Below are 72,089 nucleotides of genomic sequence, written 5' to 3'. Positions count from 1 at the left end.
CCCACCACAGAGAATTAAGTCAATAAAACTGTTCAAAAACTAAAAAATAACATGCCGGTAGGCTTAGATGAAGTACCAATGTGTGTACTGTAACAATGCATAGGCATTATACAAGAGCCCTTAACAAATATAATAAATGAGTCCCTCATATCAGGGATATTTCCAGAGCAGTTAAAACAGGAGAGAGCTGTACCTTTCCTTAAGAAAGGCAATGTAGAAGACATAGAAAATTACTGGCCCATTTCCCTGCTGTCGCCATTCTAAAAATAACAGAACCAATTACGAAAGACAGATAAATGAATTGCTTGAATAAATACAATCTTTTAAGCGAATCACAATTTGGTTTCCAAAGTGGCAAAAATACAGAGTCAGCCAAATTAGAATTCACAAAAGTTATACTTGATGCTTTTGATAAAGATGAACGTGTCATAGGCATATTTTTGGATCTTTGATACAGTCGACCACAAGATTCTATTAAATAAATTGGAAGCATTAGGAATAAGAGGGGTACCTAATGACTGGTTTCCACATAGAAGATAGGGTACAAAGAGTAGTGATAACACACTTCAAATTGATCTAAACAATTAGTAAAACAATTATTAGAAACAAAATACATTAATATATGGGCTCAGTGAGGTAGCATATTAGGACCCATACTATTCCTGATATACATCAATGATTTTCCCAGTACTGTTAGTCATGGTGAAAAAGTTCGCTTTGTTGATGACATCAATATTATAGTCACTGAGAAAACAAGAGAACGCCTTGCAGTGAAAGCACATGAAACTCAAGGAAGTTTATGATTGGACAATAAGCAATAAAGTGACATTGAACACAAAGAAAATTAATGCCATGAATTTCAGTTTCAAGAGGAAAAAAGACAATGTTAAATTAAATGTAGATATCACCTTTGTAGACAGTGTAACAAATGCAAAATTTCTAGGAAAGAATATTGATTCTCAGTTGAAGTGGTGTGAACACACAAAGGTACTTGCAAACAGAATGAGATTAGCATGTTATGCCCTTAGAATCCCATCATCAGTGTGTAACGTAATGTCTTTTAGTTACATATTATTCATATGTACACTCAATTCTTAGCTATGGGATTCTTTTTTGGGGAACAAATGCACAAAATATGAGCTCAATTTTCAAACTCCAAAAATAGCCATAAGAATAATAACCAAAAATAATAGTTGAGCTCACTGTAAAGATCTGTTAAAAACACTGGGGATTTTAACTGCTCCATGTCAATACATTTACAGTCAGTTGTACACAACAAAAATAATATTGGCAATTACTGCACAAACAGCTCTGCCCATGACCATGCAACAAGAGCTGAACTCAACTTACATATACCAAGAAAAAATTAACATAAAACTGAAAACAGCTTATTCTACCAACCAATAAAACTCTACAATAAATTAGCAGAAGAGATTAAATAAATTGTAAAAATACACTTATTTAAAAAGGCATCTAAAAAGTACCTGTTATGCAATACATTTTATGCATTGAAGTATTACTTAGATAAAAAAATGTAGGGGTTTGACAAAAAAAAGCTACACAAATAAATAAATAAATAATAATGATTATAAGACATCCAACATCCCACATAACATCTTCACTTTATGTTTTTTTCCTTTCTAGAAATACTTAACCCTAAACTATGCATAGCACAATATTAACAACTCTTTCTGAGTTGAACATCTCACTCATAATGGAGGTGTGTGTGTGTGTGTGTGTGTGTGTGTGTGTGTGTGTGTGTGTGTGTGTGTGTGTGTGTGTGTGTGTGTGTGTGTGTGTTAGCTTATTTTAAATTGGTCTAAACTTGTAAATACTTTGACATGTCCCATATACTTGTAAAAAGAGATATATGAATGACTAAAGCTACTACTACTAATACTACTACTACCAGTGCTACTACCACTAGAATCGAAAGTTATCTTATCTTCGACGCTTTCATTCAGGTTGTAATAGTGGAGTTTGTTCTTTTGGTTCTTCATTCTGCTTTGTTTTTGTGAGAAATTGCTGCCACGTGAGCACCGATCTTGAACCATATTTTGAAAACATCTGCTGTATAGAGTTTCAGGTGTTTTGTTTTCCTTTATTATGTCGCGTATATGTGGGAACAACTCCTGATAGTCCCCACATATTGGGAAGATAAATAGACACTAAATTCTCTAGAGGATGATTCAAACACAGTCACTTCACAATCTAACATGGGGGTCACTTATAGGAAGTCAAACTCATGTCCTCATAGGGCTCCATTTAATATGACTAGAGAAAAATTACATGACCACTAATTTCAATTTGTAACTGCTGATGCAATAATACTATATAAATTTGACATGGACAACGCAGCATCTCGCTTCTGAACCTGTGTTCATCAAAGTGAACAGACACTTAACGACAGAAATACTGCACACTTTCTTTGCTCTAAATTCATATGGTCGACGTTGCTCTTGACTCAAAACTTTTTTTAATGAATCTGTGAGAAGTAGTGAAACTCAGAGATCATGAATCCTGTTTCCTGGAGGATTATATAATGTGATGCCTGATGTAGACACTTGGAGGTAGCCAGCGACACATCGCAAGACACTGAAATGGCATGTGTTCAGCAGACATTCCTTCAATCATTCACCAAATAGAAAGTGTTGTCTCTGATATGTCTGACCTTCAAGATAGTTTCTTTCATATCTAAGTATTTTGTTCCATAGAGAAACTGGCCTTGTGAGTCATTCAACTGAAATTTTTCATCTGCATTCCAGAGAGACGCCATAGCCCAAAAAAGTCTACTTACAAAGCTTCCAGAATTATACTCAGTTCATCATAAGCATAAACCTCATGTAAATGTATTTGCTGGAATGTCATTTGGATTCGTTTCATGTGGAGCAGAAGCAAAGCAGTCCAGACTACAGCCAAGTACGATAATGATACATTTAGTGCTGTGATTTATGCATACATCGACTCGACGATAATATGGGACAACAGTTTTACCAGCCACATGGTCTAACCAACCTGCAGTGACGTGAACAGTTGTAATAAAGACGCAAAAAGAGACGAGCCGAGAACAATGTAGTGTTTAATGTCATTTAATTTTTGTACAGAAGCAAATAATGGTAAAAATCAGGCGACACGCTTGTTAGGTGATCTACTGGAAAACATAACATGCTCTCAATCATAGCTAACGTAGTACTGCAATTAAAAACTAGAGTGACGAATATTGATGACTTTAACAAGGATAATTTTCGTGCATGAGTTATGTGCAGTGTAAAAGTGCATGCCTGAGATTTCACCATGTAGTTAAATATTGAAGCCACTGAAGGTATTAGTCAGTCGACTGGTAACCTCTGAACTTCTTCCATATCAGACTCTGAGGAATGTGGTACATTTCAGTGTTGCTACATTGATAACGAGGCAATTAGCAACAGACTCTCAAACCACCAAAAAGTCCACATTTCAGCCTCCTCTTTTATGATGTGCTGTTCTGCATTTACCCATCACTTGGCAGAGATGTGGCATAAATCTTCGTACATTAGGTCCAGTCAGTTTGGTAGCTTAAATGCCTTGTTATTTCTCGTGATATATCCCTTAACTTGGCATCAGATCAATTCTATTGGGTTCCGATTGCAGTGTTAAGGTGACACTCTGGCTCATCATATAAAACAATGGGCATATTCAGACAAAGAATGATTTTTTTCCTTTTCTCTCAACTTCAAAATCTTTAACAATCTTTTGTAATACACCGATAATTAAGAATGTCTATTTGCAATGAAAACCAGAATTCTGTGTGTGATATGTAATTAGAAACTAGGAGACGTGCATTTTTCTTAAAAACATGTTGGTTAAGTATGAGTTGATTACCACATATTCGATAAATTTCACTGTAAATGATTTAAGTATTCAAAACGAACACAAACATATTGTAGATCAGAACAGGTTTCTAACCACCTCCCACAAGTCCACTTGGTTATCAACCTACCACACTATCGATCAAGCTATGAATATAATTAAATTACTGCCTCATATATTTGTTACATCATGTTTCTCAAAAAACGTGAAAGCTGATTTTTCTCTGCAATGTTGTGAAAAATATTAAGAACAACTTGTTTCTAGGTGTTAATGGTGTTCCGCACGCGTGTTCCCAACGAAGCAAGAAGCAGTGTCATCCATTTTTGTGGTACATATGAATAGTGGGACAGTCAAAACACAAGTAACGCTTACAGAGACTGTTCCTGTATCGGTATACGATTTTTGAATTAGAAATTACGTAGCAAAGGTATCATTAAGAAAAACGTTAATAGCTGTTAAAACAAGATGATTATAATAAAAGTTAAACTTTAAAACCGCTGTAGAAATAACACCACTGGTCAGAATGACATCAAATTTCAGTGGAATATTATCGGAACGAAGGAAAACGTACAACAGAAGAAAAATAAGTAGTTACAAAATGTAGCAATAGATGGCGCTGTAAGCATCATAATTTAATAGTGGTCAACTACAACAATGCCTAAGATGTACATTTAACATTAAGCAAACTGCACTACTCACTGTGCATGATGGGCAGGTGTTATACTGTTAGTTACTTAAGCTCCTCCACCACAGCAAGGACATATCATATCGGATGGGAAAATCGGTTTTTAATTGTCCTGATGCCGAAAACCGCAAAAAGCATAACGGACATCGATTTTTAATTGATTTTAGGCCAAAAGCCACATAAAAAGCATAAATCAAATCGGTTTTTAATTGTCCTGAGGGCAATAATCGCATAAAAAGTATCAATCACATCGGTTTTTAACTGTCCTGAGGCTAAAAACCGAATAAAAACGGTCAATCAAAATCAAATCGGATTATTAATCAAAGTGTAACTGGCGCAAAATATGTTCAATATACTGTCCATCGTTTTCTGAAACAAGTTGAAATCGAGAAACAGCATGTTCCACGACTGATCTAAGTGTTTCCGTGGTCACATTCAGATTGTGTTGCGCATTATATGCCTTCAATGCAGTTAATTTTGTAATACGAAAACTAAACACAATATCTTTGATTTAGCCCCACAGCCAGATCTCACACGAATTAAGATCAGGTGATCAGTACAGCCAGGCTGTAGGGAAATGGCGGCTAATAATTCTAGATTTTCCGAAATGACACTTCAGCACCTGCTCAACTGGATTTGCAATGTGCGGAGGTGCGCCACCTTGCATTAAAATGATCACACACACGCTGTTGGAGACCTGGAATGACGAGGTCGCGCGCATGACACAAGGTTTTTTTTTTTTTTTTTAAAAAAAAAAAAGGCTAGGCAATAGTGCGAGGTGTCCTGATGAACACTCACCGTCGACGTGCAGGCAGGAAAATCAGGACGCGCTCAGTGTAAAGACACTTCAGCTATCAAGATATTAGCAGTTAATTTTCATTGTTCGGAATAAAGTTCCTGAATTTACTACCCACCAGGAAGCGTGTGGCGCGCAAATTATTCTCAGGACTGAGACCTGGCTAAACCCTGAGATAGGAAGTTCTGAAATATTTAGTGAGGGTTGGAATGTGTATCGGAAAGACAGATTACACACTGTAGGAGGTGGTGTCTTCATTGGAGTTGACAAAAATATTTTGTCTACTGAGGTCGAAGTAGAGTGTGATTGTAAAGTTATCAGGACATGTTTAACAGGGCTAGGAGAAATAAAGTTAATTGTTGGGTGTTATTACCGGCCACCAGTTCCCACCGTGACAGTTCTAGAATTATTCAAAGGAAGCCTACACTCTGTATCGCAGAAGTACCTGGATCATGCTGTATTAGTCGGAGGCGACTTCAACCTACCTAGTATAGATTGGGGTGTCTATGGATTCATTACAGGTGGTACAGACAAGCCATCGTGTGAATTACTTTTGAACGCATTATCCGAAAACTGTCTTGAGCAGCTAAATCGACAGCCAATGCGTAATGGAAATATGTTAGATCTGGTAGCCACGAACAGACCAGACCTCATCGACGGTGTCATTGTTGAGACAGGGATTAGTGATCATGATATTGTCATTACGACTATGCTTACGAACTTTAAAAAGTCGGTCAAGAAGGCTAAGGAGAGTATTCTTACTAGAAAGAGCAGATAAGCAGTTGTTAGCATCCCACTTAGTAAATGAATTGACTTCATTTACTTCCGGTACGATGGACGTGGAAGAATTATGAGCAAATGTTAAACACTTTGTAAACCACGCATTGGAGAAGTATGTGCCGAAAAAGTGGGTTACGGACGGAAAAGACCCACCGTGGTTTAACAGCGCAATTCGGAGAATACTCAGGAAGCAAAAACAGTTGCACTCGCGGTACAAGAAAGATCGGGAGAATGAGGACAGGCAAAAGTTAGTAGAGATTCGTGCTGCTGTAAAAAGACCGATGGGGAAAGCATACAACCATTAACAGCGTCATACCTTAGCAAAAGATCTTGCTGAAAACCCAAGGAAATTTTGGTCTTACGTAAAATCGGTAAGCGGGTCGAAGGCTTCCATCCAGTCACTCACTGATCAGTCTGGCCTAGCAACGGAAGACAGCAAAACGAAAGCTGAAATTTTAAATTTAACATTTGAGAAATCTTTCACGCAGGAGGATCGTACAAACATACCACCATTTCAGTATCGTATGGACATAGTGATAGACATTCCTAGGGTTGTGAAGCAGCTGAATGGGTTGAAAATAAATAAATCGCCAGGTACTGATGGGATTCCAATTTGGTTTTTTAGAGAGTACTCTACTGCATTGGCTCCTTACTTAGCTTGCATTTATCGCGAATCTCTTGCCCAACGTAAAGTCGCGAGAGACTAGAAAAAAGCACAGGCGACGCCTGTATATAAGAAGGGTAGAAGGACTGATTCTCAAAATTAAAACAGACCAATATCCTTAACATCGGTTTGTTCCAGGATTCTCTAACATATTCTCAGTTCGAATATAATGAATTTCCTTGAGACACAGAAGTTGCTGTCCATGCATCAGCACGGCTTTAGAATGCATCGCTCCTGCGAAACGCAACTCGCCCTTTTTTCACATGATATCTTGCGAACCATGGATGAAGGGTATCCGACGGATGCCATATTCCTAAACTTCCGGAAAACGTTTGACTCAGTGCCCCACTGCAGACTCCTAAGGTACGAGCATATGGGATTGGTTCCCAAGTATGTGAGTGGCATGAAGACTTCTTAAGTAATAGAACCCAGTACATTGTCCTCGATGGTAAGTGTTCATTGGAGGTGAGGGTATCATCTGGAGTGCCCCAGGGAAGTGTGGTATGTCCGATGCTGTTTTCTGTCTACATAAATGATCTTTTGGATAGGGTGGATAGCAATGTGCGGCTGTTTGCTGATGATGTTGTGGTGTACAGAAGGTGTCGTCGTTGAGTGACTGTAAGTGGATACAAGATGACTTGGACAGGATTTGTTATTGGTGTAAAGAATGACAGCTAACTCTAAATATAGATAAATTTAAATTAATGCAGATGAATAGAAAAAAGAATCCCATAATGTTTGAATACTCTTTTAGCAGTGTAGTGCTTGACACAGTCACGTCGATTAAATATTTGGGTATAACATTGAAGAGCGATATGAAGTGGGACAAGCATGTAATGGCAGTTGTGGGGAAGGCGGATAGTCGTCTTCAGTTCATTGGCAGAATTTTGGGAAGATGTGGTTCATCTGTACAGGGGGCCGCTTATAAAACACTAATACGACCTATTCTTGAGTACTTTTCGAGCGTTTGGGATCTCTATCAGGTCGGATTGAGGGAGGACATAGAAGCCATTCAGAGGCAGGCTCCTAGATTTGTTACTGGTAGGTTTGATCATAATGCGAGTGTTACGGAAATGCTCCAGGAACTCGGGTGGGAGTCTCTGGAGGAAAGGAGGCGTTCTTTTCGTGAATCGCTACTGAGGAAATTTAGAGAACCGGCATTTGAGGCTGACTGCAGTACAATTTTACTGCCGTCAAGATACATTTCGCGGAAAGACCACAATGATAAGAGAGATTAGGACTCGTACAGAGGCGCATAGGCAGTCATTTTTCCCTCGTTCTGTTTGGGAGTGGAACACAGAGAGAAGATGCTAGTTGTGGAACGAGGTACCCTCCGCCACGCACCGTATGGTGGATTGCGGAGTATGTATGTAGATGTAGATAGCACTTATCAGTGACGGTACAAGTAAGAGGGCAGGAAGCACGTGTCTCTTCAAAAAAATATGGCCCTATTATAAATGAAGCCGTAAACCTGCACCACGCAGTGACAATTTCAGCATGAAATGGTACTACTGGTCGATTTGCGTGTGAATTTTCCGTTACCCATATTTGACAGTTCTGTGTATTTACATATCCTGTCAGATGGAAGTGGACTCCGTCTGTCCACAAAATCTGCCATGGCCACTCATTGTCCACTTCCAAGCAAGCATGGAATTCTAAAGCAAAGATCTCTTTTGCTAGCAACGTCAACAGGAAGCAACTTGTGCACATGTGTAATTTTAAACTGATAGCAAAGAAGGATGTTTCGTCAGATCTTACGAACCATGTTCACAGGTATGTCCAATGGGGTTGGCTTGTTTGGGGAAGGACACCAGACAGCAAGGTCATCGGTCTCATCGAATCAGGGAAGGACTGGGAAGGAAGTCGGCCGTGCCCTTTGAAATGAACCATCCCGCCATCCCTGGAGCGATTTAGGGAAATCATGGAAAACCTAAATCAGGTTGGCCGGACGCGGGATTGAACCGTCGTCCTCCCGAATGCGAGTCTAGTTATGTCAAATGTTTGGGCAATTCTCCGTGCACTACACATTTGCACACCACCATTTGTTTCCACCTGCATTGCTGTGGTCACTGCTCCCACTGACATAGAATTAAGTCGTTTCCACCCTCTACCAGGTCGCACACCAAAACTACCCATCTTTTATCCAGACCCATAGCAATCATCCGACCAACGTCTTTTTCCAAATCTTTCAGTGTCCAGAACTTCTGCAGAACGACTTGCGCAGTCATCATTCTTATAATACAGCTTTATGAGCAGAGCGCGATCCTGCATTGCGACAGCCATGGCGAACATTGCAGCCGTGAAAGGAGGAAAAGCCGTGTACCCGACGTGTTTATAAAAACTTCAATGGGTCATGCACATGACAGGTGTTTTCATTTACGTATTATGACACATACAGCGCCATCTATTGATCAATTTTCACACTATTTTTTTCTTCTGGGATACGATTTCCTGTTCCGTTAATATTCTGTTGCAATTTGATATCATTCTAACCAGTGGTGTTATTTCTACAGTGTTTTGAAAGTTTAACTTTAATTATAATCACCCTGTACATCAGACTATCATAAAGTTTCATTTACAATGACATAGTAATAAGATATCTAATACATAAGTCGGACCTACTTTCAAGAGTGGAACAACACGCATACCAGAGTTACGGCTGCTGACCAATCATCACGTTTGTTTACATTTGGTTTTTTCCTATGACGAACGGAGTACAGCATTAATCGAGGAAACTAGGAACAGGCCACCCCTAAGTTTCACTACCATAGGGTCCACGGAGGCAGGCCTAGCTTGATTATATCACGCACTTACGTGTTTTGCTGCTCCAGATGAGAACTGAAAAATGACGCCTCATCTTTTGTTTTAGTACTGGTCTCCCCATTATCACCCTCCACCACCAACATCCAACAGTGCAACAAAGCAGAATTCCTATTACATTTTTAATCATTAAACAAAGGTGGCCATATTTCTTCATTTCCCAGAGGACAGTCATTAATTTTCACGCTTTCCTCTCTGTTCCTTCAATAGTGACCGAGAACAACAAATGTCTCAAGTTACTCATTTTTTTCTCAATTTTTAAAATTTCCAAAACTAGCAAGAATAAGAAAAATGTGTTTTACGTTTTAAACTAGAACTTAACTAAGTATACTAGTGCAACCAAATTTGGCAACAGTTATTTTATTTAATGGCAAGAAAATGAACTAATAAAAGAGTGTGGTGAAAGAAATTTTCCTTGAATTAAGAAATTATGCTGTACTGATGAGAACATGACAAAGTACCAAATTTGTTCATTGTTGTTGTTGTGGTCTTCAGTCCTGAGACTGGTTTGATGCAGCTCTCCATGCTACTCTATCCTGTGCAAGCTTCTTCATCTCCCAGTACCTACTGCAACCCACATCCTTCTGAATTTGCTTAGTGTATTCATCTATTGGTCTCCCTCTACGATTTTTACCCTCCACGCTGCCCTCCAATACTAAATTGGTGATCCCTTGATGCCTCAGAACATGTCCTACCAACCGATCACTTCTTCTGGTCAAGTTGTGCCACAAACTTCTCTTCTCCCCAATCCTATTCAATACTTCATCATTAGTTATGTGATCTACTCATCTAATCTTCAGCATTCTTCTGTAGCACCACATTTCGAAAGCTTCTATTCTCTTCTTGTCCAAAATATTTATCGTCCATGTTTCACTTCCATACATGGCTACACTCCATACAAATACTTTCAGAAATGACTTCCTGACACTTAAATCTATACTCAATGTTAATAAATTTCTCTTCTTCAGAAACGCTTTCCTTGCCATTGCCAGTCTACATTTTATATCCTCTCTACTTCGACCATCATCAGTTATTTTGCTCCCCAAATAGCAAAACTCCTTTACTACTTTAAGTGTATCATTTCCTAATCTAATTCCCTCAGCATCACCCGACTTAATTCGACTACATTCCATTATCCTCGTTTTGCTTTTGTTGATGTTCATCTTATATCCTCCTTTCAAGACACTGTCCATTCCGTTCAACTGCTCTTCCAAGTCCTTTGCCGTCTCTGACAATATCACAATGTCATCGGCGAACCTCAAAGTTTTTATTTCTTCTCCATGAATTTTAATACCTACTCCAAATTTTTCTTTTGTTTCCTTTACTGCTTGCTCAATATACAGATTGAATAACATCGGGGAGAGGCTACAGCCCTGTCTCACTCCTTTCCCAACCACTGCTTCCCTTTCATGCCCCTCGACTCTAATAACTGCCATCTGGTTTCTGTACAAATTGTAAATAGCCTTTTGCTCCCTGTATTTTACCCCTGCCACCTTAAGAATTTGAAAGAGAGTATTCAAGTCAACATTGTCAAAAACTTTCTCTAAGTGTACAAATGCTAGAAACGTAGGTTTGCCTTTCCTTAATCTAGCTTCTAAGATAAGTCATAGGGTCAGTATTGCCTCACGTGTTCCAGTATTTCTACGGAATTCAAACTGATCTTCCCCGAGGTCGGCTTCTACTAGTTTTTCCATTCGTCTGTAAAGAATTCGTGTTAGTATTTTGCAGCTGTGGCTTATTAAACTGATTGTTCGGTAATTTTCACATCTGTCAACACCTGCTTTCTTTGGGATTGGAATTATTATGTTCTTCTTGAAGTCTGAGGGTATTTCGCCTGTTCCATACATCTTGCTCACCAGATGGTAGAGTTTTGTCAGGACCTGCTCTCCCAAGGCCGTCAGTAGTTCCAATGGAATGTTGTCTACTCCCGGGGCCTTGTTTCGACTCAGGTCTTTCAGTGCTCTGTCAAACTCTTCACGCAGTATCGTATCTCACATTTCGTCTTCATCTACATCCTCTTCCATTTCCATAATATTGTCCTCAAGTACATCGCCCTTGCATAGACCCTCTATATACTCCTTCCACCTTTCTGCTTTCCCTTCTTTGCTTAGAACTTGGTTTCCGTCTGAGCTCTTGATGTTCATACAAGTGGTTCTCTTATCTCCAAAGGTCTCTTAATTTTCCTGTAGGCAGTATCTATCTTACCCCTAGTGAGATAAGCCTCTATATCCTTACATTTGTCCACTAGCCATCCCTGCTTAGCCATTTTGCACTTCCTGTCAATCTCATTTTTGAGATGTTTGTATTCCTTTTAGCCTGCTTCATTTACAGCTGTTTTATATTTTCTCCTTTCATCAATTAAATTCAGTATTTCTTCTGTTACCCAAGGATTTCTACTAGCCCTCGTCTTTTTACCTACTAGATCCTCTGCTGCCTTCACTACTTTATCCCTCAAAGCTACCCCTTCTTCTTCTACTGTATTTCTTTCCCCCATTCCTGTCAATTTTTCCTTTGTGCTCTCCCTGAAACTCTGTACAACCTCTGGTTCATTCAGTTTATCCAGGTCCCATCTTAAATTCCCACCTTTTTGCAGTTTCTTCAGTTTTAATCTACAGGTCATAACTAATAGATTGTGGTCAGAGTCCACATCTGCCCCTGGAAATGTCTTACAATTTAAAACCTGGTTCCTAAATCTCTGTATTACCATTATATAATCTATCTGATACCTTTTAGTATCTCCAGGGTTCTTCCATGTATACAACCTTCTTTTATGATTCTTAAACCAAGTGTTAGCTATGATTAAGTTGTGCTCTGTGCAAAATTCTACCAGGCGGCTTCCTCTTTCATTTCTTAGCCCCAATCCATATTCACCTACTACGTTTCCTTCTCTCCCTTTTCCTACACTCGAATTCCAGTCACCGATGACTATTAAATTTTCGTCTCCCTTCACTATCTGATTAATTTCTTTTATTTCATCATACATTTCTTCAATTTCTTCGTCATCTGCAGAGCTAGTTGGCATATAATCTTGTACTACTGTAGTTGGTGTGGGCTTCGTATCTATCTTGGCCACAATAAGGTGTTCACTATGCTGTTTGTAGTAGCTTACCCACACTCCTATTTTTTTAGTTCATTATTAAACCTATTCCTGCATTACCCCTATTTGATTTTGTGTTTATAACCCTGTAGTCACCAGACCAAAAGTCTTGTTCCTTCTGCCACCGAACTTCACTAATTCCCACTATATCTAACTTTAACCTATTCATTTCCCTTTTTAAATTTTCTAACCTACCTGCCCGATTAAGGGATCTGACATTCCAGGCTCCGAATCGTAGAACGCCAGTTTTCTTTCTCCTGATAACGACATCCTCTTGAGTAGTCCCTGCTTGGAGCTCCGAATGGGGGACTATTTTACCTCCGGAATATTTTACCCAAGAGGACGCCATCATCATTTAATCATACAGTAAAGCTGCATGCCCTCGGGAAAAATTATGGCCGTAGTTTCCCCTTGCTTTCAGCTGTTCGCAGTACCAGCACAGCAAGGCCGTTTTGGTTATTGTTACAAGGCCAGATCAGTCAATCATCCAGATTGTTGCCCTTGCAACTACTGAAAAGGCTGCTGCCTCTCTTCAGGAACCACACGTTTGTCTGGCCTCTCAACAGATACCCTCCGTTGTGGTTGTACCTACGGTACGGCTATCTGTATCACTGAGGCACGCAAGCCTCCCCACCAACGGCAAGGTCCATGGTTCATGGGGAGGGGGGGGGGGGGGGGAATTGTTCGTGTCTACTGTTATTGTATAAGGTGAATTTCATTAAAATTTGACTCATCAATGAACAATTTTGTCAAATTTTTGGATGATGCAGCATACTCAATTACAACTTTACGAGGAAACAGAACATCAACATTGTTTGATGAGATTTCAGGATTGCAACCGGATCATGTTGACTTCTTGCCACGATATTTTGGCTGGCAATCGTCCAGCCATTTTCAGGTGAGTGTCCGCCACTGGAGACTGCAAGTTTCCAGAGTCAACTTTAAAGCAAAAAATTGGTGTGAAAACGCATGCACATTGGCCTCCGTCACCCTCTCCGCGCCCTTTGGAGCTACTGTTCCATCTGTGGCACGCAGGCACATGCGTGATGGTGAAAACTACATATCCGCCATCTGTCGGAATGCGCACCCGCGTCGCTAAAAATAGACATCAGATGTCGCTAGACATGTCATGAATAAAATGTCCTCTCTTGGAGGAAATGAGAGAGATCACCGGGTCCCAAGCCTTGCACAGTTGAAAACCGTCATCTCGATTTATAAGATTTTGTGCTAGACATATTTCCACAGATTCTTTAATTACTGGACCCCAAAAAGTTTTCGCTGGGGCGGAGATTTTCGTGTCAGAAAAATCCATAGCGTGTCCTGTGGTAATACAGTGCTCAGCTATGATCGATTTACTGGGCTGGGAAAGGAGTGTGGCGTACGTGTTCAATGCACCTTTCATGTACTGTGCATGTCGTCTGACCGATGTAAGTTTTGCCACACTGGCAAGGAATTTTATAGAGCCCGGCCTTCCGCAGACACAGATCGTCCTTTACTCAACTGAGAAGAGCACTAATCTTCACTGGTGGCCGGAAGATCACTTTAACATGATCCGGCTGCAATCCCGAATTCTCATCTTACATTCTAAATGCCGGGAAAACTTCAAGAATCACATTATTAATAATACCTGTTTCAGTATTTAAGATTTCAAAAACTTCGAAGAGTTCTTGTCCTAACACTGCACAAAGCCTAGTTTCTATATGCTTTACAGCAAAAAATGTCCTTTCATACATTACTTCTGTAATTGCAACAGTAAGCAAAGTGCAATATGCAACACGGAGATTGCAGTATGCAGCCGTGTGTAAATTATACTGAGACAACAGCTGACTAGCACAAGGCATTTCTACAATTATGTCAATACACAAGCCATGACACACTCTTTCCAGTTATTATTTGAGTGTTTGTAAAATTTTAAGAAAATGCCAGCCACTTTGTTTGGGAAGATGTAACGTAGTTCGTTTCTTGTGTGCGAGACTCACGAAACAGACTTTCAGACAACTCATTTTTATATGTGGGTATAATGATCTGCACTTATCTTCTATTAGATAGGTTGAAAGAGAAGTACAAAATCTAGCTTATGAATATATGTTTTATTGTCCACAGTAGAACCAAATCATCTAAAGAACCACTTAATACAACTGGCACTTGAGAACTGACTTACAGATACGTTAACAAAAAAGAGGTACTGAGGAAGGTTTGGTATCAAGTCACAACATGACCACAGGCCAATGAATTAAGGTCATGTTTGTTTCCATTTCGTACTTAACAGTACCGTTGCTGCTTTAGTTTTGAGGTAAGTAGAGGCAATGTGCTTACTTTTGTAAAAGTAAGTACAGACTTAACAAGTGACTTTTGTATGCTTTTGAAAACAATTCTGTGTTTTAGGTTTTCTTCTTTTTCATTTTTTCTTGTTATTTGCTCAGTTTTTTCACTGTTTTATTTGAAATAAATTTTTTTCAACCCCTAAAATTTTGCTGCCCTAGGCAGCCATCTATTCTTGTCTAGTGGTAGAAACAGCTCTTAGTGAGGCATTTATGACATCATTCTTCCTGTGGCCCATGTGTGAAAAGAGCAGGAAGAAACCATGACATGGTACAATCGAAAGTGCCCTCTCTGATTCACCTCACAGTGGTTTTCAGAGTATAAATGTATATTGATATATCATATGGAGAACAATAATGATGCACCTGCCTCCACATGTGACATTCTTAACCATGTATAACAATAGATTAGACTGGAGGTGACATCAAATGTATTGTTTTGTTATGTGGCAAAGAACTAGAAATCAGCCAGTCTCACTGAGGTATCACCTCTTCCCCACCCAGTTACAGCAGAGGTATTGTATCAAGTAGTGCCCTTGTGCATCTAGCCCCTAATGAACTTTTAGCAGAACGGCAAAACGAAGGTATAATCAGTGTGAGAAATGTGTTCAAACTGGTGGATGGCAAATTAGAAAAAAAAAAAACCTACCTTGGTACTAACCTTTAATACACATGTTGGCTGAATATTTCAAGGCTGGTTTCCTATTCTTAAGAGTCCTTTCATATGTATCCAATTCTATTTGTTGCTTTCATTGCCAAGGAGCTTTTGGTCACCAGGTAGATACCATAGATGGAGGCAAAAAGGTTTTTCAGGGCTATGCAAAAGGTTGTTCTCCACTATTTACCTCTCCCTATGCTCTCCTGCCCACACAGGTATCATTGAGTGGGAAGTAGCCCATGTTTTACACTCCAGCAACCTCTTTCCCACATGGTTCCATCTAGCAGTGCCAACAACACCCGAACAGAGGCCACGTACGTGGCTATTCAAAATGATGGAATGGCCCATATACAGTCAACTGGTCATATTCCAACACTGTGACAGCACCCAAGAGCTGGTGGACCACATCATGAACAAGGTGCACCATGCTTCTGATTTCTCCATTCCTAGATCTTCTAGCCAGTCTAGAGGTAAAGCTGTTAATGGTGGAATTAGGAATGTCATTTAGCACTAAGGGACAGGTATGCTGCATTAAGTCAGTTAAGGAACATACCAAGTGGAGGCAATCTTGCAGCCCTTCGGCAGGTGAGAGCTAAAGCTAGGTGAATCGTCAAGTAGAGAAAACAGTGTGTGCAGAGAATTTTGCATGTCCATTAACCGTACAAAACCAGCAATGAAGGTAAGGGAGTCAATTCGGAAGATATGAGGAAATAAAAGTTCTAGGCCCATTATATGCCATTTTAAACAATGGTGTCCTCCACACAGCACCTAGGGAAATAATGCAGACATTGGTACAACACCTCTGTTATGTGACGTCCATGTATTACATGGATCCTCGATTCCACCCGCATAGCGAACACATGGAGAAATACCGACTAGACATTTCATCTGACCACTCGGAACCATATGAGTGCCCTTCCTCCATGTGGGAACTACAGTCAGCACTAATTGCTGCTCGTAACACTGCTCCAGGACCTGATTGGACTCAATATGGCAAGTTAAGACAATTAAGCATGGAGGCAACAAGTCGCCCTGTGTCTCTTCAGTCAAATATGGGGTGAACAACTGTTACACAGATCCATAGTGAAAGGTGATTCTGATACCGCTTCTAAAGCCGGGGAATGGCAGGTTATCCTCAGATAGTTACAGGAGTTTTGCTCACTAGCTGAATAGGAAAGATCCTTGAGATGATGATAAACCTAACACCTAATGTGGACCCTAGAAACTAAGGGTTTACTTAGTCATTTACAGTCTGGCTTCCTGAAATACCAGTCCAAGCTTGACAATATCCTTCAATTATAAGGTGAGATACAAGAGTCATCCTATGCAAATAGCTGTTTATTGGTATCTTTTTCGATCAGGAGAAAGCCTATGATACCACCTGGAGACACATGATCTTCCCTCAACTGCATAAATGGTTTTTTTTCCTTCAGGTACCTGCCATCTTTCTGCAGTCCTCCTTTGCAGAACAATATTGTATCGAGTTGGTGTTTCATACTCCAATCCATCCCCTCAACAGTATGCTGTTCCACAGGTCAGTGTTTTGAGTGTCACCTTTTTTTATTATAGTGATTTATAGTATCTCTTCCCCAGTATGGAACCCACACAATTATTACTTTTTTCATATGACTAAGCAGTATTTGGCCTTCCTCCAGTCTCACGACTGCTACAAGTCAACTACAGCTGATCTTTGAGAGACTGGAGGTTTTAGCTGATACCGTTGGTTTTAAATTCTTCACAGAAAAAAACGGTATGTATGCATTTTAATAATTTGCATTAAAGTTTTCCCTAACAGGAAGTCCAGCTGAGAAGAACCATATTGGATTTTAAGATTCAGTGAGGTTCTTGGGTCTCATCTTTGTTCAGAGGTTAACATGGTTGTCACACCCTCATGACCTGAAATGTAGATGTCTGAAGAAGACACTAAACATTTTAAAATGTCTTAGTGGTACCAATTCAGGAGCAGACCGATACAGCTTGGTCACATTCTATAGAACCTTCGTCCACGTGCAGCTTAACTATGGCAGAATTGTGTTTTGGCTCAGCTAGGCTGCTTTATTTAAAGATATTGAATGTGGTTCACCATGCAGACATTATTAGGCTGGTCACAGATTTCTTCCGAACCAGTCCCATCCATAACCAAAGAGCTGCAAGGCAACTTACTGGAATACAATGCTTGCACCATTACAACCTGTGAGTTGTATGCTGATAGGTGAGAAGCCTTTAGTCTATTGACAGGCTTATGCTCCATTTTAGTCTATGATGAAACAATGGCATGACAATTATTACTATTTTGTGTGGTATCAGACCTCATGTCTAGTTTAATTGGACAGCAGTGTTTTTAGTGGATGCCTCATCTTTATAGTTCCGTGATCAATGAGCCTTCTTATTGACTTGTAATGTTTTATTACTTCTTTTAACATGTGACAATGGTTTGACCAGATGTAATGGTATTTGTACGTGACATTTTCTATTACTATGGCTATCGTTATATGGCCTTTGCTTTCTGTTTTAACCAGACTACTACTCATTCACCAGTACCATGATCTTGTGAAAGGGCAGTGAAGACCAAGCTATTAATACCCAACAAGTTTAAATACATTTTTTTAAGTTACAAGAACTGAGTCCATTTTTCCTCTCTCCTTGCAGATATGAGGAATATGTATAAAGTTTAGATATCTTCCTTTTATAAATTAAATAGAAATTAAGGAAAGGAAAACCTATTTTACGCATATTTTCATTGTGCAATTGGTACTGTTAAGAAAAATGGGAAGAAAAAGTGAATGCAGTGCCGTCTGTTGGCAACTAACTTATTTACTTAGTAGCTAAGTGCAAAAGCACTATCCAGCTGTGGTCAGTGGTATTACTTAACTTTCCACTGGGCACAACATATCAAATTGGTGAACTATGACATTTTCTGTCAAAAATTGACAGCAATGGTACCTTCTGCAAGTAGTTTCCCTTTTAATTTTTGTATCTTGAGTACTGGAATCACTATTATGTTGTTGAGGTCTGTGCTGATTGCCCAGTTTGGTATATTTTATTTCAACAATATATTAAAAACAAAGATTCCAAGACTTACCAAGCGGGAAAGCGCCGGTAGATAGGCACAATAAAATCACACACACACACACACACACACACACACACAGAATTTCGCGCGTGTGTGTGTGTGTGTGTGTGTGTGTGTGTGTGTGTGTGTGTGTGTGTGTGTGTGTGTGTGTGTGGGCGCGCGCGCGCGAGAGTGTACACCTGTCCTGTTTTCCCCCTAAGGTAAGTCTTTCCGCTCCCGGGACCTTACCCTCTCCCTTAAAACCCACATCCTTTCGTCTTTCCCTCTTTCCTGAAGAAACAACCGTCGGTTGCGAAAGCTAGAAATTCTGTGTGTGTGTGTGTGTGTGTGTGTGTGTGTGTGTGTGTGTGTGTGTGTGTGTGTGTGTGTGTGTGTTTGTGTGTGTGTTTGTGTGTTATTTTATTGTGCCCGTCTACCGGCGCTTTCCCGCTTGGTAAGTCTTGGAATCTTTGTTTTTAATATATTTTTCCCTTGTGGAAGTTTCTTTCTATTTTATTTATTTCAACAATAGTTTTTTTGGTAAATAACGTAACATGATAAGATGTAATAAGCTAATTTAGAATGTGAAGTACATTTGCTTTCTTTTTATACCTTTTAAACATTTGCTTTCGCTCACTGAATATTACCATGTCTAGCTGCATTTATTTTATAGCAGTATTATTATTATTTGAGATGGGTTGTAGCTGATCGTGGCAGGCCACAGTAAGATATGTATCTCCCAGCCTCGAAACATGTTTAAGAAATATAAAACAAGCTTTATGGAAAGGATGATGATGATAAAGTTCAAGAGAATTTTGAAGACAAAGTGGACCCAGATTGTGGTGATGGCTGCAATTTGGTGGGTTGATCTAGAAGCAGTGGAAGATGAAGACGTACTTGAGAAAAATTACCATTACTATATTAGGAGGAGTGCAAAGACAAAATTCCCTCCAGCACAGAAAATAGGTCTCAGGGCCACAATATTATTTGAAAGTTACCTGGACCTATAGGTGGGGCAAAAGCAGCAAGAATGCCTTATATTTTTGCACATAATTGTAAGAAGACGTATTAGTCCTGAAGAAAATGTTACAGTAACAGAACCTATTTATCATCCAGTCTTGTGAAAAGCAAAGTTGCTACTCACCATATAGCAGAGATTCTGAGTTTCAGATAGGCACAACAATAAGACTGTCACAAGGCCTTCATCGCAAATAAGCACTCTGCGAGCAGCAGTAGCAGTGCATGATGGAAGTGGCAACTGGGTGCGGGTACAGAGGAGACAGTGGTGGGATGAGGGAGGGATAGTATGGTACGAGTGGGGGGACAGCAAAGTGCTGCTGGGGGGACACAGGGACGAGGTGGGGAGAGGGTAAGGTAGCTGAGTGCAGTGAAGAGGTTAGATAGAAGGCAGGGGAGAGGTGGTAGCAAAAAAGAAAAAGTTCTTAGGCTCATACCAGATCATTACCCCAGAGTCCATCTCTCTCCTCATGCTACCACTCCCTGCACTCCTACCTTCTACATGACTCCTGAAGTCCATAAACCCAACCACCCAGAATGCCCCATTGTGGCCAGTTACTGTGTCCCCATTAAGAGAATCTCTGCTCTTTTAGACCAGTACCTGCAACCTATTACCCAGAACCTACCCTCCTATGTAAAAGATACCAACCATTTCCTCCACCAACTCTCCACAGTTGCTGTCCCTTTACCACAAGGTGCCCAGCTCGTCACTAATGATGCCACTTTCCTTTACACTAACATCCCTAATGCCCTTGGCCTTACCACCATTGAACACTACCTTTCCCAATGCCTGACAGACCCCAAACCAACAACCTCCTTCCTATTTGCCACGATCAACTATATCCTCACATACAATTACTTCTCCTTTGAAGGCATTACCTACAAATAAATCCAGGGTATGGCTATGGGCACCATCCTATGCAAACCTATTCATGGGCCATCTAGAGGAATTATTGGTCCTAAACAGCCAGAATCCTAAACCCCTCACTTGATTGAGATTCAATGATGGCATCTTTGCAATCTGGATCAAGGGGGAGGACACCCTATCCACCCTTCCAGAACCTCAACAGCTTCTCCTCCATTTGCTTCATCTGGTCCTACTCAATACAACAAACCACCTTCCTAGATGTGAAGGCTCCACCCCACGATGGCTACATCAGTACCTTTATCCATACGAAAACTACTAACCACCAGCAATACATCCACTTCAACAGCTGCCACCTGTTCCACACCAAGAAGTCCATCCCATACAGCACAGCCACCCATGGTTGTCGCATCTGCAGTGACAAGCAGTCCCTCTCTAAATATACCAAAAGTCTCGCTGAAACCTTCACAGACCTTACTTATCCTCGCAACCTTGATAAAAACACATCTCCTGTGCCTATCTTTCCAGTCTCCTGCCACCTCCCAAAGTCTCATTGTCCGGCCACAGAGGAGCATTCCCCTCATAACTCAGTACCACCCAGGACAGCAGCAACTGAATTACATTCTCTACCAGGATTTTGACTACCTCTTGTTATGGCCTGAAATGAGAAATATCCTGCCCACTATCCTTCCCACAATGGTATTCTGCCATCCACTGAACCTACAGAATCTCTACACAACCCCTGCTCCCAACCCCTTAGCTCATGGCCCATATCCCCCATAATAGATCTAGATGCAAGACCTGTCCCTTACATCCTACCACCACTACTTCCTCCAGTCCTCTCCCATGAAAGGCAGAGCTACCTGTGAAATCAGTCATGTGATCTACAAGCTACGCTGCAGCCACTGTGCTGAATGCTATGTGGGCATGACAACCAACATGGCCACTAACTGTGGCCAAGAAACTGGTTGGCCACACTGTTCTGAGCATGCTACTCAGCACTGCATCATTCATTTCAATGACTGCTTCACAGCCTGTGCCATATGGATCCTTCCCACTAACATAAGCTTTTCTGCATTGCGGATGTGGCAACAATCCAGCGATATATTCTATGTTCCCATAACTCTCCTGGCCTCAACCTTCTTCAGTCACTGTCCTCACCCATCCAGCCCCTTCCCTATTCCCATTCCAGCACTACACTGCCATCATTCCACCAAAGCACCCAGTCTTTTTACTTCTCTCCTTCTCCACTACCCCCCTCCCCTGCCCTCTGTCTGACCTCCCAACAGCACATAGCTGCCCTACCCTCTCTCCACCTCGTCTCTGCCTGCTCCCCAGTTGCATTTCACTGTTACCCTACCCTACCCCTACCCCTACCCATACCCATACCCATAACCTACCCTCCCTGCACCAGTCTCCTCATCAACCCCACCCAGTTGCCACTTCCATCATGCACTGCTGCTGCTGCTCACAGTGTGGCTTCAGCTGCCAGAGGTTGCAGTTTCGCGTGTGTTTTTCCTGTTTTTGACAAAGGCCTTGTTGGTCGGAAGCTTATTTGTGGCAGATTTTTTGTTACACCTATCTGTGACTCAGCACCTGTGCTATATGGTGAGTTTCAACTTTCCTTTTCATAATATTGTTATATTCCATTGATTGACTATCATTCAGGCTGAAATATGATGGCAGACTACTGCTTTACAATATTGGCTTGACAGAAGAGTTCTGAAGGGAGGAAGAAATATTATTTATTTTGTTGAGAGAGAGAGAGAGAGAGAGAGAGAGAGAGAGAGAGAGAGTTGTTTATTATAGTTTGTTGCATCAAAGTGTAAATTCCATAAAATAAATTTGACATCTTTCTGCTACATAACTAGAACTTCATTATTTGTTTTTAGGTCATGATGACAATCTTCACATTTTGCTTGATAAGAATTTTTATTTCATGACAGAGGTGAAACTGATTATCAGTTGAATGTTAGTTTTTTTTTAGAAAAAGCGTGGAAGATGTCTGATCTGTAGACTCATGAGAACTTCACATTGTACTAGCCTGAGTTCAAAATACAGTTTTGCACAATTTTTCCCTTGGTTAACGAGAAATGGGAGTGCAGGTTGATATTTCACAGTACCACATTGCACCATAGCTGACATGGCAATAATCTTATCTTGCAGAAAGCAGTGCATCTTTTTGTGGGAGCATGTAAGTAACATGAGTACAGTGATAATGAAAGGCACAGACTTAGGTGTCTTAATATGGTTCTTGCAGAAGTGGTGGTGAAAATACACAGTTACAGATGGTGTTTTGTGGGTGGGTTCTTGCTTTAAGCAGAAAATCCCACACATTGAGTAATCATTCCATTTCTTTAAGAATACAAGCTCATTTACAGAAACAATGTAATACTAAATGTGTGGAAAGTGGATTGGATTACCTTTACCAGTCACCACATAATAACATCTGCTTCATAAAAATTCATCAATATCTCTTTCACATTCTACCAGGAAGATTTATTTGTGGATTACACGCCAATTGGCTGATTGTATGCTGTGAACTTTTTTTATCCAGTTGTTTTTTAATTAAAATACATCTGCTTCACAAACAAATCTGAGAACATGCTATCAGCTGTTGTAAATGGTATTTTATCATGTCAGTGTATTCTTCTAAATTTAAGATTGTCACTTGAGGCACATAACTTACTTTTATTATTTTAGAAACAACTGCTTTCAAAGTTGCAGGAGATCAAAAATTCATACAGCTAACAGTCTTTCTGTATGAGAGATTTAACATTCATTCATAATAGTTGTCATATGTTAAGGGAGGAAGAAAAAGCAAGAGCACTTAGTAAAAAGAAGCACTGATGCATTTTATTTTATCAGATACTTTTACACCATTTCCCACATAACAGGTACAAACAATGTCAGAAGAGCCCTTCGCTGAACAATGGTAAACATGGATCATTGCGTGACTCATGTCTTAGTCCCTTCATTACACATAATCACTTGACTGTACATTTTTTTTAAATTTAGTATTCACAGTGACTACCAACCAAATTGAAATATTGGAACTAAAATTTAATGATTAGTTCTACAACTGCTGTCATTTCTTAATTTTATTTTAAACTGAGCAAAGTTTCATAGAAAGATATCCCTAGGCTTTCATTTACTACAGATTCACAGACTGAGTGCACATTAGTTTGTGGGAGCAATACAGTTAATACCAGCAAAACAAGTCATATATGAGGCCTGCCAAGTACAATCTTGTGTAAATTAAAAAGAAACTTTCACAAACCAAAAAGTGAATTATCATACAGTTGGAAAGTCCTTCATTCACTGTCTAACAACAAACTCTCACGTGCTTCAGGTGTCACAGGTTCTCGCGTAATATGTTTTTGATGTGACAAGTAATAAAATAACGTTACTATAAACATGGAAAAATATTTTTCACTTTTTGAATGTTAGGAGATAGTGACAGGCAATCAAAACTAAAATATATGTATATAAGAGACACTGCAAGTCTTAATTGTGCATGGCAGTGCGATAGCTTTGACAGAAATGGTCACGTTTGTAACTTAAAAAGTTACCTGCATGAATAATAAAATTTTGACTCCCATCAGCTTCTATATGGCTTAAATTCTCAATAACAGGATATACTTCATCATTAAAATTACAGCATTGTCCTACAAATGTTCCTTATACAAACATAACTTTATCCTTGCTTCTGGAAGAACGAAGAAATATTTTATCAATGCTATCAAAGACCTCTGAAGCAGATTTGGAGGCATCAATCCTGTGATGTATACCTGAAAAGAAAGAAAAAGGTTCTATATTCCTAATCACTTCTCTTTACTAATAGCACAACAATGCTGTGACAACATTTGTTGCATTGGCCACAAACTATAACAACAACTGCAATGCAATAGATGTACAACATTATTCGTATTTTTCATAGCATATGGCTAGAATGACCTAACTTTATGAAGACAACTGGTACTTATTTTTTCAAGATTTAACTTTTTCACTAATTTCATAGATCATCCTACAGTAAACACATATTCAGCCAGAAATACGACGTATGCATTGCTGACATGCAAAAATAAACAATGTTCTGCAATAAAATGATGTATATTTAATAAAATTTGACACAACAAATTTGCTGAACACAGAATACCCTTAAGATCAATAGTGACATAATTACATCTTCAAATAAGGCAGTTTTTTGTGTTAAGAAATCCTGCAGTTATGCAACCAAATCCAAGAAAATATATTCTACTGTTCTCAATTAAATAATTTTTTTTTGGGCAATAAGTGATCCATACGCATCTGAGAAGTTTATAGCAGAAATGGCTAGTTGGAGAAGACAAGAGACACATTCAGTCACAGTAACTAAAGCAATTGTCAACCTATATTGGTTGGGATGAAGACCACAGTGGTTTCCCAGGCATGATTTTCCTGGAAGTGATATACTATTGTTTCCCTCTGACCTGTTGACCTACATCACCCGATCTAGGACCTATACATTTGAAGTCTAAGTAGTAACCATAAGTTCAATCCGACAATTTAAAGCCCAAGTGTTACGGCTGCACTAAGAGACAAATGAAAACTATCACATGTCCCTATATTTTTTTTTATATATAAACCATTTTAAGAATTGGACAACCCTGATACCTGCTAAACCACCAGCACCGAACTACTAAAGTAGTAAGCGAGGACATGCTTATCAATTATTATACATTACTGAACTAAAAAGAAATACAAAGGAACCTATTTGATGATTACATCTCCGGACATTTATGCAGTGACCACTATTTGCTAGACTGTCACCAAATATCACACGTCTAAATTTCAAATCTTTTGCTGCTTACTTACGGCAACAGTAGAAGTTTACCAAAACAAAGAACCCATTGCTGCATGACACCCCAGCACTACCTGTACAAACAAAAATCCCAGGCATAACAGTTCTATTAGCCAGTTGCAAACAGACCGTTGTATGATGATGATGATGATGATGATGATGATGATGGTCTTGTTTAAGGCTATGATTATTTTTCCTAAGATAAGTGTATTTCCTTCTACAACTTATTGGCTCCAAATCAACCAATGACTACGGCATTTCTTGGGTTATCAGTCTTCTGACTTGTTTGGTGTGACCCACCACAAATTCCTCTCCAGCGCCAATCTCTTCATCTCAGAGTAGCACCTACACTCCACATCCTCAATTATTTGGTTGGTCAGTTGGGGGTGTGCATAAAGGGCACAAACAGCGAGGCTGTCAGTTTCTTGTTCAAGATTAAAGATATCTGTAGTTAGTGATGTATGCCAGAAATTTGATAAAATTATTGAAGTATATATGAATTTTCAGCTAGTATCAAGGGTAACGAGTCAAAGTCTTGCAACCACTGGAGTGTTACTCCTAAAACATAAAATAGGGCGAGGCAGGAAAAAGACTAATTGCAGGAAAAAGACTAATTGCATCTACAAGCAACTAAAATAGAGTAAAGTGGGATGACCAAGGAAACAGGCACAGGAGTGGAAGTTTGAGGACCCTCCAGACCCAGCATGTAGCAGTAGATGCGCAGCTTTAATCACTTTGCCTCTGCCCCGAAAGTAGTTTAGAATGTTGTATCTGAGAACAACTTAATCATCACTAATAATTGGCTTAAGGATAATCATAAATGAAAGTTGTACAAATGAAAGATACCTGTAGACAACAGAAGGTTTCACATTAAGTATATAAGACAGAGTCTTGCACCAGATTTTAAACTCAGACATTTCAAGGGAAGACGACAACTGCAAGGCAGTCTAAGCATGTAAAATGAGGCGAAAGATAGGAAAATTAAAGAGACCTTTGGAGAAAAGAGATGCAACGGTATAACTCACAGAAGCTCAGATGGCAAACCAGTACTAAACAAAGAGAAAGCAGAACATTGGAAAGAATGTAGAGGGCTTCTCTATAAGTGAAATTAACTTTAAGACAATTGAAAGGGAACATGAATCAGATGAAGATCAGATGGAAGGTATGATACTGCGAGAAGAATCAGGCAGTGCAGAAAGACCTAAGTCAAAAAGTCCCTGGAGTAGACAACATTCCCACAACCACAGATATCATTGATAGGATGGCCAGCCATGACAAAGTACTCCACTGGGGGTGCAAAATGTTTGAGACAGGCGAAATACTCTCAAGACTTCCGGACTAATGTAACTGGTCGGTTGCTTGATGGACAAACAGTGAGGTCATTGGCCCCAAGGTGGCAGAAACCAAGGGAGGACTACATAAACAGGGCAGTACGGAGAAGGAGCAAACAAAGAGGTAAAAGGAACATCGAGGCAGCAGCAAGAGTAAATAACAGGACAAGAAGGAAGGGCCACAGAGACACTCCCAAGTGCAACATGTGGAAGCAGTCCTGAATCTGGTGGATGGGATAAAGAGCTTGGAGGTTGGGGAGAGAGCTGACCGAATATGATTATATAATATACTGTATCCATTTATGGCAGCGGATGTATTGGACAGCCTGGAGAAAAGCATAAAGCTCCACAGTAAAAACCGAACACTGGTCAGGAAGCCGAAATCTAATTGGGGTGTCGCCAACAATATAGGCACTCCCAACACCAAAGATGGTCTTCGAGCTGTCAGTGTAAATGTGGCATGCTCCATTTGTGCACAGAGCAGAAAATGCCCAACAATAAACTATAGGGGGACTATACTTGGGAAGCTGGCAAAGGTCACAGAGAAGGCAGGTCCAGGGGCGAAGTCAAGGTGGTGCCTTACCCCGATTGGTCAAGCAAGTTTTAGGAAATTGGAAGGAAAGGGAATGTACCAGTTGATGGAAGCAGACACCTGGTGGTGGAATTGAGGAAGGGCAGCCTGCATACCCTATATTCAAGGAGGCATAAAAAAAAGGCATGGTCTGATGAGCAGACACGGATGATGATGATTAACTAAACGACTCAGGACAGCTCACCAATTGGACAGTATAGGCTCTCCATGGGGCTGGTGTAAAAAGCTCCAGACACTAAACGCAATCCATGGTGGTGGACAGAGTCTAGATGTCTAAGAATGGACAGCCATGCAGTGGAGTAAACTACGCTTCCATAGTCCAATTTCTAGTACACTAAGGTGCAGAGGATTTTGGAACATATACAGAGCTTGAACAGGAATTACCCTGAAGAAAAAGATTTAATGACAAACGGCCAATATGGATCTGGGAAATATCGTTCTTGTGAAATACAACCAGCCCTTCATTCTTGTGAAGTAATGAGAGCTATCACAAAAAACGGTGCCAAATGATTCTATATTTTTAAGTTTCCAGAAGGCTTTTGACACCATTCCTCACAAATGGCTTCTAACCAAATGGTGTGCCTATTAAGTATCATTTCAGTAGTGTGATGATTTGTAATTTCCCTGTCAGCAAGGACATAGTTTGTAGTAACTGATGGAAAGTAATCTATTTAAACAGAAGTATAGTTGGCATTCTCCAAGAAAATGTTATAAGCACTCTGCTGTTCCTGACCTACATGAACGATTTAAAAGAGAACCTGAGCAGGCCCCAGATTTATTTTTATTTATCTTTTTGCAGATGATGCAGTCATTTACTGTCTTGCAAAGTCATAAGATCAAAATCAGTTGCAAAATGACATGGTATGAAAAGTTGCAACCGAGTCGACGATGAAAAGTGTTTAACTCATTCACATGAGTTCTAAAAGGAATCCACAAAATTTCAGTTCTGCAATAAATGATACAAATCTGAAGGCTATAAATTCCACTAAATACTTAGGGATTACAATAATGAATAATTTATGGCAGAATGCTCAAACAGGTAATGTCGTTGGGAAAGCAAAACCAAAGACTGCAATTTATTGGCAGAACACTTACAAAAAACAGCTCTATTAAACAGACAGCCTACACTGTGCTTGTCCTCCTCCTGAATTACTGCTACATGGTGTGGGTTCAGCACCATATAGTATTGACAGATGATACAGAAAAAGTTATCACGAAATAGAAGAAAGAGTGGCATGGATATGATATGTGAACTGGGGTGGCAATCATTGAAACAGACTTTTCTGTTGCTGCATGATCTTTCTCCTCCAATGCCAAAATATATTGTTGGCACCCACCTACTTAGGGAGATAATGATCATCATCATAAAACATTGAACATCAGAGCTCGCACAGAAAGAAGTGTTCATTTTTCCTGCTTGATATTTGAGAGTGCATGCTAGAGAAACAGCTTTAATGTAGTTTCAACCTTCTGTCAGGCACTTTAATGTGAATGGCTGAGTAATCACTTAGATGTAGATGAAAACTGATAAGATTCTTTACATACTGCACCAGACTACACATCACACCAGATTATCTCTAGATTTTAACCATTACACATTAACACAGTGAAACTCCACAAAAGCAAACAAATGTTCTTATACCAACCTCTCAAGCTGTAATAGTCTACCAGTGGCTTCGTCTGCTTATGGTAGGCTTCTAGACGTTTTTTCAGCGCTTCAACATTATCATCTGAGCGACGGATCAGTGGTTCACCTGTTAACTGATTACAAAACATTTTTTTCACTAAATGTCCACAGATCTGGCATAATACCTTATTCTGCTAGGAAGAATTTAGCTATCCTGTAATCTAAATTAGCGCGATAGCATTATTCTCTTAATGGTGTGAAGCTACTGACTGTATCTGCATATGGATGTAACATACATAATTCAATTCCTTGCATAAAACCAAGCTAGTGTGATTAACATTTGTTTGTAAACAGAACACCAATCCCACAATGCCAGAAATGATTTTTTGGTTTTTCATTTCTTATTCTATAATACTGTGAAGTGCATATAAAGGGTGTGGTGAAAGTTGTTAAAACATGCAAAAACCAGAAGGAATAAAGTAATTCTGTTCACCTTCTGTGTGAAGATGGAGATGTTCTACTAAGAAGTGACAGAACAATCAGTTAACATGGAGTGACTACTTTTATAAAGCTAACCATAATGGCTTAGAAAATAATGAAATTTTCACTCTGCAGCAGAGTGTGCACTGATAAACTTCCTGGCAGCTTAAAACTGTGCCAGACCGAGACTCATCATGATTTATTTTGGAACTGAGAAATGTTGTGTACATCATCAATAGCAGCACATGTACATGACAGTCTGCCACTGCAGACAATCAACCGTTTCTATATGGTGATTGATTAAAATAACTTGTGATTGATGTTTCAGCAAGTTAAGTGGTGGGGGCTAGTCGCCAGCTAATTTCAGTTATTTCATGAACTCCATGTGCTTCATATGTAGCCTATTTTGTAGGTAGTTTCTGAGCCTGGTCACGTGTGGCTAGCTGCATTTGGCAACACCGACCTCCAGCAATGCAATTTGTAAATCACATAGCTATTTTATTCTAGCTATATTAGTTCTGTTCAGAAAATTCCAGAGCTTTGTCCACAATATTTTTCTATACTTACCTTTTACTCATTGTGCACTGTCTCCTTCAAAATACTATCTCCCCCCCCCCCCCCCCCACAATTGACGCACGGCTCCCAATGCTGTTTCTGAATTTTATCTCTTCTATTGTTGCAAATCTTTGTCCATTCAACAGGATTTTCAATTTTGGAAATAAAAAGTATGCTGAGGCCGGGTCTGGATAATATGGTGGATGAAGCAGCACAGAAATTTCATTTCCTTGCAGGTGTCCTACACATCCTGATAGTACCATTGATCAACAGTTTGTGTCTGTGGCAATAATTCATGGTTAATTCTTCAATGGCTTTAACATTTGACCTGACCTGACGAGCTTTTTATGGTCTTTAAGAACCTTTTCCAACCCACTGTGGAGACAACCTACGTCTCAATGTCACAGCCCATGTCTCATCTTACGGAACATCTTGTCCTCATTTGCACGATACAAAAGCTCTTCACAATTTGCAAGGTGCAGGTCTTTCTGGTCTTGACTCATGAGCCATGGGAAGAACTTGGTAGCATGGATATGCACATCAAGATATTGTGTCAGGATTTCACGACATGGAACATCTTTTCCTCATTTGCACGATACAAAAGCTCTTCACAATTTGCAAGGTGCAGGTCTTTCTGGTCTTGACTCTTGAGCCATGGGAGAACTTGGTAGCATGGATATGCACATCAAGATATTGTGTCAGGATTTCACGACATGGGGCAACTGAATTGTTACATTCTTCTACAATCTCTTGGACAGCGAGTCTTCGACTGGCACACACATTGATGTTCCCAACACAAGCATTGGCAGTAGGCATGCAAGGATGACCTGAACAAGGGTTATCTTTAATTTCTGTCCGACTATTTTTAAACCATATGAACAATTTGTAACACCAAGCATAGCTTAAACACTCGCCACAATACACTTCTCGCATCATCTCAATATCAATAAAGGTTTCTGTGGATTCCAATGTGCCCTGGGATCCAGAGGAATGTCACAGACACCCCCCCCCCCCCCCCCAAGTGGAGCAAGTCCTGAATCCAGTGGACCAGAGGGTGGATAGGATATAGAGCGAATCCGAGCATATAATATACTGTAGCTGCATATGGCGACAGTTCAGTCCAGGTGTGCAGTGCAGTTCAATGGGTACTCCGCAACAGAAAGCGCAGTGTATTATTTGGCTTGTGAAAAGTGAGTCAGTTTTAACGGCGCAACATAATTTTAGAGATCAGTATGGTGGTGGACCAGCTACAGCCAAAACTGGCTTGGCTTAAGCCTTTCAAGGAAACTGGTAGTATTTTAAAAGCAGAATTACCGGGTAGAGCGAGAACTTCTGAAGTTTATGTTGAACAGATCTGTGTTTCGTGTGTTTGGAGCCCAAAGAAGTAATTGGCCAGATGTAGTCAACAATTAGGAGTGCCTAAAGGTACTGTGTATGATTATGTGTGTAGAAGAGTTAAGTCGCACGTCTACAAATTGCAACTGTTACATAAAATAAAGCCTACTGATAAAATCAAAAGGTATGAGTTTGCTGTTGACTTTCTACGCAGAACTGATGGTGTCATTTTTTTAAAAAAAAGTGTCTTTTCTGATGAGACTACATTTCATGTTAGTGGAACAGTTGATCGTCATACCTGCAAAATCTGGAGGGCAGAGCATCCACATTAAGTTATTCAGTATAATTGTGACGACTCTCCCAAAGTTAATGTCTGATGCAGCTTTAAGGAAGATTGTGAGATTGGCCCTTTCATTTTTGTAGAAAGAAAGTGGGATGTTTACTGTGACATACTGACAGAGTGAATCTTTCCCCAAACGGACGACATATAGATGGAAAAGGGGCTTGTGGTTTTCCAACAAGACGGCACCCCACCTCATTACAGTAATAATGTGCATGCAGCTCTTGACACTTTATTTCCAGGAAGGTGGATAGGCACAGCTGGCCCAATACCTTCGCTACCAAGAAGCCCAGATTAACCACACTGATATTTTTCTTTTGGGGCCACATAAGAAACGTATGCAGTGAAAAGATCAGGGACATCAACTATTTACAGGAAGGAATTGTTGTGGTGGTTGGGACAGTTACATATGAACAGTTGGTGAATGCATAGCGAGAGGTGGAATATCATCTCTATATGTGCAGGGCAACAAATGGATCCCACGTTGAAGTCTACTAACACTAAAGAAAACTAAGGAATTCTCTTTCACATTATGTATTACTGATATAATTTTTAATTAATTTCCCCATTAAACCCAGCACCACTAAGCTCGGATCTGTCACATGGAAGGGGAGGGGGGATTGCCCTAACATTCTTTTCACTTTTTAACATTTTTGTTTGTTTTTTATTTTTTATTATTTCATGAACTAGGAATTTCTTTACTAGGTTGCAATGCACTTTCCATAGTTACCAGGAACATTATAACATATACAAATATAATAAATAAAGTAATGAATGAGAAATATTATATTTTTATTATTAAACTAACACTTTCATATACATCAGACTTACATAAAGAAATCCTAAAAGAACATACAACAGCAAACCACAAATAAGAAAAGTCAGAAATTACAAGTGAGTTTTTCCTTCCTACTCACTTCCACTTTCAATTTCAATTTCACAACCTTTGCATATGACTGCTTTTGCAGAATGAGTTTGTCATCTTGTCTTTTTCCTTTTTGGAGTGTTTACTCTTCACACAGATGTGACATCTTCCTCTTGAATAAAGTTCAACCGATTGAACAGTTGCAGTGATGCTGAACAGCATTTTCCCTAGAACACTTTCCATTGCAGAGGTGATAGTCTTTTGTAAACCCATGATATTCTTTGTTCCCTCTTCCACAGCTGGCCTAAAAAGCTGTTTACCTAATTCTAGCAGATACAGCATTCTTACATTATCCTGCTTCTTATTCCAGTTTGGGCTGTTTATCACGAAAATTGTTCCAACATTTAGACTGGCAATATCTATCAAGGTGAAAAGAGATAATGGCCACCTTCTCATCCCTAGTTCCACTGAATGATGTCATGTCATTTAATCAATGCTGTCTCTGCCCTCTTTCGTTTCATTGTAGCAGAGATTGAGTTTGTCTTTTTTTTCCTCTGTTGACTCATCCACCTCATCATTGTGTTGTGTGGAAAGAAGTAGGAGATTCTTAGTAGGCTTCAGTTTGGAGATGTATGAAATCAAGGTAACTGGTGCATTGCCTGTTTTCAGATCTGTGAGTAACTTAAGAGGAATATAGCTCTCTACCTTACCTCTTCTTTAGCTGTTCTGGTATGTGTTTTCTGTTACTCTTCAATGTTCCCACCAAAGTTAACTTATCATTGTAAAGCTCCTCAGCTAGGTCTATGGATGTATAATAACGATGTTTTATTTCTTCCACTTCCTGCCAGCGGATTCATTAGGCATCTATCAACTGCCTTTGCACTCCGTTCCTCAGCAGGTTGTTCATCCATCCCTGCATACACCCCAATTTTTAGAACATACCTGGTGTGTGCATTTGATAACATCCTAAACAACATGACATACTTCCCAGGCTTGTCTTTCATAAAGACCTTAAAGGGACACCTTCCTCGAAGTAGGAAGAGCATTTCATCGATCGTTAAATTTGCACTTGGTATGTAGTATTTCACAAACATTTTGTCAATTTTGTCGAAAACTTCACAAAGAAGGCAAAACTTATCCTGCTTACGTCTTTCAGTTCTTGTTTCTTTATCATCAAATCTAATCGGGGACAGAAGTTCTCCACATCGAATACGACTCACTGTAGCTATGTAGATATTCTTTCACAGTACTTTCCCCCATGAGTCCTCAAGAGGCCATCTAGTGTCATTTGTGCCCATGCGTATCAAAATACCAATGAAGGTGTACATTCATTCTATGGTTGTAAGTTTTAAATTATTATTACAGTTCACGATAATCTTCATTATTTTGGGAGTTATAAACTCTTTGAAAGATTCTGACACACTAGAGGTAATGCCTCCACAAATCAAACCTTCACGAAAATTCACTATATTTTGTACTTGGCTTGGAAGCACAGTAATATATTACCTACTGCTTTTTGCTGTAGTAAATGATGCTGGAAGCAGCTGCATGCTGTTCATCAGGGGATGAACTCTGTAAACTTGATTTATTTTCAATTACTGTGTCACTGTCGTATGTCACAAATGTATCGTCATCTTATGGGTCACTTTCATCACCTTCACTTGCTTAATTTATTATAGCCGACACCTCTTCATCTGTGAGAAACCTCTAATACTGACGAGACATTTTATTATAACTGCGAGTAATGTACAACTGCTCGAACAACAAAGGAGATTTATTTCAAAACAACAATGGCAACAATACAGTGGTACCAACAGTCAGAAACTGCATTTCTTTCTGCCATATTGAGAAATATTTTAATGAGAAAAGTTCTCACCTATGTCTAAGAGGGGCAATAACTGACCGCACTTAAATATAATAGGCAGATTAAATTCACAAAAATTAAATAACCATGATGCACACACTCTAGATATTTTTCTACAACTACCTAAATTCTTGCTTCTCTGCTGTATGGTTTAATGACGGAATTACCTTAAAATATTCCAACTGTAAAATAGTTTCCTGTTCGTTCCTCTGTATGGAGACTGCTTGGAAGGATGCTGCCTTTCAGAGAAGCAACAATGAATGGAAAGACTGGCAAATCTTTATCTCGGTTCCAGAGGAATTTATGAACATGAAAAACTACAAGTATAGCATTTGTAAATTTAGAGAAATGCTTTTTGGCAATGCTGATTGGAATACACTCCTTTAAATTTTGAAGATGGTGTGAATAAAATACAGTGAACAAAAGGATACCCACAAAAGCTGGACCATGGTTACAACAGTCAAAGAACATGACAGGAAAGTAGTAGTTTACAAGGAAATGAGACAGGACTGCAGCCTGTTATCCATAATATTCAATCGCTACATGGAGCAAGCAGTAAAGGAAACCTATGAGAAATTTAGAGATAGAATTAAAGGTCAAGTGGAAGAAATAAAACTGACTTTTGCCAATAATTTCCTTCTCTGTGTCAGAGATGCAAAGGGTTGAAGATTTATGAAATCAAGAGTGTCTTGAAAATATAAATCATCAAATGTAAAACAAGGGTAATCAAATCAGGCAAAGGTGAGGGAATCACATTAGGTGATGAGGAATTGGGAAAAGTAGTAGAGTTTTATCATTTGTGCAGAAAAATAAATGAATATTATAAAAAGTGAGAGGACATAAAATGCAGACTGGCCATAGTGAAAAATGGTGTTTTCGAAAAAGAGAAGTTGGTTATCATAAAATAAAATTTTTGGTGTTGAGAATCTTCTCTGAAGGCATTTGTCTGAAGTACAGTCTTGTACTGAAATGAAATGTGGATGCTAAGCAGTTCAGAAAGGAAGAAAATAGAAGCTTCGGAAAAGTGGTGCTGCAGAATAACTACAGTATACATTTAAATTTTTAGTGCTGTCGGCCACCTTTAAACTGTTAGCCTGATAATGCTCTTGTTCATTTGAAGAGCACAATCAATAAACAGCAAATGTCCCTTGTGGCTTTAGTCAAAAACTTCTCTAATTAATGTTTTTGTGCCGACATTTGTGTAGAAACAATTTGCCCAAATTAATTTGCCGTAGGTGCTAGGAACTGCATCACTAAGTGAAAGATAATTCTTGGTTTGTGTTCAACATGTTAATAAAGTTTTTTTCCATGTCTAGAGAGTATAATACACCAGTTAGGCATGTTATCTGTGCTCACTTCCAACAAAATTACCTTGAGTTAATTTGATAAAAGTAAAGAACTGTTTCACAATGTTTGCTGTTTGTAACGGAACACTTATCCAGTGGTTGCAATAAAATGTTAAACATGTGACAGCAATATCTATGTATGCTTCACAGTCACTGCTGCCTTCATAATTATCCTCACCACCACTGCGGCATAATTTACAAGTCTGTCTACTTCCACTCCCTCCCCTCGGTCTCTAGACAACTATTTAATACACTAGGCAAGACACACAAGAACATTTTACATCACTCAGTATCCATCCTTTACCCTCATCCAACAGTCAGTCACAAAGTTATTACTATCGAGTAGGATGCATTAACAACCAAAGTGCACATACAAATCTTCAACTTACATCATCCTTCATGGGAACTTTTGGAGGATGAAATTCTTCGTGATACGAACGACCACTTGCTGGGTGTATTAGCCGGCCTGTAATTCTTCGAACCAGATAATTGTCATCAATATTGAATTCCACAACAGCATCTAGTGCAGTATTTCTTTTCTCCAGTAGTTTATCCAGCTAACAGAAAGAAGACAAAAAATTTGCAACAAATATTTGGACAGTCTACATTGCCTAAGGAAATCAGTTTTACAGATTTTACCTTCTCTGCCTGTGGGACAGTTCTTGGAAAACCGTCTAAAAGAAACCCATTTTTACATTCTGGACGATCAAGATTAGTGTCAATCAGGTTAACAACAAGCTCATCACTTACAAGTTTTCCTGGAAAAAAAAATTAAATTAAACTCAATTTACTGAGTTAAGACAGTATGTAAAACATTGCTGCTTAATGTCATTGTAAAACAGGTTAACTAGAAAATAAGAGCAAAGATTAATAACTAGCAAAACTTTGTGCCATCAGGAAATATGTAGGCTTGATTCCTGCTATCTCAATAACAGAGCAAACTTTACCTGCAAAGCAGTATACTTCAGCCTGGGCCCATTTTCTTTTTATAATTTTTTTTGTGGTCAAGATCCTTGTGCAAAAGGTCAGTGCAGTCTGAGTTACAATGGTGGGAAAAACATTGCTTTCATTTCCTTACAACAGCCATACAAAACTTGGGCTGCAATTGAAAACCATATCAATTGTGATATCTAACACACCTTTAATGGTGAAAATCTTATAACTGTTTGACAATAATGAAACCTATGAAGTATGTGGACTTAGTGCAAGAGAAAGTTGACGAGAAAAAAATTCGTGAAACTAGTGTTTTATGGTATCTTAATTGTCTGACAATGTTACATAGATTCTTCCATCCCTTCGCATTAGATTGTAACTAACCAATAAGGATATCAAGTTCTGGTTGTAGTAACAAACTGACCAGTAGCAAAGACCAATGTTTACACCTGTGCCATATTGAAAAATGCATGGGGGAGGGGGATCCAATACTTATATTTTACTTCACTAACATCAGCCCTACAGCCCATACCTGGCTCCTTAAATATGGAAATGTGAAAGTGGTTTGTCTTCTGATAAAGAATTTCATGGAGATATCACAATCTGGGTGCAATGCCAGGCATTAGAATTTTAAACAAAAGAATTTTGACAACTGAATGATAAATACTTAAATGTGAATAGCCATTACACAGAAGTAGTAAAAGTAGTGTGCTTCTCAGATTCTTTTAATAAATTTGCTTTAAGTATATCAGTACTTTATTAGTAGCCTAATGGAGTTTACTTTCCAAATAGCTCACATAATAAAGAGCAAAGATGAAAGATTAATACACTTAGTGCAAACAGCAGGTACGGTGTCTGAATACCTATTGTTTAAATTCAAGCGAGCACTTTATCTGTAACAGACTGTATAATTATATGGGTTCTAACTGGCAAAAAGAACCCACACGTCTCAGTCTGCATCACAGTTACCATCAGTCAGTAAGTCGGCTAGTTTTTCACTCAGTTCTGATCCTTCTGTATAAACCATCTTAGTATTAATTTCAAGAGAGTTAAGAAACTGCAGAAAATAATAGGAGTCTGTGAAAGTGATTTGAGCCCCATCTGTCTTAAATGGGATTCCACTATCTGGGCAGTGGACCTTATTTGATGAGGTACTGCATCTTCCCAAGTTTCACAACTACCATTTTGGAATCCATTAAATCCTTATCTCCATGGAAGAACAATATTCACTATTTTTAGACTATTTCCTATAGTATGCTACTAACATGCAATTTTACCACTAAGGGAACCTTAAAACATCATCCATAATTCAGGACATATTTCTACCCTTAGTGCCAACTTGATCCAGATCTTGTGACCAACACTAACTATTAAAATATTCCTTGAAATGTTAATGTCATATGCTACGTACAGAATGCCTGGGATTTTTCCCACCATATGTTTCAGTTGTATATGCTGCTGGCATTTGTTATTTATAACATGTCAGTTACTTCTTGTGGCTGGTGATTGAGACACAGGAGACCAGTAAGCAATGTCATGATTGAGACACAGGAGACCAGTAAGCAATGTCAAAGTGTTGTGATGGGACAATGACATAATTAATGTAGGGGAGATTTGAGCCTCAAGAAATGATAAACTGATGACAGAACTATGTATATTATTATGACATATTCAATGGCTTTCACCACACTTATGCAAATTATCACGTTGTGACTGGGTCCACTAAAGTTCCATTTGTCACGACAGCCTTCACTTTAAAACGCAAGGCAATGATAACAAGACTGGCCAAAACAGAACAATAGTATTGCAATACAGACTTGCCATCCGCACTAGAGGTACACATCAAATAAAAAACACAATATAAACTACCACCTTTAATAACTAAATGGTATGTTTTAAACAAACCACATGAAAGACTTTTATAACCCAAGTTGAATCTAAAACAGAGGCTACGTCGACTGTGACTAAAATGGTTGCTGATTCCTCAACTCATACTATGGGGCTGTAGGATGCACCTTGATAGGCCAGGGGTGCACTACACACAGTAAGTAGCTGCATGGGTAGCACAGTACTTGGGGTGTGCACATGGGTGTTCTTTAGATCAGGTTTCTCCCCACGGGAAAGAAACTGTTGGCCTGAAAACATTACCAGTTCATGACACTGATGGTGTGCCAACTGTAAAAATAGTTCGCCTGGACAGGTCATTCCAAAGAATTTAAATATGCTAAATCTCATATCAGTAAGTTGTCAAAGTGTCTGTAGCAAGATCCCCGAGTTACTCTCCAAAATAAACAGTAGTAATGCCAATATTGTATTAGGTACCAAAAGCTGGTTGAAACCGACATAAAATTAGCAGTGAAATTTTGAACTCTGATTGGACAATGTTTAGGAAGGATAAGACTGATGATATGGGAGGTGGTGTGTTCATTGCAGTTGAAAGCTGTTTAAACACAGTTGAGACCAATACTGGGTTGGACTGTGAAATAGTCTGGATAAAGCTGTCAATCAGACAAGGAGTGACCATTGTATTAGGATGTTTTTCCAGACTGACAGCAAGCATAACAAACATCACAGAATGTTTCAGGGAAAGTCTTGAGTACACAGGAAATAAATATCCAAATTATCCATTAGTTATAGATGGAGACTAATCTGGCATCCACCGACTGGAAAAATTACATGTCTATCACAGGGGGCAGAAGCAAAGACCCGTGAGAAGTTATTCTAGAAGCGCTCAACAAACAACCTTGAGCAATTGGTAAGAAAACCAACTCAAGATGAGAACATATTGGGTATCTTTGGGACAAATGGACCTAATCTTTTTGAGGAAGTTAATTTAGAAGAAGGTATTAGCGACCATAATGTCGTCGTGGCTTCTATGCCAGTGGAAGTTACAAAAAATCTGTGTAGCATTTTCTTGTTTGGGAAAGCAAATAAAAGTGTCTTTAATGAATATCTTCACAGTTAGCTCAAAGCATTCACCGCAGGACACAAATATTGAGCAGCTTTGGTTGGAATTTACAGGTATTGTCCACCACGTGTTAGAGAAATATGTGCCTAGCAAAAATATAGGGGAGGGAAAGTATCCACCATGGTTCAACAAACATATTAGGAAGTTGCTGAGAAAGCAGATGCTTTTGCATAGTTGCTTTAAACGTAGTCACTACCCTGCTGACAAACAGAAATTATACAAAATGAAAGCACCTGTCAAAAGGTCAATGAGAGATTATTTTAACGAATTTGAAAGCAATATTTTATCTCCAGACTCTAAAAATAACCCCAAAAAATTTTGGTCAAAAGTAAAATCTATGAACGCTACAAATAATTCAATACCTTCTGTTGCTGACAGTACGGGTAATGTAATGGATGATGATAAACAGAGGGCAGGCATTCTAAACCTAGCTTTCAAAAACTTTTTCAGTAGAGGACTGCAGCACCATTCCCCCTTTCAATTATTGAATAAACACAAGGATGGCTGAAATAATGTTTAGTGTTTTGTGTTGACTATGCTACAAATATAGAAACATTCTTATCCATCATCTATCACAAAATCTTTGGAACAGTGGAAAGTTCCATGGGCCTGGTAGAAGGCCCAGGTCACAGCGACCTATAAAAAGGGTAGAAAATCGGATGCGCATACTTACTGGCCGATTTCACCAAGATCTATTTGTTGTAGAATCATGGAACATACTTTGAGTTCCAACACAATGACCTTTCTAGACTCTGAGAAGCTCACCTGCAGAGACCAGCACAGTTTTACAAAACACTAGTCATGCAAGACACAGTTGGCCCTCTTTGTGCATGATATACAACAGGCTCCAGATACCAGCTCCCAGGTTGATGCCATATTTCTCGACTTTCAAAAGGTGTTCGACTCAATTCCACACTGTCACATGCACCAAAAAGTGTGTGCTTACGGCCTATTCAATGTCATTTGCGGCTGGATAGAAAGTTTACTAACAGACAGAGCAGTATGTTGTCCTGAATGAGAAGGATTCAACAGAAACAAGCATAACATCAGGTATGCCCCAGGGCAGCATAACAGGTCCGCCGCTTTTTACAACTTACATAAATGATCTGGTTGATGGTACTGACTGTGGCATTAGACTGTTAGCCGATGATGCTGTACTATAAAGGAAAGTAGTAGCACACGAAAATTGTGAACAAATCAATGAGGATTTGCAGAAAATAAATGTGTGGTGTAATGACTGACAATTATCTCTCAATATTAGTAAGTGTAACTACTGCATATGAAGCGAAAATCCCCATTTATGTACGAGTACAAAATAGATGACCAGTCTTTGGAAGCGGTAACATCTGTCAAGTAACTGGGTGTGACTATTCAAAATGATCTCAAATGGAACAATCAGAATGAACAAGTAACGGGCAAGACGACCTTTAGATTGAGGGTTATTGGTGGAATCCTGAAGCGATGCAGTCCTTCAACAAAGGAAATCACTTACAATACATCAGTTCGTGCAGTCAGAGTATTGTTCATCTGTGTGGGACCCTTACCAGTAGGGTCTGATTCAAGAGATCGAGAAGGTCCGAAGAAGAGTGGCAAGATTCGTGGCTGGTAAATTTAGCCATCACAAGAATGTTACAAATCTCATAGAAAGATTGAAGTGGGATATACTTGCAGAAAGACAATGCGCTAAATGGAAGGGGCTGCTCATTAATTTACACAATCCGATCTTCGCCTATGATGTTGAGCTTATATTATTACCATCAACTTTCAAATCGCGCAGTGATCACCATTCAAAGATAAGGGTAATTAGAGCTCATACTGAGGCATTCAGACACTTTTTTATCCTCGCATGATTCGCGAGTGGAAAAAAGGGGGAGAAATATGACTTTGGCGCAAATAGTGTCCTCTGTCACGCATCGCTTTGTGCCTAGCGGAGTACATGTGTAGATGTCAGCAAGCGAAACACACAAATAGACCAAAGACACCATCTAACAACATGTGACATCACATTTCAAATAAAATACCTTCATTCACACATTTTTCAGACCTAAATATAAATAACATTTCCCTGAAATTTAATAAGTGGTTCTCTGAAAATTAACTGCCAATGAATTTAGAGAGCACACAATACAGAGCACAATGCCTTACCACACCATTAGAAATAATGTTTAAAGATGGACGAAAACATAGAACAGAATTTTCTAAATTGCTAGATTTTTAAAGCTTGTGCTCCATCTCTAATGACCTCTATGCCAACAGGATGACAAGTCCTAATCTTCCTTCTCTCTTCAGAATTTGGAGACAAAAGTGTTGGAAACCTGACTTTTCCCATTGTCTTATTGTACAATAGTCTGAGGGTAACTCATTATTGAGGAAAAAAAAAGAATTTTTTGTACACAAGTATGTAATGATGATAATCTGTGGTGTAGCTTACAGTTACTCTAATGAAGTTTGTGGCACAGAATCAATCACAGATTCAAAACAGTAACATTCTTAATCATAACATTAGAAGGAGAAGTGAGACTGTATCCATCTTCGGCCTTAGTGTACTGCTTAGCTGGGTGGCAATGGGCCTCCCATGCAAGTGGGCCCGAGTTAGATTCCCAGCCGGGTTGGAGATTTTCTCCGCTTGGGGACTCTGTATTGTGCTGTCTCATCATCATTTCACTCTTATCGCAAGTCACCCAATGTGGTGTCGACTGAAATAAGACTTGCAGTTGCAACTGAACTTCCCCGGATGGGGGCTCCCGGTCGACAATGCCATTTGCTCATTTCCATTTTTTCCAGTGTGGCACAAAAAGAAGAGAGATATTTAGTCGTGCAAATCTTACTGCCTAAGACTACTGTATCTGCTTGACTACTCTTAAGATATGCCAACATGTGTCCTTTCTTGTGCACAATAGCAGATGCACAGGAATAAAAGGACACACACAAACATTTATGGAAAGAACACATGTATGCATGGGCATTCTCGTGTCCAAACATTGCCTCACTCCTCGAGAACCCTGATATGTATCCCTTCACTTGCTTGGGAGCTTGTGCAGCATTTATTATGATGAAAAGGCAACAGTAAATGAAAATGCAAAAGTGGCTGTAGGTTAAAAAAAAAGCAAAGAAATAGCTAAATGAAAGTAGGAGAAATGAAAAGTGACAATGTTTTATTTGCAAATTTCCTAAGGAGGTCACAGCGAGATTTTAGATTTCCTGCTTGGGAAACTGTAATAAGGCCGACAAGTTTTTTAGCTGGCAACCAGCAACTTATACACAAGTTTGAACTACTTGTTTCGCATTTCAGAGTAAAGCAATTATTCTTGAAATTGGGAAATAGTTGAGAGAGGTTGTCAGTAATGTAAATTAAATTTCAACATTGTCATTTGGGTTTAATTTTATAAAGTTTTTTTACACAAATTTCACCATGAAAGATTATGCGAAGATTAGCGTCCTCAGACTCAATACACATGGGAATTACATATATGGCAATCACCACTGGAATGTAGGTTTTGTTCTCGAATTTCATATTTCCTGCTTTATTTATGTCTTATTTTTAGTAGGTTCTTGAGGAGTACACATACCCCGTCATTTCTTCAGATTTCAGGTTCCTTAGTTGTGCTATTAAGCTGCCATAGCATAAATACTCTTCCACCATTTCCATACATGCATTTCAAAGATTTCTAGCTTATTCCACTATGTTTTCCTACTTCAAAACTTATGGTATCTTATTGTGTATAGTAAGGCTAAGACTAACACTGACCCTCAGTGCTCTCTCCCAACACTGCATTCAACATTCAAATTTAAACCTTGGTTTCATCAATCACAAACTCCGTAATCTAAAATTCTGAACAGTGGTCTGTTAACTCTAATACTGAGCCCAGCATTGCAAAAATTGGCTATCATATTTACCAGTGGGCATATTGTAGAATAACACACGAAAAGTTAGCATACTGTACACAACAGTTGCAACAACATACATACTCAACACTCAGATTCGGATGTATTTTCAATGTGTTTCATAAAAAAGCTCACCTTCATCCATTGTTTTCTTCAGCTGTTTTCCCAGAAGGGACCCAGAGGATATTTCTGCACGCAGCATATCGCCAGTTGATAGGTGACACACACAATATTTGTTCCTAAGCAGTGGAGCCTGCAAAAAAATAAAAATCTGAAATCATAGCAGTGAATATTAAATTTATAATTCTACAGTATAATTGGATCATCGCTGACACACAACCAGAAATTAGTTTCGTGTTCCGTCATCCCATTGAGCATCCAACATTTTCTTTTTTATCTACATAAAATATCTAGTCGAAAGTTGGCCGTATCTGTCACCATGGTTTCCAACTGAGAAATCTTGTAATCACCCAAGCAGCTCGTTTAGATCATCGTTTTATGCCGAAATTATGAAACCACTTTGAAAAATATTCGAAAAAAGTATTAATAAATATGATACGCAGTCGAAACCGCATAAATAACGACTGTCACTTTTAGTATATTCACTGATCATGTATCCCAAATAATACATTTTACAAATGGATAAATTAATATATGTAAATTGTTAATATCGACCTGTCGCTAACCGTCCCTTGATTAAATAAATATCTCATAGTTAGAGCAGTTCAAAGAACAATGGATTCCAAACTTTGGACTTTCGACTAGATGTAAAAATGACTTTGAAGCTCACCTGTGTGCCCTTGCCGGAGCCCGGTGGTCCTAAAAGAACAGCTTTTATTCCTGCAGGTGTTGTGTCAGCTGGTTCCTCTTTAGGAACTTCAGCAGTTTGAGGTGGCATTGTATTTGTCTGCGCTTGCTCTTAACAGACTTCAATTGGAGAATACAAAATGTACCACTGTGTCACATCCACAAACAAGCAATTAACTTGCTACCAGCACTACACCGCCGCCATCCCTCGCGAAGATAAAAACAACCACGTCTCACATGGCCATCACAAAGTACTTACGAGAAAGAACATAGCTAATCGAATATGTTTGTACATGGGAAGAAGATGGTCACGAAAATTAACAGCTAGGATCCTTGAATAACAATGTTTAGTAGAGAGCAGACGACAAGCGAAATATTTACAAATGATGTGTTCTGTAAATCAAGATTTCTTTTACTAAGTAAAAGCAAAGTTTAGTCAGGTGTTATTTACAAACAAAATTCAAGATCACGCCTAGAGAAAAGTGTCGTGACAACTCGGTCTTGTTCAAAAGGAAAAAATAATCAGCTCTTCGTGTAGAGAATGTGAAAATCGAGTGATGAAAGGTGTTTCGTGCATAAAGTGAAACTTCTGGTGACGCGAAAAGTCAGCGAAAGTAAACCTGAAATTCATCAGTTATGTTTTTCCATTGACATGCTACGGCTTTTTGCGTGACGAAACTGCCAATGTTTTAAGTGCAGTGGACTCGAAAAGCGAAATTGTACAGCAATTACAAAATGACATTGAAATACAAAAAACAAAAATGATAAATTAATACATGAAAAGCAGTCCAGTGTGTGTGTGTGTGTGTGTGTGTGTGTGTGTGTGACAAAATTCAAGCGTTAAAGCAAGTCCGCGAAAATACTAGTGCGCCTATGAACGCTAAAAACAACACTGCCAGCATTTCCGATGTTACTATAAATACAGCAAACCAAAAACCTGTAGATAAATATAAATAGAAAATTATGACATACACAAAAAGAAAAGACAAGACCACAGCTATGCAAGGTAACGAAAATGAGTTTCTAATAATTGATGATTCGCTCTGGAAAAATATTGCTGTCCCCAGCTGCAAAATCGACGAATTAGAACACAACAACTCGGCAAATATTGTTAAAATATGGTAAATTCAAAACAGATGAATTCAAAACCGGATTCTGAAACTAAGACTAGTTTCAGCGTTGTCTTTATACATGTTGGAACAAATTCGTTGAGAAGCAGCAGTGAAGAAGAAATAATTATCGATAAAAACGATTCGTTTGTGAAGGTGTGTGTCTGCTAGTTTCCAACCGATACTTAAAAGAATCATAAAAAGGAAGTCAATGAAAGGCAAATATATCTTCCTAATAAAATATGCTGTCAAAGAACAGTTTGATCGTCTTGGTACAGTTTTTATGGACCCATACAAATCCATATGTGAAAACTGCCTGAGACATGATGACATGCATTTAAACAGATTATGGTCTGTAGCACTCGGCAGAATGTTTGCAGATGTCTGCAAAATATCCGGAAGCAAGGGAAGCTAATATGGCCTGTGGAGGTGAAAAATCAATTGCTGCAGCTACAAAAGCAAAATACAAACACCACACAAAAAAGGTGGGACTATGGAATATGCTGTCAGAAGGCAGCCCACAACATGTAAGCCAGCGAAAGAAAAGTTAGATAAAAGTACTACCTCAGAATATTCAATACATTGGTAACAAGAAACTAGAAACAGAAGTAGTTCTAAGTGAAGTACAACCAGACATAGTATGTATCAGTGAACAAGGTCTAACTGAAAGTCCGATAGCTAACTTGACAATAAAGGACTATATCTTATACAGTTATTTCTGTGTCATAAAGGCGGTGGAGTTATATATTAAAACAGGAAAGCCCCTAAAAACTGTAAACAGAAAAGACGTGAGATTACCCATAGCTAGAGAAAACGATTTTGAAATTACTGGTGTAGTGACTGGTAACTAGATTGTTTTGTGTTTACAGATCACCAATTGGTAAGATAAGCATCTTTCTAAAAAATTTTAATTAACTAAAAATGAACATCGAGAAAAAGATCGTTATATGTGGAGACTTCAATACTGACATTGAAACAGAATCAAAACCATGATAAGATTTTGAAGAATCATTAATACATTGCAAATATGGTAGCAACAATATCTGCACCAACAAGAGTGGCTTCTCGAAGTCACACAGTTATTGACAACATCATTAATAATATCAGTAGGTGTAACCATGAGCTGCATGTAGTCCAAATAGAAATATCTGACCATCGTGGACAGCTGATCTGCTTCCACAGAAGTAAGGACACAATGTCAGAACCAAATCAAACAACCAAAGAAATCAGGAATATTAGTGTAAGAAATATCAACATCTTCAGAACAATGTTAAGCAGAGAAACCTGCAATCAAAGTCTACAGCTTCAGAACGTAAATGAAAAGTATTAATCACTTATTACAACAATATTCTCCAAAATAAAGAGACAAGAAATGCCTCAGGATCAGACAAAGCGGATTACTAGTGAAATAGTAGAATTGCAGAGGACTCTGCAGGATCTGTGACAGAGGGGTGAAGCTGAGAAATATAAAATGCTATGACAGAAGTATACAAACTAATAAAGGAGCAAAAGTGAGAGCAAATTATGCCACCATAGTGAACTCAAAAAATAAAATAAAGGCAGCTCTGAATGCAATTAATGGTGAAAGAAAGGTAAAGGCATGATCAAACAAAGACACAAATATCAAGTCAATGGAAATAGATAGTAGAGAAATAGCTAACATTCTTAATGCTAACTATATAAATGTGACACAGAACTTAAAACTGGAAATAAATAGTCCACAAAAGAAGGTTACTAAGTTATCAAAAACGTCAAGCAGAACCATGTACTTGAAACCAGTCACATTAGATGAACTAAGGAAAATTATACTAAAACTGAAGTCCAAGAAATCACTGGTGATGAAAAATATCTAATCAATAATAAAGAAAGTAAGTGAGCAATTACTCTCAGCAAATAATCTCATCATTGCTAGACATATCAAACAGCTCTTCCAGAGAGGGAATTTTTCCAGAAAAGTTGAATATCAGCAGGGTGGTACCAGTGTCCAAGACAGGGGATAAGGATGACCCCCAACAACGAAAGGCCATTTTCACTGATATCAGATTTCTCAAAATCCCTGGAAATGCTTCTATATAATAGAGTAGTTGATTACCAGGACAAATACAACATTCTTATATGAGTACATGGCTCCAGAAAGAATAAATCTATGGAATCATTGATTGGCAGTCTATCGGAATATATTATACAGTCCATAGACTAAAAACAGGTTGTATCTACAAAGTTTCTCGATCTCTCGAAAGCATTCAACATTATTGACCATGAAATGCTGATAACGAAATGGAAAAGCAGGCGAATGGATAGAATCATATTGATGTAACAGGACACAGTATGCATGAATAGAGATTGCATATCAGTCAGGAAACAAAGCCATCAAATTTGGAGGAATCCATAAGTGGGCCACCACTTATTTAATCTGTTTGTTAATGACTTTAGGTGTTGAAGAGAAGGAGAAGAAAATTCTGTATGCAGATGATATGACAATACTGAAAAATGACCAAAATGTGGAACAGCCTGAGAGAAACGCATACATATTTGCAAATACTATAACTCAGTGGCTCCTGGAAAATTGTCTTCTATAAAACTAAAAAAGACTATGTATGCAATGTTCAATAATAAGGAGAAGGTTGTGCTCATCTATTTAGAGGTGGCTGAAACAAAACTAGAAAAAGTAGAATCCATTAGATTCGTAGGTATTACTGTGGATAACGAGCTGAAATGAAAAAAAAAAAATATTTCTGTCTGTAAGTAACTCAGGTCCACCACATTCATAATGAGGCAGCTAGCACAGTATGCACACAAACAGTTTCCATCCACAGCATACCATGGACTCTTCGAACCATAACAACAGTACAGAGAGATAGTGGGGCGAATATCAAACATTCAAGAAATAAAAAGGGTGTGATTCTTCAACTTCTCCCGGCATATTTATTGCTTGAACAGTCCACAGGTGTACTGCCGGTCCAAGGGGATTTAGGACGGCTGCCCGTCCTCAGGATCTCAGTTCGTCAGCGCACCTGACGATGGTGACATGTCTGATCGCCGAAATATTGTGCCCGTTGAACACTATGGATTGGCAGTACACTCGTGGACTCTTCGAACAAATAAAAAGGGTGGTCACGTTACAAAAAATAGCAATCAGGATCATTTTAAGTAGAAAGACTTCTGAAATGTGCAGAAACTGCTTCAAAAGACTAGGCATCTTAAGTTTTACTTCCCTGCACACATAAAACCATAATATATGTCACAAAAGATAGTGCTGAGTGGACTACAAATGCTAGTGTACACCCCCACAACACACTGAGAAAGAATGCATATGAAGCACACCCCACCGACTGACAATGTTTGGAAAAGGACCCTAGTACTCAGGCATCAAATTACTTAAAAACCTTTGTGACAATTAACTTAAAACTAAGCTTTCAAATAACCTCAAAGACTGTCTGGTGGAAAAGAAATTTTACAGTGTTTAAAAGTACTTCACATATTAAATTTGTATATATTATTACTTATAATCACTTCAGAATGTTAGAAAATTGGTTAGGAAGTGTAGCATAACGAATGTTTTCTATTTTCGATGTGTCCTACAATGCATGGGCATTCACTGTACACCAGGTAATCCTACAGGATGAAATAAAATTCAATTCAATGTCACTGCCGTTTCATATGTCTATAACATTAAACTGCTTTGTGCAAAATATCTTTTTTTATACAATACTGTTTTAGACAGACATGTGGATATTATAGGCAGGCTTGCTTCTTTTGTTGTGGCTTGCTGCAACTGTTGTGATGAATAACAAATATCAATCTTTGGCCCTTAAAGCTGCAACATTTCAGGTGAATTCAGGAATACAACTACAGGAAATTGATCAGCCATTTTCACAAAACTACTGAGCTCAGCAGTAGTTTCCAGACTACTTTCCCAGTTTTCTTGCCTCTCAATGATTTACAAAACCTTCTGATCTGCGTATTAAAATGTTGGTAAAAGTTCGTGGAACGGACTAAAACTAAAAGTGGATTATGTGTTTCAGTTGTAAATAAGTAAGAACTGGGATCCTAGAAGATATTGACAGATAGAATTAGTAAACGATGCAAACGTTTCTGATAACACACATTTGACAGGTAACCATGTCACTTAAATTAACACATTCTGTGATTATATCAGTGACATACTGACAGCATAATGCCTATTCTGCTTGTTTACCTGAGGTTCAAGTGGTATAATGGATGACACTGTGCTATGATTCCTATCTTGTCCTTCGTATGTGGCACATTCCCCATCAATTTTTGCAAAATGTGACACTGAAAACCACAACAAGGATCACATGAATATAGTTTGCACTCACATCTCATTAAAAAGAGTTACTTGAATATCTCAGTAGTTGGGAAAAGTAATGAGAATTTGTTATTTATCAAAATGCATATTTCTTTGTGTAGTATTGCTTGCAGGTGGGACAAAATAAAAATCGTTTAATGTGTTAGACTCTACGAGTATATTCCATGGATACGGAGAAGGGTCCTTTCTATGCGGAAAGGTTGTACGTTTTATTTAAGAGTGATACAATGAGAAGACTTAAAAAGGTTATAGCTGTCGTCATCAAATCGCGGCCTGCAGTCCATGTGCTGCATGGATCAAGTATTTTATAACATTCATCGAGCAATGAACAGTGAATTCAAAAGTGTCAACTAATGTAAAGGCCTTCTTAAGACTGTAGTAGTCCTGCTCAGAAACACATAAAAAACCGCAATCACAACATTGTTTTAACTAGATTCGCATATTTTACTGTTTACGTTGCTTATGCGTAATCTTTTATTGATTGTGTCAATACCTGTTTGTATTGTGAAATAGCGAACACTTGCGAGTGTGGTGGTAAAGTAGGACTGTTATTGTCAATTGTAGGGTTAAACTAAATTGCGCTGTTTTAAAACTTTTGAGAACAGTAGGCCTATCCTCGTTAAAAACAATTTGTCTCAAATATCGCTGTACAATTCGTGAGAAATATGCTAATTTGAGAATTTTTGGACGCTTGCAAAACCATATTTTCGTGAGTTACCTGTAGGAGTATTTTGGATACACAATTTATTTCGTAGCAAATAAGCGTTTGTGGTTCACAGTTCAGTCAAATATTACATCACCCCTAAATTTCATTGCATATTAACGAAAAAAACGTGCTTTTTTGAGAATTTTTGGAAGCTACCTTTATCTTTTGCGTAATTTATGAGCAATCTGCAGGAAATCGACGTTTGTGATTTACTTACAACAGCAGATTTTATAACTATCATATTTGTTAAATCTAGTTTTCCGTTAGAGAGGAGTAGCCCTATATATTATCTGCATTAATCGTAATTAACTCTATTTTCGAGTTTGCTAACAACTGTAATTAACATCAAAACGTTTTAGGAAACTAGAAATTTTCGCTACAGGTTTTTTTATTGCCTTAATAGAAATCTCGTTTTGTCTCTCTGCTTCAGTTTGTATAGGAATCTTGTAACTCGTTAGCTCGACAGATTAAAAGAAAATCAGAAGGCTTTATTTAAAGTTTTTTGTTCACTGCCTTGTAATACATTTCACCAGCCAAAATGCAGCCCCACTGCAAATGCAATCCTAAAACACAGGATGGGGTGGTTGACATGGATATCGCCCTGACTACTGCCAAACGATTGAGAGCTGCTGCAAATTGATGTCTTGGGAAAGCACACAAGACTTGTGTAACTGTGATACCTGTACCAGACATACCTCAGTTACTATTCTCTCCTGTGGATCCTGTCACCTCCACAGAAAGCACAGGATCTGTTATTATTAGTCCACTTGGCTACGAGTGGCATATCAATGGTAGATCCAGGACTCCTATACAGGGTGGTCAGGGATGAGGGAGGATTCAGGCTGTTGTAGCGATCCCTCTAACCAACAAGTTTGAGATGCTGTCTTTCACTGATATTGAAACTGAGCCAGTGTGATCATTCCAACTGTTTTGGAGATACCTGTTTTCTCCAGTGTCAGGAGGTGGCAAACACAAAAGAAAAGGTGTCTATTAAACATTATCAGTTGGAATGTATGGCGAATGATGGTACTTCTTAGGGAAATGACAGAAAAGGACACCAAATACACTCAGTGTGTATGCCTGGGGGCCTCATTCAACATGTTGAAGAGGCTATTACAGCAGCCACTGAAGGAACATTTTGCAACCAACTTCAGATTGTGACGCACGTTGGAACAAATGATGCCTATCACCTGGACCCTGAGGTCATTTTGAGTAATTCCAGTGACTGGCAGAGAAGGTTGAGAAGACCAGCCTTGTGCTTGGTGTTTCAATGGTCCTCCCAATTTGAAGCACAGTCCCCAGAACTGATTGTGGACTTTTGGTTCTTAGTTGAGTGGAAGGACTGAACCAGAGACTTCGAACGTTCTGTGACAAGCTCGGCTGCAACATCCTGGACTTACGCCACAGGACTGAGAACTGGAGGGACTCACTACATAAGTCTTGGTGCACTACATATCAGAAGCTGCTGCTCAGGTAGCTGACTGTATGAAGGGTGCACCCAAGGGCGTTTTAGATTAGGTGACTCTCCATCAATTCCAAATGACGAAGCTGTAGGAAACCCAGAAGTATCAGTGTAAGATCAAGAGAAATGCCTCCCTCTGATGTGAGTATTAAAATCTTAATGATAAACTGCTGAAGCATTTACAACAAAGTGCCAGAGTTTGGGGCGTTCATGAACAGCAATATGCTCACATGATACTAGGCACAGAAAGCTGGTTGAAACCTGAAATTGATAGAAGTGAGATTTTTGGGGAAAATTTAAGCGTATATCGAACGGATGAGCAAATGGGAAATAGAGGTAGTGTATTTGTAGCAGTAGATAACAATCTCAGATCTACCAAGGCAAGAAATTTAAGCTGCATGTGAAATTGCTTGGGCAAGACAGTATCAGGGGTGGGCATAAAATGATAGTGGGATCCTTCTATCGCCTGCCTGGCTTCTCTCCTGAGGCAACCAAACCTAGGTTCACTTGCATGTAAATTCCCCAGTGGAGCTTGACTTTAATCATCCACAATTAATTGGGAAAATTAAAGTTTTGCTAGCAGTGAGATCATAAGATACCCTTTGAACCTTCTGTGAAAACACAGAAACCTCAATTATGATGAAAATATATTGGATCTAATGGCGAGAAATAGTCCTGACCTCTTTGAGGATGTTCACATTGAAACTGATGTCAGTGAACATGGCACTGTTGGGGCAACAATGATTGATATATGACAAAGGACAGCTTAAACAAGCAGAAACATATATATGTTCAGTAAACTAGATAAAAAATCAATAATGTCATATTTTAGAGAGGAACTTAAAACTTTCAGCACAGGGCAGGAGTATGTAGAGGAACTCTGGTTCAAGTTTAAAGGAATAGTTGACCACGCACTGGATATATATGTACCCAATCGAACATTTCATAATGGGAGGGAACCTCCACAGTATACAGTCAGTGTAAAGAAACAGAGATCACTACATGATAGGTGTAAAATAATGAGTAGTGTTATAGGTAGAGGAATGCTGAATGAAACACATGTAACTATCAAGACAGAAATACATGATTCCATCAGTTAATACTGTAACAGAATATTGCGAGTGATCTTTCACAGAACATAAAAGAAAATCTGGTCGTATGTAAGGGTTGATGATGGCACACAGTGTCCAGTCCCTAGGGAATGAGACAGGAATTAAAACTGAGGATAGCAAAGCAAAAGCTGAAATGCCTAACTCCGTTATCAAATTTTCTTTGCAAGGAAAACCCAGGAGAACTGTCCCAATTTAATTCTTGTACCACTCAAAATATGAATGAAATAAGGATTAGTGTGAGCGGTGTTGAGAAACAGCTGAAATGGTGAAATGGTTACAACTGAACGAAGCTCCAGGGCCAGCCGAATCTCTGTCAGATTCTATGTTGAATTTGCGACTGACCTAGCCCCTCTTCTAATTACAATAAAATCCCTCTTGGAAAGAGGCACAGGTCACACCCATCTACAAGAAGGGTAGTAGAAGTGATACACAAAATCAGTATTCAATATCTGTGACATAGATTCGCTGTAGGATCTTAAAACATATTCTGAGCTCAAACATAATGAGATTCCTTGAACAGAATGACCTCCTCAATGCCAACCAGCATGGATCTAGAAAACATCATTCATGTGAAACCAAACTCGCACTTTTCTCACATGACATACTGAAAACTCTGGATTAAGGCAACCAGTTGTGTACAGTATTTCTTGATTTCCAAAAAGCATTTGAGTTAGTACTGCACCTACTCTTATAGTCAAAAGTAGTGTCATATGAGGTATCAAGCGAAATTTGTGAGTGGATTGAGGACATTTTAGTTGAGAAGAGACAGCATATTATCTTGGATGGGGAGTCATCGTCAGACATAGAAGTGAATTCGGGTGTGCCCCATGGAGGTGTGTTGGGACCCTTGGTGTTCATATTGTATATTAATGACCTCGAAGACAATATCAATATCAAAATTAGGTTTCTTGCAGATGATACAGTTTTCTTTACTGAAGTACTATCTGAAAGAAGCTGCATAAATATTCAGTCAAATCTAAGATTTCAACTTGGTGAAGAGACTGGTAACTTACTTTAAATGTTCATAAATGTAAAATTTTACACTTCACAAAACGAAAAAATGTAGAATCCTATGATTATAAAATCAATGAGCGAATGTTGGAATCTTCCAACTCATACAAATACATGGATGTAACACTTTGGAGGGATATGAAACGGATTGATCACATAGGTTCAGTTGTGAGTGAAGTGGGTGGTAGATTTCGGTTTATTGGTAGAATTCTGGAGAAGTTCAATCAGTCTACAAACAAGATTGCTTACAAATCACTCATGCAACTGCTTTTGGAATATTGCTCAAGTGTGTGGGACCCATACCAGAGAGGTGTAACAGGGGATATTCGACATAGACAGAGAAGGGCAGGAGGTATGGTCACAGGTTTGCTTAATCTGTGGGAGAGTGTTACAGAGATAGTGGAGGAACTGAACTGAAAGAATATCCCAAGAAAATCTGTTAACAAAGTTTCAAGAATCAGCTTTAAATAATTACTCTAGGAAATACTACAATCCCTTATGTACCGCTCATGTTGGCATCATGAGGATAAGATTAGAATAATTACTGCACACACAGAGGCATTCAAACAATCATCTTCCCATGCTCCATACGTGAATGGGGCAGGAGGAAACCCTAATAACTGGCATAATGGGAGGCACCCTCTTCCATGCATCTCACAGTGGTTTTGAGAGTATAGATGTAGATGTAGATATAAGTTCAGTTTAGTATTTGTAACTGAAATCCGTGAATCTGTCTGTGAGTTAAGTGAACTAACTGCTTAATTAATGGGCAGAGGAATAATTAATGTGGCCACTGCTGAGTCAGAGGATGTGAGAGGGGTGTGTTTTATAGTTTGTCTTCCAGAAGTGACAACTTACAGCCATGTATGAGTTGTATCAAACAGCTACTGCATTATAAATGTTGATGTAGAGGTAACACTGTTTTGTGAATTTGCTTTACGGAGATGACCATCTTGAAATGCGGTACATATTTGCATGAAGGAATATGAAATAGATAAAGGCTGTTGTAATATAGTGCAAAAAAAATGTTCAAATATGTGTGAAATCTTATGGGACTTAACTGCTAAGATCATCAGTCTCTAAGCTTACACACTACTTAACCTAAATTATCCTAAGGACAAACACACACACCCATGCCCGAGGGAGGACTCGAATCACTGCTGGGACCAGTGCAGCGCCTTAGACTGCTCGAATACAATGCAATAAATAGAAAAAATGACAGTCAAAATCTTTAGCAAACATCTGTGATTGTGTCTCATACTGCACAATACATTTAGGTATAAGTACAATTATTGCTATTAATGAATTAATCATCGATTCACACAGACAATACAGCAGCTCTTCGTCAGATAATTACTGTGTTGCAATTCTGGGGCCAATGAGTGTGGCAGAAATCTTAGCCAGAGAACAATCGAAACGAAGCATTCCGAATAGATTCGACTTTCAAGAATCAGTACTTGGTGGTTAGCTGCCAACTTATTGTATCTTTATTGCAGCTAGTCCATTGAGAGCTCATAACATACTAATTTATGTAAGTCACTAATAATTAATAATAAATGCTGGACATATGTGGCCTGAGATGCTGTCCCACAATGTCATTATTGTATTCTAAGCAAAAGATTGATGACCACTGGGTCACAGTTTTGGAGTGCTAATATTAATTATATTATAATTCAACACATTATTTTTAATAGATCATGTGAAATGTTTATGGTATATACCGTTGGCACTTGGAGAAATACAGAAATATTAAAAACTGAAATATGCAACATTAATGTACTACAGTATTTATCTTATATTTCGCACAAAACAGGCTTTCGACTTTCTAAGTCATCATCGACCAACTAACACTAAACACCCAATCCACACAAGTTCATTTAAGCAGCTGCTAGGAAGCACCTTCAGCTTTGCAGTGCATATGAAGGTACAATGATGTATGAAGCCTATGCACAGTGTATGTATTGGTCAAACACTTCTCGTCCCATTTCTGTTTGGAATTTCATTGCTTGGTCATCTATGGTACTTCAGTGTAGTGTTGGAGATGCCAATATTTGTGGAGTATTCTCTCATGTTTGGTTCTTTATAGCGGTATAGTTTGTGATCTGTTAATGCTGTATGTACAAAGAAATGAAAATGTGCCCTTGAAATTGAGTGAGCTGTTGAAACAGGCAAACAATACGAAATCAAATATTTAGTTGCAAATAAATTGACTCCCTCAGTTAATTTAGTTGATTACTACAAATAGTTTCAATGTTCTGCAAAATGACTAATGCTTGGTCTGCTAATAACGAGGAAATAAAATAAAATGCGAAAACTGAAACAAAAATAAATTATTTTAGTCTTCTGCAGTTATGTGAATATATTTTAATCTGCTTGATAGCTCCCAGACACATAAATGTGTTTGCATTTAATGTGAGACCTATAGGCCTAACGAAATAAATACAGAACAAAGCAAAATAACGATATATAAACTTGAGTTACATGGAGAGTACCCCAACTACAACTTATACAACTGTGTACACATGCAAATCTTGCAGCTTGGGAAAACCAGAAAAATTGCTCCAGGCAGATTCTGCCTGCTTCTTGCTACTTGCTTCTCGCTGCTTAAATAATTTACAACCACGTTCTAAGCAGCCAGAAAGGAAAGAAGGCGCTTCTTAAATGTGAGTTTAGCAAGCCATTTGTGTTTGAGCTCAGTGGCAGGTATTTAAACAGATTTAAAACCAGAGATGGCTCTGTACAAAAATTGTTCTACAGTTGTCTAGTCCCAGCAGAAATGAACTCACTGGACTACCGAAGACGCCAATAGATATTTCTATTATCCTGTCATCATGGTCCCTACACATTGGTCCTCATAGATGAAGTAAAGAAGCAGTTCATTACATCTTCAAATGGGACATTCACACCAATTTTAGAAGAGACTGCTGCTTTTTCTTTCTTTGAATGTTCGAATCTGCCAACTTCATGCTTGTTATTCAGATACATATTAGAGAAAGTAAATGCTCCTCCAATGTTATTATTACATTAATGGTTTAATGGAATGTTCTTCATCATTGCATCATGGCCCTAGTAGTTAAGAGTATTCTCATCGAACTAAATGTCCTGTGTTCAAACACTTTTCTGCATGTGAAAAATGACAAATAGCATTGTGATCCACACTGAACTCAATGAATGTGTTCTAATTGTAATCACTGAAGAAATAGAAAAAGATCCATCCAGAATTAACACAATAATAAATTGTATAATACCCAATCACAGCAATCAATTGAAGGCATTCATTAGCATGTCAGGATTTCATCACAGTTTGTTAGATAACAAGCAATTAATGACCCTCATTTATCTAACTTACTGAAAAAGAATACTGCATTTGTTTGAACACAAGAATGGAAATCTGTTTGCTAAAAGTTAAAAGAAAGTCTTACAAAATAAATAATATTATGGCAGCCTTATCTGTATGAACCATTTCATTTGAAAACTGACAAGGGCAAGTTATCCATCAACTGATTGCTTTCAACAATAGGACATTTAGTAAATATGAAAGAAAGTATTATAATTTCTAAAAAAAAGAAGCATTAGTAGTAGTATGGGGAAATAAAAAGCTTCGAAATTTTTTATGGGAACAAAAAACCATGATTCATACAGAACATACAGCTGTGACTTTACTTAAAGATGGTCGTTTATTACATAATTAACTAACCTGATGATCACTGTTTTTGCATAGATTCGACATGAAAATCAAATATGCAAAAGACAAGTATAATTGCAATCCTGATGCTTTTCTAGGCTGTCTGAAGATGCAGAGGAACAGGAAAGGAAAGAGGAAAACGAAGGAACATTCCCAATTAATTATTTTAACTCTTTGACTGCTGGGGATGTGTTAACTCATCACGCCTCACTATTCCCCTGACGCGAATAACGTGTTTAAGCGCATCCCTTTGGGTTTCCCTACAGCACTACAGACATGTTGACTAGTATCGTGCCATCAGCCTTTTCAATGCTAGGGACGAGTTAAGGCGCGCTAAGTCACAGCAACCTGAGAGCGATATATGTGTAAACACGCAGAGCTCTCTTTCTGCCCTGCTCTTCCAGTAGCTGTTCAGTGGTTTGACTGTGTAGTTTGATTGTGCGAATATATTTGTTGCTGTGTTCTCTCCTTGCAAATTCGACTTCGCTTCCCATGTTTTTGTCAGTTTTCTTGTTTTCTATTCGAGAAATGTCACATCGCCACGCTTGCACAGATAAAGAGATCCTGGATATGCTTTCTAGAAGTGACAGTGAGTGTGACTAATCTGATATTGCTAGCAGTGGTGAGTCTTCAACAGAATCTCGAAGCCGTAGTCCTCAGCAGTAGTGGGACAAACCTGCCACCACCCCAAATTGCATTGTTGGCAGATTAATTCAAGATGGCAGATCGAAGATGGTGGCGATAGATATGTCACCATCACCATGACGTCATGGTGGGAAGTTCAAAATTTGCGGGAAAATAGATCAATGGGCTACATCCACTAATCTAACCTCCCCCTCTCCCCTAGCCCCTCCCATCCACCAGAAAATGCTGGGAAATTCAAATTTTGGCAGAAAAAAGGTCACTTGGGCTACCTCTTCCAACCTAAGAAAATGGCGGGAAATATATCACATGGGATATCTCCACTAACTTAAGTCGTCCCACCGACACCTCTTCCTTGTGTCCTACTACCACTTCTTCCTTGGAATTGGCGGGAAAAGGACTCAGTCTGTGCTGGGCTGCTGGATAGGATGGCCGTAAGTCTTCATTTGGAGGTATTCTTATTTAAACAATGTGAGGCAGCAGCTTCATCCAGTGTGTTCACCATGAGGTGCGGAGTCCAACTGACCTAGTACACAGTACTGCCACCGGAGACCACTGTCATCCCATCTGTGACATAATCCAAGATGGCGGTCTGGAGGGAAAATGGAGGTGAAAAGGACTCAGCCTGTTCTGGACTGCTGGAGAGAGGAAGGAGTGTACGTTATTTATTTTGGAACAGTTTATTTAGGGATGGATTTCGCATAGTTTTTTATTACACTGATACAAAACACTCATATGACTTGCTTGAGGCCACACTACATAGCCTACAGACCTGCACACTAAAATCACCGAAATAATGCAGTACACTGATGTGCAGACACGAGAACAACTCGTAAATTGTCAAAATAGTGTATGTAAAATGCTCTGCAGATACGTTCACTAATTGTAAACTGCTGAAATAGTGCACTACACAGGATACAGATCTGCAAACTACTCGTAAATCACCGAAATAATGCAGTACACTGATGTACAGACAGACAAACTCGTAAATTGACAAAATAATGCATATTTAACACTCTGCCAACACGCTCACTATTTGCAATCTGTCGAAATAATGCATTGCACAGCCTACAGATCTGTTCACAAATTAATGCACCCATCCACTACTCATGAAATTGTCCAAAAATAACGCATATTTAATGCTCTGCCAACATGCTCACAATGATTAAAGAACCTAAAATAATGCACTGCACAAACACTAATTGCATGTAAAAAACGCTGTCGAACTATCATTAAGAAGTTTGACCGCAAACTGTTCCAACAGCAAACTGTTCCAATGCGTGCACATGGCAACGCCAGCTGGATGTGAGCCACCGCCAGAGAGGTGAACGCAGGGGCAAGAGCCATTGCTCTGACGCCACTCCTGCTTGCAGGCAGCAGGTGAAAGGCGCGTCTATTTCCCACAGGGTTCGGTCTTAGGTCCTTTACTGTTCTTGATATACATTAATGACTTACCATTCCACATTGATGAAGATGCAAAGTTAGTTCTTTTTGCTGATGATACAAGTATAGTAATAACATCCAAAAACCAAGAACTAAGTGATGTAAATGTAAATGATGTTTTTCACAAAATTATTAAGTGGTTCTCAGCAAACGGACTCTCTTTAAATGTTGATAAAACACAGTATATACAGTTCCGTACAGTAAATGGCACAACTCCAGTAATAAATATAGAATTTGAACAGAAGTCTGTAGCTAAGGTAGAATTTTCAAAATTTTTAGGTGTGTCCATTGATGAGAGGTTAAACTGGAAGCAACACATTGATGGTCTGCTGAAACGTCTGAGTTCAGCTACGTATGCTATTAGGGTTATTGCAAATTTTGGTGATAAGAATCTCAGTAAATTAGCTTACTATGCCTACTTTCATTCACTGCTTTCGTATGGCATCATATTCTGGGGTAATTCATCGTTGAGTAGAAAAGTATTCATTGCACAAAAACGTGTAATCAGAATAATTGCTGGAGCCCACCCACGGTCATCCTGCAGACATCTATTTAAGGATCTAGGGATCCTCACAGTAACCTCACAGTATATATATTCCCTTATGAAATTTGTTGATAATAATCCAACCCAATTCAAAAGTAATAGCAGTGTGCATACATATAACACCAGGAGAAAGGATGATCTTCACTATGCAGGGTTAAATCTGACTTTGGCACAGAAAGGGGTAAATTATGCTGCCACAAAAGTCTTTGGCACCTACCAAACAGCATCAAAAGCCTGACAGATAGCCAACTAACATTTAAAAATAAATTAAAAGAATTTCTAGATGACAACTCCTTCTACTCATTGGCTGAATTTTTAGATATAAACTAAGTAAAAAAAAATACTTAATCATCAGTGTCATGCAATATTTTGTGTAATGTAATTTCTTGTACAGACATCTTTTATTAACCTGACACGTTCCACATCATTACGAAGTGTCGTATTCATGATCTATGGAACAAGTATTAATCTAATATAATCTAATCTAACAGTTAGAGTTCTTTGAGTGTTATGCTGATGTCACATCTCTATGTAAATAAGAGCCAAGTCACACTCTGAACACACATGTGTTCACGTAGCCACCGTGGCTGAGGGGTACCTGTCGGTTGACCACTGAGATGTTTGCATAGCGCCTCACCCTCGCATATGCAGCTAAATGGTTCTTAATGTTATACTGACATTACAGGTCTACGTAAATAAGAGCTCCTCTCTGAAAACGCTATAGAAATGTGTTGGAAATGCTTCCCAGAATAGCATAGGGCGCAATTTTCCTAGCAATCCTAATGTGAGATGTGTCTAGCTGTGCATGTGTATACCTGCCCAGCATGGTTAATGCACTGCTATGATATGTTCATGTATCGATGCACCATCGCAAGTGCAGCTAAGAGGTTCTCAGTGTTATACCGACGCCACATAGCTATGTAAATAAGAGCCAGTCTTCCTCTCAGAGATCGTAAATTCCATAGAAGTAGCTAATGGTCACTTTTGTAGGAGCTTTCATGATGTCTCAGTTTGTCTGCATAGAAATTCTAGTCCTAACATAACCTGTTTACGTAACTAGCCCATAATAACACCAAATTCATTCCTCCTGACGGTCCTAACATGGAACCCTGTCCATCATATGTTACCCTTCCTGGATATCGTTAAGTCCTGCTTTCAACAAACATCTCCAAAACGCAAACGTTCTCACCACTGTATAGAGGCTCCTATGTCCCAGCACAAAGAATGTCTTGGGAATGAATGGAGCATTCTAATCGACTCATGCTGAATTTACTTGCTAAATTACTGATGCTGCCGGTGTGGAAGCGCTGTCCGCCTTTCCTTTCTGCAGACAAGACTTTCAGTGGCAAAAATATTTTGTAAAACCGCCATATTGCACTGACATTTAAGCCCTTGTAATTTTTCTCTGTTGGATTGTACTGAATAATGATGATATCATGTTGGGGTGACAGAAGTGAATGGGCCCTGAGGATGCGGATCTGCTTTGGACTGCAATATCTGTGTGTAGTTTGGGGAAGCACTATAGTGCAGTAGCAAGATCCTTGTCCTTCTCCCAGTTCCTCTACTGTCTTTTATACTAGCTACTGTTGCAGGAGCAGGCTTCGTTTGCTGCTGACCTTACACCTCGTACACTGTTGGTGGAGCTATGACAACTTGTTCCCATTTCCACCGAATGGTAACTAGTGGCTATAATTTTTAAAAGACTTATCCATAGGATATGACAAAGGTATGTGGTTGAATGGAAAGACTTGATTACAGATCACAATCATTTCTACCAGAAAGTGTAGCACTAGAGATCTGAAAAGGTAGTGTCCTTTTCTTACGACCTCAATCTACTGTTTGTGATCCTTCTCAATCAACCATCGCCTATAACCCAGTGGGTATATCACTGAACCTCTGACGTGGCATCAAGACAGAATACGTTACAAATCCTGGAGAAATATCTAGCAGCAGCATGAGGGAGTTTCAAATACTGGCTTCATACGACGTTCCTTAGCCGAATCACTTTCTGAATTACATAATTTTATTACATGTTTACACCATCGGGGATGTGCAACCGCACTGTTGGTCAGATAATATACACTCCGGCGATCACGTTCTATATTCACTGGCATGGTATTTGTCTGAAAAAACCACTTTATTCAGAGGAAATGCCATACCTCCATTTATAAAGCCAGTATAGCTTTTAAAATGGATACTTGTGTGCACCTGTAGAACTAAGACCGCCTTGTGATAGTAATATGGTCGTGTTTTTTAACATCTGGCAGTTTGTAAGACGATTACGTTCCTCTTCTTAAGACACAGTGGTACCACATGCAAGAAAAACTTATGAGACATGTCTACCCAGCGCTGATTTTCGGTCAGTATTATTTCGTATCGCCAGTACTCAGTTGTTGGTGGAGTATTATACTCAGTAGTAAGGGATGTGTGATAGGTTCGTCTTGAGCATCAGGCTTGTAAAGTACGTGTGTGTGTTCCAACACGTCCAGAGGGAATGAATATGTCCAGTCATAAGGAAGATATGGATTTGACATGGAATACTGTGATAGCAAAGGGGAAAAAGTATGACAAGTCATAAGAATGGTACAGATGTTTCTATTTCCAGAGCTACAGCCGTCAGTAGGGTGCATTTTCGATACTTCATTCATTGTCGAATGTCGTCCAATTGAGACTGCGATTGTAATATTTAACTGTAAGTACAGTGATAAAATATAGATATGGCTGGTTTCCTAGGATGATTCTGTCTGTGCCGTTGGTCTGTGGCGGGAATGATTCATGTTTCAGGCTAACAATAGGAGCTGTCTGAATGGAGAGGCCTGTTGGGATGCAGGACTGTAACTGACCTAACCGTGTCGTCCTCTAGACGGCCTAATAGCGAACTAATACTTAGTATGTGTTGGATAGCTAACGTGGTCGTGTGGAAATTTGAGAAGATTCAATATGGACGTGTGTTTGGGCTGGACCATTATTCCCTCCCATATGAATTGTCCAGTTGACTGCTTCTACGCATTTCGCGCCTTTAGTTAGTTGAGGGGACATCGATGGTGGTGTGTGCACGAAGCAAGTAAAAGACGGTTGGAAGAAATGTTTGCTGGTTCTCTAGATATGACAAACACTTTAGTTGACTTTGTAAATTATAAGAATGATTTGGAATCTGGTACATCACCCACATTGGTATTCGCGAGTGGACATATCAGTTTCCCCAATTGTTTTCGCGTTTTGACATAAAGGTCGTTGCAGACGGGACATGTTTCTAGTTAGTGGTTTACAGCATACTCCACGTAGTTAAAGTTTCGAGTTTCTGGAGAAATAATTTCGAGTCTATATCTTCGGAATTATAAAGTGCAAGCGATACTGCTATGTAAGCGATATTGCTGTGTGCTTGATATAGAGAGGTATCGCGTAAATAGTATAATATTCTGGCAAACCATGTGAAAGTAGCGTTCTTGTAATCCCAGTGTCTGGAGATGGGTGTAGGAAGCAAGCAAGCAAGTAGGTCGGGGCAGAAACAGTAACGTCTTTGTGCCAAGTGGAAACGTGACCGATTTTGTTCAACAGTTCAGAGAGCGACTTCAGCCCACTGAGGGCCCTATGGTCAATTTGGAGCATATGACTTGTGACCATTGGCTGCGATGGATGACCGCCCAACCTCGCGAGAATCATCTAGTGCTGTGAGGGGTATATACGGTGCATGTGCTTATGCTGACTGTCTTCGCGGTATATGTACGAGTGTCTGGTGGTCGAGCGCTATATGCATGATGCCAAAGGGGCAATTTTGTATTGCGCAGGATGCGAATTGTGTGTTTACTACATCGATATGGTACGTGGAGATCGGTTTCACGCTGAAACTTTCAAGCTTCCGTACTCCATGGCAAAGCAATGTAATTGAGCAAGAGTCTTTCCATATTTGACGATCTGTAAGCCACTTTTACAGCGTTTAACTGTCAGTGCAATATGGCGATCTGTACGAAATAGTTTTGCCACTGAAAGTCTTGTCTGCAGAAAGAAAAAGGCGGCCAGTGCTTCCACACCTGCGGCACCAGTAATTTGGCGAGTAAATTCAGTAAGAGCCGATCAGAATGCTCCATTCATTCGCAAGACATCCTTTGTGCTGGGACACAAGAGTCTCTATATACCGGTGAGAACGTTTGCATTCTGGAAATGTTTGTTGAAAACAGTACTTAGCGATTTCCAGAAAGGGTAACACATGATGTACAGGGTTCCATGTTAGGACCATCAGGAAGAATGCATTCGGCATTATTATGGGCTATTTTCGGAAACAGGTTCTGCTAGGACAAGAATTTCCATACAGACAAGCTGAGACATCACGAAAGCTCCTACAAAAGCGACCATTCACTACTTTTATGGCACTTTACGATCTCTGAGAGGAAGACTGGCTCTTACTTACATAGCTATGTGGCGTCAGTATAACATTGAGAACCTTTTAGCTACACCTGCAATGGTAAGTCGCACAGGGCGGGGTGGGCAGCGCGGGCTGCTCCAGCCCCAACGGCGGCTCTGCATGGCTCTGAGGGACAGGCACTGAGCACAGGTAGCCTGATTACATGGTAGGCCGCGGCACCTCATGAGCAGATGGTGCGCCTCCAGCAGTCAAACGGTTAAAGTTTTTGAAGGGAGGAAAAAGATAGCAGATACTGGTAAAAATATGAGAATTTATGAACACAAAGTGTATAAAGGAATGTTGTATTTGTGGAAAGACAAAAAGTTCGAATGGAAGTACGTTGGCATTTGAAATACATTAATGTGCTAATTTAATATTTTATTTAGCATACATTCACTGTGGAGCTAGGAAATGCACTGATAAGATGTTTGAAAGTGTTACTATTAATAAGTTCGAAAGGAAGGTAGCAGAACGAATAAGGTTTTGTGATTTGTTTTAAAAGGGTGAAGTTATCAATTCTACCAGTAATCAGGCAGAAACAAGTACAAGAAAACAGGTAGATTGTATTGTACGTACTGCCTTAATAACAATAAGTCATAGGAGAAGTAAGTAATTGTTTTTAAGAGATAATGAAATCTTTTAATCATGAGAGTACCGGTTTTACTCCATGTGAAATTTTAGGGGATAGAAAGAGTAAAAGTTCAGTCAAAGAACTGATTGATTTTCCATCACAGAAGGGACTTCCTTTAGACAAAAAGGAGAAAAGCTTAAAGAGAGAATGCAACATCTAGCAGAATTGCAAATTTGTAGACATGATAAAAAATTGAGGACTAATAAATTTAAATTTGGTAACTCAGTGCTGGTAAAGAAGCACGAAAAATCTAGTGAAATGAGCCGTGAGATTATTAAATTCAAGTTTGTGAACAATGGAATTTTGGCCATAGCACACAATTATTGACACATCACATACAAATGATTATTACTTTTAATTTCCCAAGATAGGAAAAAAAGTTAGGTGTAGGAAGCATATGTGATCTAAAATTGTGTAAAAATAGAATGGATACTTTTGATAATAAGTAGCAAATATAAAAGCTGAAATACTGAAGTCTATTATATTAATATTAAATACTATCATGATTAGTATTTTATAAACATACTAAAATGAATGATTTATACATATGTGAAAGAGCTGTGTATCATTCACTAACATGAATTACATACATTTAGAAACTGTTACTTGTGTTAAAAAAAGTTAAAAATGTCCGAGACTTACTGTTTTCAGGTAATGGAAGTGAAAGAGAAGCTGTATGAATAAAAAGAACCTGATCGAAATATGATGTAATTCATGAATGTTTCAATAAATGCTGGGAAAATGTAAACAGATAGTGTGGGATAGGCATTACTTTTTCTATCCACTTCAATAGCTGAGTGGTCAGCACGGCCGAATGCTGTGCAAAGGGCCCAGGTTTGATTCCTGGCTAGGTCTGAGATTTTCTCCGCTCCGAGACTGGGTGTTGTGTTGTCTTCACTGAGACTTAAGTTGCCGAAGTAGCGTCATCTCAAAAGACTTGCACCATGTGACCAGTATACCCGACTGGAGGACCTAGTCACACGACATTTCATTTCATTACTTCTTCTTACATTTTCCCATAAAGGTATTTTGTAATGTAATATGAACATGCCAATGGGCAATTTAGTCGATACTTTAACGCTGCACGATAACTGCAGACAACATTCACTACTGCCAATGTTTGAACTGCTAATTATTTTTCTACTCCTTTCCGTTTATTACGGTGAAGACGACCTGTTATTTTCTGCAGCCTTGGGGGTTTTCCTTAGCTGGCTCATGAGATGAAAGTTAACTTAGAAGAAGTAGAGTTTCACAATCTTGTACAAGGTCAAAAGCAGTCTTCGGGCATCTACATGACAAGAAATTCGTTGTGTTCCATTTCCATACATCATGTGCATAGGAGGAGGACCTGTTTACTGTTAAACTGCACTGTGCGAGATCCTAGAAGTAATCCTTTTCGGAGAGATATAAATCTGGAAGCCAGGTGTAGTACTTGGAACTTTAGACTGTGGGATTGGCCTTTGTCTGTGCCCACTCTGCAAAGGAATCTTCGTTTAAACCTTTATAATAGGGAATGAGATTAGCTCACAATAGCTATTTTAATAGATGGTACATTTCTCCACACATGTCAACATGCATCTCATTCGGCTGGCTGGGGTTAGGTAGCTATCATGTAGAGGTAGAGATTTTCTCCCTCATTCCCAGGATCCACTACTGTTGGTTAACCATAAAAAATCTGCGAGAGTAAGAATTCGTTAAACTTGTTTATAAAATTCTTATCCATTAGAACTCACAGCTGTCTGGCAGAACCAGCTGAGTTTCAAAGAGAAAAGTCAGAGGACACTTGGCTGCCAATAGATCGATGAGTACATGCTTACTGCTGGGATGTCAAAGGGAACACTGGATTTGGTGATTCCAGAGACAACTCTTGCTTCAGATCGCTTCAGAGAATTGCACAGGGAGAGATGTCTCCATCTTAGTACAGAGTATACAGGTTGGGCTACTGCCACCATCTTCCACATTCATATGGTTGAAGAGTGGTAAGCTTAAGTTGCAAAAACAGTTACCAAGACTAAGCTCACGGGAGGCTACATCAAGGTTCATTTGCGCAGGTTTAACGTTCACAGGCAGTTGGTCGTTACCATCAGGCACTTTCACAGTTTTACTGATGTGCATATTTAGTTTTCCCAGATTCTTTCCATGAATCATTAACCATTTTTACAGTCTTTGGTCACATCCATTATGTAGTTTCACATAATGTATTCATATGTCCGCACATGGGTGTCGATGTTGTATTTCTTAATTACAGACCTCTGTACACTTATTAAAAGTTTACATATTTAATTCAGAGGGTAAATCATTTGTTTGAATTATTACGGTAATACATAAAATTGTTATAGTAATCACTAGTTTCCTTTTGTAGCTAGATGAGACCTTTATTAATATATCTATACGGGATGTGGTACATATACTTTCATGTTTAACTCTGCCATCTGTAGTAGCTTTCCCTCAATGAGACATTATCCATTTTGCGACTTGTTTCTCTCAAATTTGCGTGATCTTATAGAGAGCGTCCCTTTCCTGTAGGGCACTGGGTATCAGACTTATTGCATCTTAGCAGTATACTAAACAGTTCAACTGGTACCCCACAGTGGAAAACGTACAACTCAAAAATGTAATACGGGACACTCACAAAATACATCTGTCTGGTTCACTTTGTAAATATGACTGGAGACAGAAGATCTGGAATCTTTCGATACATCAAGTTATGGTGGCAAGCATTTGGAAGACATTCAACTACCTTCAGGTCAAATATGGCAGTAAAACTAAAAAAATAGTTTTTAATCAGTATTTCCTCCCTGTGTTGACTTACAGCTGTGAGACTGGTACACTTCATTAATATACGAAAAAAGAAACTTAGAATTGCACAGTAAGCCATGGAAAGGTGTACCTTAGAATTTACATGGAAAGACAAAGATGGCAGAATATATCAGATTAATTATGAATGTTAAACACATGCTGGAGAGAATAGCCACCGTGAAATGGCAATGGGCTGCCCATGTTTCCAGAAGAAATGATGACCAGTGGACAAAGGCAGTGCTGAAACGGAGTCCAAGACACATGGTGTACCAGACTTATGGGACACAGATCTGCAGAAGATCATTGGAAGTAACTGGCTGAATACCACCCAAGTCTGTAACTCATGGAAACAGAAGTTCCAGATGTAGCTGCACTCAGTAATTGGATAGACCATGTCCTTTAATTAAAGAAATGGCTGCTGGTGCAGTTGATGAAGTTTATGATGAAAATAATGGCGAGAATTTGTACACTCCTGGAAATGGAAAAAAGAACACATTGACACCGGTGTGTCAGACCCACCATACTTGCTCCGGACACTGCGAGAGGGCTGTACAAGCAATGATCACACGCATGGCACAGCGGACACACCAGGAACCGCGGTGTTGGCCGTCGAATGGCGCTAGCTGCGCAGCATTTGTGCACCGCCGCCGCCAGTGTCAGCCAGTTTGCCGTGGCATACGGAGCTCCATTGCAGTCTTTAACACTGGTAGCATGCCGCGACAGCGTGGACGTGAACCGTATGTGCAGCTGACGGACTTTGAGCGAGGGCGTATAGTGGGCATGCGGGAGGCCGGGTGGACATACCGCCGAATTGCTCAACATGTGGAGCGTGAGGTCTCCACAGTACATCGCTCTTGTCGCCAGTGGTCGGCGGAAGGTGCACGTGCCCGTCGACCTGGGACCGGACCGCAGCGACGCACTGATGCACGCCAAGACCGTAGGATCCTACGCAGTGCCGTAGGGGACCGCACCGCCACTATCCAGCAAATTAGGGACACTGTTGCTCCTGGGGTATCGGCGAGGACCATTCGCAACCGTCTCCATGAAGCTGGGCTATGGTCCCGCACACCGTTAGGCCGTCTTCCGCTCACGCCCCAACATCGTGCAGCCTGCTTCCAGTGGTGTCGCGACAGGCGTGAATGGAGGGACGAATGGAGACGTGTCGTCTTCAGCGATGAGAGTCGCTTCTGCCTTGGTGCCAATGATGGTCGTATGCGTGTTTGGCGCAGTGTAGGTGAGCGCCACAATCAGGACTGTATACGACCGAGGCACACAGGGCCAACACCCGGCATCATGGTATGGGGAGCGATCTCCTACACTGGCCGTACACCTCTGGTGATCGTCGAGGGGACACTGAATAGTGCACGGTACATCCAAACCGTCATCGAACCCATCGTTCTACCATTCCTAGACCGGCAAGGGAACTTACTGTTCCAACAGGACAATGCACGTCCGCATGTATCCCGTGCCACCCAACGTGCTCTAGAACGTGTAAGTCAACTACCCTGGCCAGCAAGATCTCCGGATCTGTCCCCCATTGGGCATGTTTGGGACTGGATGAAGCGTCGTCTCACGTGGTCTGCACGTCCAGCACGAACGCTGGTCCAACTGAGGCGCCAGGTGGAAATGGCATGGCAAGCCGTTCCACAGGACTACATCCAGCATCTCTACGATCGTCTCCATGGGAGAATAGCAGCCTGCATTGCTGCGAAAGGTGGATATACACTGTACTAGTGCCGACATTGTGCATGCTCTGTTGCCTGTGTCTATGTGCCTGTGGTTCTGTCAATGTGATCATGTGATGTATCTGACCCCAGGAATGTGTCAATAAAGTTTCCCCTTCCTGGGACAATGAATTCACGGTGTTCTTATTTCAATTTCCAGGAGTGTATATTGATATTTAATGTTTGATTCTTTGGGTGAAGAATATTCATGGTAGCCAGCAGTGGACCAGTAATTAATAAGCAGTGGTTGAGTAAGCTTCATGTAGTAGTGGTCTCTATGAGATTTTCATATCTTGTACTTATAATGATGCAAGTTATGGAGGAAGATGATGATTAACACTTTTGCAGTGATAACTCATCTCATATAAACTGTAGCCATGGATGCAAGATGTTTCAAGCCAAAATTTGGTGCTGCAAGAAATTGCACCTTCATTACATCAAGAATGGTTCTAAAATGTATAGAATGTGGAAAGTTTGTCTGTCTATATAAGATGAGACATGAAGATACTGTGAAGCACATTTCCACCATACTCTCAACACCACAGTGTCTGAAAGGGCAAGCTATTGATAGTTCATTTGTGCTTAGGATTGTGACAAGAGAGAGAGACATTTTAGAAAGAAGGTTAATTACTGTTTTTTTAACAATGCAGGAACCATTCATTGCCTATGGTACGCCATTCTCTCTCAACTATCTTATAATTACATTTTATAAAACCAATAAAAAATACTGTTTGTTGACTAAAATGGAGACTGTAGTTCACTCAAAATTTATGTGGTAAATTAACATAAAAGAGTGGAGAAACGCAAATTTGATTGGTAACATTGAAATAGTACTACATTAAATTAATTTAATTATATTCCCAAGAAAAAGAAAAATATTCAGGAGTAATAAGTAACTTCATTATTATTTAACTAGTTTTATAAATTTGATTGTTAAAAAGATAAATGCTAAATTTCTCATTAGTTTCATTCTGGTACTAAAAATGAAAGCTGTTTTTATTCAAAGTTAAATTCATAAACTATTTTAAGTTCAGTGTACAGAACCATATTCAAAATTTCTTGCTAAAGAACTGGCAACCGAAATTAGTAGGCAGCGTTATTTATTTCAGAAGAAAAACACTCAGAGGGAGTTTGTCATGATTCCTGGACCTAAATTTCCCCTAAATGCCCCCAAATAATTACAATGGCCTTAACAATCATAAAACATGTTTGCAGACAGTTAAAATTTGTAAAAGAGACCAGTTTAAATAAAAATAGTTCTTAAAGTGTAAATTTTATTAACCTTTATTAGTTTGTAGTTTAATGCTATGACAGACACGCAAGGTCACACATTTTAACAGGTGCAACCATCCACTCATAATAGACAATATTTAAAAGCAGGAAAGTTTGTGATAGGGTTGTTAGTACCTTGCTTCCACTCCCAAGAAGGCTACAGTACGTGATATATTTCAAATTAGGTAAAGACTGTTATCATCAAACATAATATGAAGTTTAAAATCGCAGACCTAAAGATGGACAATACTTCAAATATGAAATCAATTGCTATGCTTTTGAACCTTCCACATGTCTCATGCTTTGCACATTCCTTAACTCTCAATGCGCAAGAAACAATAAATAACTCAATACAGAGAATCGCTGACAAGGTCAGAGCAGCAATTACATTTTTCAAAAACAAGTAGATTTATCTTAAGAAAACTTACTGAAATACAATAAAATTAAGAAAGAACCATCACCAACAATTATCACCATAATGGTTGCAAATTCTTAAATTCATGAGGAGTTCAGTGATACCATCTGTCAGCTCCAAGGAAGTCATGACCCAGGACTTAAGGCATTTGTGAAATAAGACAAATCTGTATCTAAGGTATATTTGTCTCGAAGTAGTAACCCGTTAAATTCGGGAGATTTCCGAAACTGACGTACTCAACTATTCACCAGATGGTTGCAAAAGGATTATGTATTGCAGCTCATCTATGCATTGTGAAAGTTTCTTTTCCAAAGAGGACAGGTATGCATAGAAAATAAACTGGTCCACTTTGTGTATCATTGATGCAAATTATATTTGCAAACCTTAACACTGTTTAGTTCCTTCCTCTTAGATATATATATTGTCA

The 72,089-nt window shown here is 39.1% G+C and overlaps 1 protein-coding gene across 1 annotated transcript; it reads right to left on the bottom strand.

Annotated features, from left to right (window-relative positions):
- Window positions 1-23,434: 23,434 nt before the first annotated feature.
- Window positions 23,435-45,544, bottom strand: LOC126355410 (adenylate kinase). The gene is made up of 6 exons (XM_050005716.1): window positions 44,359-45,544; window positions 43,704-43,821; window positions 36,422-36,540; window positions 36,172-36,339; window positions 29,017-29,131; window positions 23,435-24,395 (listed from the first exon to the last, which is right to left on the bottom strand). The coding sequence occupies exons 1-6, from the start codon at window positions 44,464-44,466 to the stop codon at window positions 24,286-24,288; spliced, it is 738 nt and encodes a 245-aa protein (XP_049861673.1). The 5' UTR covers window positions 44,467-45,544; the 3' UTR covers window positions 23,435-24,285.
- Window positions 45,545-72,089: the final 26,545 nt, after the last annotated feature.

This window comes from Schistocerca gregaria, chromosome 1 (genome assembly GCF_023897955.1).
Source record: "Schistocerca gregaria isolate iqSchGreg1 chromosome 1, iqSchGreg1.2, whole genome shotgun sequence".
NCBI lineage: Eukaryota > Metazoa > Arthropoda > Insecta > Orthoptera > Acrididae > Schistocerca > Schistocerca gregaria.
The sequence above is the reverse complement of the archived record's forward strand: the minus strand, read 5'-3'. Positions and strand labels throughout refer to the sequence as shown.

What these genes read in the sequence shown, in the direction of transcription:
- LOC126355410 (XM_050005716.1), bottom strand. Translation starts at nt 44,466, where the DNA reads ATGCCACCTCAAACTGCTGAAGTTCCTAAAGAGGAACCAGCTGACACA. An exon ending in CTGTCCCACAGGCAGAGAAG is followed by an intron (nt 36,340 to 36,421) that starts GTAAAATCTGTA and finishes TCTTTCTGTTAG; the next exon opens with CTGGATAAACTACTGGAGAA. An exon ending in AAGTTCCCATGAAGGATGAT is followed by an intron (nt 29,132 to 36,171) that starts GTAAGTTGAAGA and finishes TTTTGTAATCAG; the next exon opens with TTAACAGGTGAACCACTGAT.